Source organism: Arachis ipaensis, chromosome B9 (genome assembly GCF_059453495.1).
Source record: "Arachis ipaensis isolate K30076 ecotype BB chromosome B9, ASM5945349v1, whole genome shotgun sequence".
Lineage (NCBI taxonomy): Eukaryota > Viridiplantae > Streptophyta > Magnoliopsida > Fabales > Fabaceae > Arachis > Arachis ipaensis.
Genome location: NC_142444.1, coordinates 41,363,313 through 41,435,401, shown reverse-complemented (window position 1 = coordinate 41,435,401; position 72,089 = coordinate 41,363,313). Strand labels below are relative to the sequence as shown.

Sequence of the window (72,089 nt, the reverse complement as noted above, 5' to 3'; positions counted from 1 at the left end):
TCAAGTAGGACTGTAAAGCGAATAAAGACAACTCTAACACACTCAAATGAAGGAGTAGATGGCAGCCTAGGTAGAGAAGTCTCCAACGATCTTGACAACGCATGTTCAACTCCCGTCCATCCTTTCCGAAGGACTTCCGCTACCACATCATTCTCAAACTTACTCAGAGAAGGTTCTTCATGCCCAAGGAGTTCATTTCCGGATGTAGATTCATCACTAGGAAGACTTGATTCATGATCATCATCACCAAGGGAACTTGCATCTTGATCTATCCCATCCAATTCTTTATGGGGAATATGCCATGGAGGTTGTGCACTAGCCTCCTTGACATCAATTTCAATCTTCTTGGAGGAATATTCTACAACTCTTGATTCCCATGGAGGTTCGGCATCTTCTAAGTCTTCAACCACTTCTTCCTCTTCAACTATTACGGCTTCCTCCACTTGTTCCAATACAAAATCACGTTCCTCATTGTCCACCAGAGTTTCTAGTATCTCCTTCATGCTACGCTCTTCTATTGATTCTCCACATGTAGCTATGGGAGTTCCTTTTGTGTCCAAATGTTGGAAAGCTAATCGATTTACTACCTCGGTCAAGGCAGCCGTGAATTCTAGTACCTCTCTTTGCATCTCTCTTTGCCCTTGAAGAAGAACACCAAGAGTGTCATGAATTGAAGATTGGGGTGGATATGAAGGTTCATTGCTTGGGAGAAAGGGTTCATGATATGAGGGTGGTTCATCATAATAAGGATGTGGCAGTTCAACACTCTCCATCTTTTCCACTTGTTGCTCAACACACTCATCCGTGGGAATACTATGTTCATTGCATGAGTCCCTTGGGCCAAACTTTTGACGGGTGGTTGCTTGAAGTTGATCTATCGCTTCCTTGAGACGATCCTTTGACTCTTGTTCCACTTGGCTATCATAAGTAGGATCATAGTGCTCTTAGATTGATGGATATTGACATTCTTCTATGGAGGGTTGTGGTGGAAAAGAAAATTCATATTGTGGTTGAAGATTTTCATACATTGAAGGTGGTGGTTCTTGAGAGTAATTGGGTTGGAATTGGGGTGGTTCTATGTATGGTTCATATGGCTCATAAGGTGGTTGGTATGGTGGGTATGGGTTAGGATCATAGGAAGGTGTTTGGTAAAACGGGGCTTGTGAGTATAGTGGTTCAAAGTTATGTTGAGAAGGGGGTTCAAATGCATATGGTGGGGCTTGTTAGTAACTACAAGGGGGTCCATCATAGTTATTGAGTTGACATGTGTCCTGGAATGGCTTTTGTTCAAAGTATGTTGGTGGAAGTTGTTGATTGTCACGGAAAGGTCCACCATAACCATTGTCTTGGGATGCATCGTTGATAAACCCCATATTTAGGATATATCTTGTATTGATTTTAGGGGATTTTATCACCTTTTACCCATATTTATTCAATGAAATAGCATGGTTTCATGATTGTCTCCCAATTTGTGCTTCAGTGTGAAAACATGCTTTCTAGGTCCTTAATTAGCTAAATTCAATTCACCATTGATTCCACTAGATGCCTTGATTTGTTTGTTAAGTGATTTCAGGTTGAAAAGGCTAGGAATGAATCAAATGAGTGAAGAGGAAGGCATGCAAAGTGGAGAACACATGAAAAAGCCAAAGATTTGGATATCTTCATCCACGCGCACGCGCACTGTACGCACACCCGTGGATCGCGAAAATGCAAGGGACGCACACGCGCACTGTACGTGTACGCGCCAGTGGGCGCACGTGATTTTTTTTAATAGAAAACGTGCCCAGCAATTTCTGAGAGCTGTGAGGCCCAATTTACAACCAACTTTGGCGCCAAAATGCATTTAAAGGACCAAAGATTGAAGGAATCAACACTTAGCATCATTTACACACATTAGGATTAGTTTTAGTTAGTTTTAGAGAGAGAAGCTCTCACTTTTCTCTAGAATTAGGATTAGGATTAGGTTTAGTTCTTAGATCTAGGTTTAGACTCATGCTTTCTTCTACTTTTTCTTCTCAATTCTTGTTGTTGTAATCATGATTCTTCTATTCTTTTGTTGTAATTTCCTTCATGTTGCTTCTATCTTTTATTGTAGATCTACTCTTGTTCCTTCTCTACTCTTTCAATTCAATTAGAGGTAATTCATAATAATTATGTTTCTTTTAATTATTGTTGTTAATTCTTTGCAATAATTATTGTTAGATTTCATTCTAGTTGTCAATTTACTATGCTTTTCTTTTGTGCCTTCCAAGTGTTTGTTGAAATACTTGGTTGAATTTTAGTGTAGATTTTGTTCCTCTTGGCCTAGGTGGAGTAATTAGTAACGCTTGAGTTATCTAATTCCTTTGTTGATTGATAATTAGAAGTTGCTAATTGATCTGGATACCACTAAAGCTAGTCTTTCCCTTAGGAGTTGGCTAGGACTTGTGGAATCAAGTTAATTCATCCACTTGACTTTTCTCCATAGTTAGAAGTTAAGTAAGTGGTAGCAATGGAAAATTCTCATCACAATTGAGGAGGATAATAAGGATAGGACTTCCAATTCTCATAACCTTGCCAAGAGCTTTTATAGTTGTTAGTTTATTTCCTTGCCACTTATATTTCTTGCTTCTTATCCCAAAAATCCCAAAATATCTCATAACCAATAACAAGACACTTTATCGCAATTCCTAAGGAGAACGACCCAAGGTTTAATACTTCGGTTTATAGATTTTAGGGGTTTGTACTTGTGACAAACAAATTTTTGTATGAAAGGATTATTGACTGGTCTAGAAACTATACTTGCAACGAGAATTCATTTGAAAATTCTATACCATCAAAAATCCGACCATCAAAATGGCGCCGTTGCTGGGGAATTGCAATGGTGTTGTGTTATTGGTTATTGTATATATGTGAATACTGTGAATAGCTTTATTTTTGGCTTGCTTGTTAGTTTTTGCTAGTTTAGGACTTTGTTTCATTATTTCTTATTAGCTTTAGTTTCTTATTTTCTCTTTCCATTATGAATTCTCACTTTGGCTATGAGTTTGGTTCTAACTATGTTGTAGGAAATGGGAGCTACAATGAGCATGTGTATCAAGGATGGGACAATCAAAGGTGGGAGGAGCCATATGCATATGATCAATCCTCATGGCAACAACCTCCACCAATGCACTATGAAGAAGAGCCATTCTATGATGCATACCAAACAAATGGCTATGGTGAGCATCCTTGTGACTTTCAAGAACCACCACTATATGCCTATGAGCCACACCCTCAACCATACTCACAAGCCACTTTTCACCAACCACCTTCATATGACCCTCATCCATATCCACCATTACAACAACCATATGAGCCATATGAACCACATATAGAGCCACCACCATCCTAACATCACTGATGAGACACAGAAGTTGGTGAATTAAAAATTATTAAAATAGTTACGTTGCAAGTATAGTTCTTAACACACCGAAAATCTGCCTATCAATTTAGAAATATGTCACAGAGAGTTTAAATTAAAAATTACTGGGAGTTGGAGTCCCAGGTCGTCTCCCAACGAGTTGCAGAAAAGTGTGCTATTTTATTAATCAGATGTTCCAAAAGGTTGAGTTAAGTAGATGGAAAATTAAATTGAGAAAATTTAAATAATATGAATAAAAGCCTTGATTGGGAGTTGATTAGTTGGAATCTCTATTATTGATGGGATGATTTCAAGATTAATTTATAATTAATGATTATTCTGTTTAGTTATCCTTTACTAGGTAAAGGAAAGTCAAACAAGTTGGAATGCTAGATCTATTCACGAGTTGCAACCCACTTAGTTCAAAGGGATTGGTGTTAGCAACTGGATAGCAATCCAACAGTTAACCCAATTACAAATTCTCTTTCAATCCTTCCAACTCAAGAGTTCCTTTCAATCAACTCCCCATCAAGTGAAGAAATTACTCGCTCATTGTAAATAATAAATCCATAACATATGAAAAAGAATTAAAAGAAGACATGATTATTGGAATGGAAAATAAATTAAAATGAAAGAAATAATCCTTGTATTAAATAATCATGAAAGTATTCAAATGACAAAATTGAACAAAGCAAAGGACATGGAAGAATAAAACCAAGTTAAGAGAACGAACTAGAATGATGAAGTCTTGATGAGGAAATAACTCTTCTCAATGTTCCAATGCTAAGACCAATTAAAAATTAAAATTCTAAAACCTAGAGAGGAAAAACAAAAGGAGTAAAACTAGATCTAAAAAAACTCAAAACTGTGTAGAATGAATGTTCTCTTTTGTTTCTGCATATTCTCTGGCTCTAGTCTGCTATTCCGGGCCGAAAACTGGGTCGAAATAAGGTCCAAAATCGCCCCCAGCGAATTCTGCAGATTATGCAGATCGCACATGTCACGCGATCGCGTCATCCATGCGGACGCGTCATTCGTGCTTTTCCTTGCCACGCGTTTGCGTCGTCCACGCTACCGCGTCGCTTGAGCTTTTCCAATCCGCACAGCCGCATGAGCCATGCGGCCGCGTCACTGCGATTTGCTCTCCTTCGCGCGGTCGCGTGAGCCATGCGACCGCGTCACTTCTCGCTGGTTATCTCCTCAAATTCTTGTGTTCCTTCCATTTTTTGCTAGCTTCCTTTCCAATCTCCAACTCATTCATGCCCTATAAAGTCTAAAACACTCAACACACAAATCACGACATCGAATGGAATAAAGGAGAATTAAAAATACACAATTAAAGTCTCTAGGAAGCAGTTTTCAAACATGTAATAAATTCAGGAAGGAATTATAATTTCATGCTAATTTAATGAATAAGTGGGTAAGGATCATGATAAAACCACACAATTAAACACAATATAAACCATAAAATAGTGGTTTATCAACCTCCCCACACTTAAACATTAGCATGTCCTCATGCTTAATTGAAGGAGACAAGTAAATAAGTATGAACATGTAGAAACTCATGAAATGCAATACAATCCTATATATATAAAAAAATGCAACTATATGATTCTTGCCCACTTGATCAAAAGTAAATAAGCTCTTCAAAACAATTACAAATCAAATTCCACTAATTCTATCATTATACAATAAAACAGATAAAAGTGCAAGAAGATAGCTCATGAAAGCCGGGGACATGAAAATTCAAGCATTGAACCCTCACTGATAATGTGTGTACGCTCTAATCTCTAGTGTATAGGGTAATCACTATATCCTTCTCTAATCATGCTTTCTAACTTTTGTTTTTCTCCTAACCAATCAACAACAGTTAATATACTAATGCAAACATCATGAGGTCTTTTAAAGGTTGTAATGGGGCCAAGGTACAGGTAGGGGTATACATATGGTTCAGTGAGCTGATAAATTGAATCTTTAATTAACCCAAGCTTCAACCCAACCTATATATTTTTAATGTAATCTTAAAGTTCATACCTAGCTACCCAGAATTCCCTTTTTCAATCCATACTCATGTATCAACTTTGTATTTGATTCTATCATATGTGCATTGATCTTTGAGTTCTGAATTTAACATTGGGGTAATTTTGTCCCCTTATTTATTTATTTATTTTTTATTTATTTATTTATTTATTTATTTTTGGAAGAAATATAGCTTATCAATGCACATATATTTTTAATTCTTATAGTTTCACATGAGTAGGTATCCAAATTCCCATTAAATTCTCATGACACATTCCCTTAACAACTTTTGTTCCCACAATTTCCCATACTTAACTAGCACACACAATTCTATCTTAAGCTAACCAAAAATTCAATTTGGGATATACAATTATTTTTCAGCTTAAGGTTAGTAATGTGGTAAAATATAGAACAAATGGAATTTAAAGGCTCAAAGTGGTTAACAAAGGTAATTGAAAAGGGTAGGCTTAATTTGGATAAGTGAGTTTAAACAAATAATGGCCTCAATCATGTGCAAGCATGCAAATATAATAAATATTGGACATATAATATAAAACAAAATATAGATTACAATCATAGAGAAGTAAACACACAAGAATGAAATAATTATGGTTAAATAATGTAACCATACATAAAGGCTCAAATCTTAAGGTTGTGTGTTCTTTAGCTCAAATGTCATGTTCCAAATACAACTCAAGCAAATTTATCATAAAAATTTTGAAAAATTAGTAAAATTTTGTTCCAAAGATAGAGTCTTAAAAGAAACTTATTGTCTTTTCAATCAAGTAGAACATGCATGCAACTATCCTAACCTATGCAATTTATTCTATTCTATAAAAGAAAGAAAATCTAACTAAAATATCCTAATTATTGGTGCTAGAGAAGAGAAATTACCTCCGGAAGTTAGGTACTGACCGACCTCCCCACACTTAAGGCTTTGCACCGTCCTCGATGCCGTCTGTCAGGAACAGGGGTGGGCTGGTAGTAGTATCTCCACAATCGGGACCATCATGGCTCCCTGTGCTAGTAAAAGAAGTGGATTCCGGGGTGCCTGAGGTGTTTGAATCTTCGGTTGTTACGGCGCTCTCTCAACTTAGCTTTGTGTTCTTACCGATCCAACCTCTTGATTATCTGCTGGAGCAATTCATCAGTTGTAGGTGCTTGTGGTGTTGAAGAAGGATTATTTTCAACTGGAGTAGTAGGAAGGCTTGTAGTGGCTGCTGGGAGTCTGAGGTATTTTCCGTTAGGGACATACTGATCATCTCGTGAAAGCACGGCTTTGGTGTCCCCACCTCTGTAGGAGACTCCGGCGGCTGAGACAAGATCTTAAACCAAGGCGGGAAAAGGTAAATTGCCCGCAATTTGTACGTGTCCCATAGCATTCCGGATATGTCGTGAGAGATTCAGAGGTTGGTTTGTAAGGATGCACCATAGTAGAACAGCCATGTCCGCAGTGAAGGAGGACTCATGAGTGCTCAGAAAGACGTAATGGGACATGATCTGTGCCCATACGCGAGCCTCCAAGGTAAGTGTTGAAGCCAAGATTCCTTTAGGGCGGGTACGGTGGTATCCGTAGATCCAACGGCTGCCAGGTAATGCGATAACTCTGAGAACGGAGTCCCAGTCAAATTGGTACCTCTGGCGCTTAAGTGCGGCTTCTTGGAAGGCGTCCATTCCTTCTGGAATAGGGGGAAGACTCAAAGCTTGCTGAATGGCCGTTTCTGTAATGGGGACTTGCTTCTGCCGGACATAAACAGACTGCAGGGTTGGCATGTAGAAGTTAGAGTAGAACTCAACTACCCAAGAAAGATTGACCTGCCCTGGCTGTCTCCGTAGGAAACCCCATTATCTTCGTTCAATTTGCGGTTCAACAAAGGTAGCAATATTGGACAGGAGGATAAGAAGGTATTCATTGTTATAGTTCCTTTCTGCCAGGATAGGGAACATCTGCTCAGAGTAGCGATTGAGAAATCGCGCAGTTTCCTTTGCTGGAAAGGCTTTCTCTTTGTCATCAACCTTTATTATCCTCTTAACTCTTTTTATTGAGGGATTGACTGCAGTTGAAGACGGCTCTGCCACTGATGCTCTTTTAGTGCCTCTTCTTGTTGGGGGTTTAGGAGTTGCTTTCTCCTTTTCTTTCTTGGTGGCTATCCTAAAAAAAGAGGAGAAAGTAAATTAAATTCAAATAGATATATAGCATGGAAGAGAATGGAAGAGTGGTGATGGATGCACATTAGGATGTAGTTGACATTAACACATGCTCTCGAGTACATGTGAAAAGCCAACAATGAAAAATAGTCAGTGCATCGAAAGATAAGTGGATGCAAGGTGTTTATTGGCATGCCGGAAAAGGGCATGAGTAGCATAGACCAAGCATCAGTTGTAACAAGCCAAAATGTTTGTATTGACAATTAAATTCAATGAAAACAATAGTAAAGAGAATTTGTGAAAAGCAAGCATTGAATAGTAGAGTAAAGTAATGTAGAAAAGTGCATAATGCTATATGGGCTTTTTCACAACCACATGGCATGCATGGTAAATAAGATATAGAAAGTATGAAGGTGAACATGCAAGTAATCCCTTAAAAATAATAATTGTCAAACAAATTGTAACAATCCACAAGCACATAATGAGGAATAATGACTCAAATAAATTTCTAACACCATGTAAAAAGGAAAAGAAGAAGAAGGAAAATATGAATAATGAAAAGAAAAAGAAAAGAAAAAGAAAATAACATATAAAATAATAATAATGATCGAAAAGAGAAGAAGGAAGAAGAAAATAAAACCTTGGTAATGGAGGTGAGAGAGAGAGAGAGAGTGATAGGTGAGATAGAAGGAAGAAGGGAGAAGGAAGAAATAAGGAAGGAAAAGAAAAATTAGGATTTGGAGGAGAGAAAGATAAGATATGTGGCAATTTTAGGTTGAGCTGCGGCGCATGCGACGCGGCCGCGTGGGGCACGCGTTCGCGTGGATGCGCTTCAAGTATGGTGATGCGATCGCGTCGGTCACGCGGTCACGTGACCCATGTTATGCTTCTGGCGCGAGTGCAGCCTCGCACCAGCACAACTCTCTGTTCAAATTAATTTATTTGCCAAAATTGAGGTGGCGCGATCGCGTGAGTGTGCATCAGAAAACGGATGATGTGGCCGCGTCGGCGACGCGGTCGCGTGATAAGGATTGTGCTTTCAGCACCAATCCAGCACCACTCTCGCACAATATTTCATTGTGCACCCTTTTACGTCGAAAACTCAGGGCACGCGGCCGCGTGGGTGGCCATGATTCCCATGCGACGCGAACGCGTCAGCGACGTGGTCACGTGGTTGATTTGTGCCATTGGCACGCTTCCAGCCACGCTCCAGCATGACTTTCTGTTCATCTTTATTTTTCTTTACTCCCCTTACGATGCGGACGCGTCGCTGATGCGATCGCATCGCATAGCGGAAAATTTTTTTTTTTTTTTGAAAATAAAAACATGTAAATGCAGATGCACGAAAGTACTAAGAAAGAGAAGAGTTATTGAATAGGAAAAGCTAAAAATAAAGAAAAGAACGATCATACCATGATGGGTTGTCTTCCACCTAGCACTTTGCTTTAACGTCCGTAAGTTGGACGCTCCACTAGCTCAATCTTCTGCTATGTGGGGATCTTCCAAGAGGAAGATCTCAAGCTCCTTGTTTCTCTGTATCTTCTCGCCATGGTATAGCTTCAGGCGTTGTCCATTAACCTTAATGAGTTCAGAGCTTGAGGGATGGCTTTGGTGATAAACTCCGTACGGTTCGGCCTTCTCTACTCTGTATGGACCTTTCCATCTTGATCTCAACTTACCTGGCATGAGCCTTAATCGAGATTTGTAAAAGAGGACTAAATCCCCAGGTTGGAACTCTTACTTCTTGATGTTTTGATCATGTACAGCCTTCATCTTTTCCTTGTATATTCTGGAGTTTTCATAAGCTTCTAGGCGAAGGCTCTCCAATTCCTGTAGTTGCAACTTCCTTGCAGCTCCGGCTTTCTCAATTCCCATGTTGCACTCCTTAACTGCCCAAAAAGCTCTGTGTTCTACTTCAACTGGGAGATGACAAGCTTTTCCATAAACCAAGCGGAAAGGACTCATCCCAATGGGTGTCTTGTATGCTGTTCTATATGCCCAGAGTGCATCTTGTAGCCTGGTGCTCCAATCTTTTCTATGAGGCTTTACTATCTTTTGCAAGATACGCTTAATTTCTCTGTTTGACACCTCGGCTTGCCCATTAGTTTGGGGATGGTAAGCTGTTGCAACTTTATGAATTATCCCATGCTTCTTCATTAATCCTGTCAGTCTCCTGTTACAAAAATGGGTGCCTTGATCGCTCACGATTGCTCGTGGTGATCCGAAGTGACATATAATATGGTTTCTCACAAAGGAAACAACAATGTTAGCATCATCAGTGCAGGTAGGAATTGCTTCCACCCATTTGGAAACATAATCCACAGCTAACAATATATAAAAATATCCATTAGAATTTGAAAATGGACCCATGAAGTCAATGCCCCAAACATCAAAAATTTCACAGAAAAGCATAATTTGTTGAGGCATCTCATCTCTCCTGGATATATTGCTGAATTTCTGGCATGGGAGACAAGATTTACAAAACTCAGCAGCGTCTCTAAAAAGAGTAGGCCAACAGAATCCACAGTTTAAGATCTTTCTAGCTGTTCTTTGAGGGCCAAAATGTCCTCCACTCTCAGATGAGTGACAGGCCTCTAAAATGGACTGGAATTTTGATTGAGACACACAACGTCTAATTACTTGATCAGCGCCACATCTCCATAAATATGGGTCATCCCATATATAATATTTAGACTCACTTTTCAGCTTGTCTCTTTGATGCTTAGAAAAATTTGGAGGAAATGTGCGGCTAACTAAATAATTAGCAACAGGTGCATACTAAGGGACTACCTCAGATACTGCTTGCAGGTTATCAAAAGGAAAATTATCATCTATAGGAGTAGAATCATCCTTAATATGCTCAAGGCGACTCAAGTGGTCTGCCACTAAATTCTGATTACCACTCCTATCCTTTATTTCTAAATCAAATTCTTGTAACAGCAGTATCCAACGTATAAGTCTTGGTTTGGACTCCTTTTTAGCTAATAGATACTTTAAAACTACATGGTCCGAATACACTACTACTCTAGTACCAAGTAAATAAGCTCAGAATTTATCCAGAGCAAAAACAATAGCAAGAAGCTCTTTCTCAGTAGTAGTATAGTTGGACTGGGTATTGTCTAAAGTCTTAGACGCATAAGCAATAACGAAAGGATCTTTACCTTCACGCTGAGCCAGCGCTGCTCCTACTACATGGTTGGAAGCATCGCACATGATTTCAAATGGCTGGCTCCAGTCTGGGCCTCGCACAATTGGAGCTTGAGTCAGAGCAGTCTTCAGCTTATCAAACGCTTGTTTGCAATCCTCACTGAACTCGAACTCAATATCCTTCTGCAGTAATCTGGATAAGGGAAGTGCGACCTTACTAAAGTCCTTAATAAATCTCCTGTAAAAACCTGCATGGCCAAGGAACGAACGGACTTCCCTCACAGAAGAGGGGTAAGGTAAACTAGAAATAACATTCACCTTTGCTGGGTCTACAGAAATGCCATTATTAGATACCACATGTCCTAATACAATTCCTTGTTTTACCATAAAGTGACATTTTTCAAAATTTAATACAAGGTTTGTATTAACACATCTATCTAATACTCTAGATAATCCATTTAAGAAAAGGCTAAAAGAATCACCATAAATGCTAAAATCATCCATAAAAACTTCCATACAGTCCTTAATAAGATCAGAGAAGAGACTCATTATGCACCTTTGGAAAGTAGCTGGTGCATTGCACAAGCCAAAGGGCATTCTCTTGTAAGCATAAGTCCCAAAAGGACATGTAAAAGTAGTATTTTTCTGATCCTTAGGAGCTATATGAATCTGGAAATAACCTGTGTAACCATAAAGCAATAATGTGATTTACCTGACAGGCGATCCAGCATTTGATCAATGAATGGAAGTGGGTAGTGATCCTTACGGGTAGCTTGGTTGAGATGCCTGTAATCAATGCAGACTCTCCAAGAATTCTGAACTCTAGTTGCTATGAGCTCTCCATGCTCATTCTTCATTGTAGTGACTCCAGACTTCTTGGGCACCACTTGTACTGGGCTTACCCATTCACTGTCTGAAATGGGATATATGATACCTACTTCCAATAGTCTGGTCACTTCCTTTTTGACAACTTCCAATATGGTGGGATTCAATCTTCTTTGGGGTTGACGGACAGGTCTTGCTCCCTCTTCTAAAAATATTCTGTGCTCACATACTTGAGGGTTGATGCCTACTATGTCTGCCAAGCTCCACCCGATTGCCTTCTTATGCTTCCTCAGCACATCAAGTAACTGCTCTTCTTGTTGAGAAGTAAGTTCCCTTGCAATGATAACTGGAAACCTCTGCTCATCTTCAAGATAAGCATATTTGAGATGCGGAGGGAGGGGTTTCAATTTTAACTTCTGATCATGAGCAGGCTCTGGATTATCTGGGGCTTGTGAAAATGGCGAAGTGCCCTCATTGTTAGTTAAAAGGGTCCCCACACTTGGACCTTGTCCAGTGTGCCTCTCTTCAAACTCTTCCTTGTGAACTTCAGCTACACTTTCATCTATGACATCACACTGGAAGATAGAACGATCTTCTGGGGGGTTGTCAATGACTCCATTCAGATTGAAGATTACTATGCGGCCATCTATTTCAAAGGAGTATGTTCCTGAAAAAGCATCCAATTTGAATTTTGATGTCTTCAGGAATGGTCTTCCAAGTAGGATTGATGATGGCTTATCTGAATCATTATGGGGCATCTCCAAGATATAAAAATCAGTGGGAAATGTAAGGCCTTTAATGTTCACCAAAACATCTTCAGCAACTCCAGCCACTGTAATAATGCTTTTATCTGCTAACACAAAACGAGCTGCCGACCTTTTTAAGGGAGGGAGCCTCAAAATATCATATATAGACAAAGGCATTATACTGACACATGCTCCTAAATCACACATGCAATCATAAATTACTACACCACCAATAGTACAGCTAACTATACAAGGACCTGGATCACTATATTTTTCAGGTAATCCTCCCATTAAAGCAGATATAGAACTACCTAAAGAAATAGTTTCTAATTCATTTATTTTGTCTTTATGGATACATAAGTCTTTTAGAAACTTTGCATATTTAAGTACCTGCTGAATAACATCAAAAAGAGGAACAGTTACCTCAACCTTTTTGAATATTTCTACCATTTTGGGGTTGTGTTCCAGCTGCTTCCTGGGTTTCCTTGCAAGTTGTGGAAATGGAATAAGAGTAGTGTTTTCTGTGGTATCTACGCCTTTTGGTGCTTCCTCCTATGGTTGAGCTATTTCTTCTTCAGCTATGTCCTGTATGTCCTCTTCCTCTTCAACATCTTCTATTTCTGCTACCTCTTCAGCTGAGGTGTGTTCTGGTGGGCTTGGTTCCTCCTGATTCCTCTCCTACAGTGTGGTTCCAGACCTTAGGGTGATGGCATTAATGCCTCCCTTTGGATTGGGTAATGGTTGAGAGGGGATTCCAGTGGAGCTTGAAGGTTGGTTACTGGAATTTTGCGTTGATCCAATCTGTGACATAAGAGCTTGTAAAGTAGACGTGAGACCATTCAGACTGGCATTAATACTATTCATGATGTTATTTTCCATGGTCTGTTGTCTCCGCTCAAAAGATTGTAGTAGCTCTTCATTAGGAGATAAAGAAGAATGAGTAAATTGAGAGGTCTGCTGTTGATTGTTCTGTGGTCCTTGGTTTTGCCTCAGGTGAGATGCTCTGTAAGGTTGATTCTGCTGCCTGTTGTTGTTATTATTCTACCTCTGATTTCCTTGATTATCTCGGCCTCCTCTGTTATTGTTGTCCCTCCAATTCTGGTTAGAATTGTCCTGCCATCCATGGTTATTATTTCCACTTTGATTGTACCCTTGGTTAGGGCGGTCATAGAAGTTATGGGTGGATGCCACCATGTTGTCTTCTTGTTGGAGCTGCGGGCATTCATCAGTGTAATGGCTATAATCAGCACAGATTCCGCAAATTCTTTGCGGGACTAATTGTTGGTTTTGCTGTGGTGGAGGAGGTTGAGCTTGCTGAGCTTGTTGTTGATTCAATTGCATCTGCTTCAGCAAGTTGGTCATCTCACATATACTCTGAGCTAGAGCCGCAGTCTCTCTATTAGAGGATACTTCTGCAACGGCTTTTGAACGGCCTTGCTTTTGCCTGTGGTTCCTAGTAGATTCAGCTAAATCACTGATCAATTGCCAAGCCTCATCAGTGGCCTTGTACTTCTTCATAGACCCATTGCTAGCACTTTCCAATGTGGTCTTATCTTGGGGCCTCATGCCCTGTGTGATATAGCTAAGTAACACTATCTTGTCAATCATGTGGTGGGGGCATGCTTCCAGAAGATTATTGAAGCGCTCCCAGTATTCAAAGAGAGTCTCATTGTCATCCTGAACAATTGCGGAAATGTCTTTCCTCAGCTTATCAATAACTTCAGATGGAAAGAATTTCTCCAAAAACTCCTTTCTGAGTGTATCCCAGTTGGATACATTTGCTAGAGGTTGAGTGTAGTACCACTCTCTTGCTTTTCCCTCGAGAGAAAACGGGAAAGCTTTCAACAAAATTGAAGTTTCATCAGTACCATCACGCCTGACAGTAGAACAGGCTGCTTGGAAATCTCTCAAGTGCTTGATAGGCTCTTGAGCAGGTAGGCCATGAAACTTGGGCATCAAATTTAGCAGTGCGGTCTTTATTTCAAAATCTGTAGCTACTGCTGGATGATGCGCTTGAAACGGTTGCATTGTAAAATCAGGGGCTCCTTCCTCCTGGATGGTAACTCTCCTAGCTGCCATGTCTTCTGCACGTAAAACAACCGAATAAGTAGAACGGGGGCTAGTTTCTTTCTCAAGTTCACTTTCAGATCCGCCCTCAGAGCGGACTAACCGACGCTGATCTCGCCTTATTCGTGAAATAGTCCTTTCAATTTCAGGATCGAATATTAGCAAACGCGGATCAGGAAGTGAACGCGTCATTTGACGAAAGAAACATGCAGCTCATAGTAGCAAAATAAAATAAAATGCAAATAAATAAATTCTAATAAATAGCTTTAGCACTCTATTGCAACTCCCCAGCAACGGCACCAAAAATTGATGAGACACAGAAGTTGGTGAATTAAAAATTATTAAAATAGTTACATTGCAAGTATAGTTCTTAACTCACCGAAAATCTGCCTATCAATTTAGAAATATGTCACAGAGAGTTTAAATTAAAAATTACTAGGAGTTGGAGTCCCAGGTCGTCTCCCAACGAGTTGCAGAAAAGTGTGCTATTTTGTTAATCAGATGTTCCAAAAGGTTGAGTTAAGTAGATGGAAAATTAAATTAAGAAAAAATAAATAATATGAATAAAAGCCTTGACTGGGAGTTGATTAGTTGAAATCTCTATTATTGATGGGATGATTTCAAGATTAATTTATAATTAATGATTATTCTGTTTAGTTATCCTTTACTAGGTAAAGAAAAGTCAAACAAGTTGGAATGCTAGATCTATTCACGAGTTGCAACCCACTTAGTTCAAAGGGATTGGTGTTAGTGACTGGATAGCAATCCAACAGTTAACCCAATTACAAATTCTCTTTCAATCCTTCCAACTCAAGAGTTCCTTTCAATCAACTCCCCATCAAGTGAAGAAACTACTCGCTCATTGTAAATAATAAATCCATAACATATGAAAGAGAATTAAAAAAAGACATGATTATTGGAATGGAAAATAAATTAAAATGGAAGAAATAATCCTTGTATTAAATAATCATGAAAGTATTCAAATGACAAAATTGAACAAAGCAAAGGACATGGAAGAATAAAACAAGTTAAGAGAACGAACTAGAATGACGAAGTCTTGATGAGGAAATAACTCTTCTCAATGTTCCAATGCTAAGACCAATTAAAAATTAAAATTCTAAAACCTAGAGAGGAAAAACAAAAGGAGTAAAACTAGATCTAAAAAAACTCAAAACTGTGTAGAATGAATGTTCTCTTTTGTTTCTGCATATTCTCTGGCTCTAGTCTGCTATTCCGGGCCGAAAATTGGGTCGAAATAAGGTCCAAAATCCCCCCCAGCGAATTCTGCAGATTATGCAGATCGCACATGTCACGCGATCGCGTCATCCATGCGGACGCGTCATTCGCGCTTTTCCTTGCCACGCGTTCGCGTCGTCCACGCTACCGCGTCGCTTGAGCTTTTCCAATCCGCGCGGCCGCGTGAGCCATGCGGCCGCGTCACTGCGATTTGCTCTCCTTCGCGCGGTCGCGTGAGCCATGCGACCGCGTCACTTCTCGCTGGTTATCTCCTCAAATTCTTGTGTTCCTTCTATTTTTTGCTAGCTTCCTTTCCAATCTCCAACTCATTCATGCCCTATAAAGTCTGAAACACTCAACACACAGATCACGGCATCGAATGGAATAAAGGAGAATTAAAAATACACAATTAAAGTCTCTAGGAAGCAGTTTTCAAACATGTAATAAATTCAGGAAGGAATTATAATTTCATGCTAATTTAATGAATAAGTGGGTAAAGATCATGATAAAACCACACAGTTAAACATAATATAAACTATAAAATAGTGGTTTATCAGTCACCACTTCTAAGAGCCACCCCCTCCATATTATTACCAAGATGAACCACCTCCAACATATGAAAATTTTCAACCACAAGATGAATTCTACTTCCTACCACAACCTCCCATAGAAGAATACTCATGTCCATCGATCTAAGAGCCATATGATCCTAATCATATTATCCAAGAGGAACAAGAGTCAAGGGATCGTCTCAAGGAAACATTGGATTAACTTCAAGCAACCATAGAGCGTGTTGTGCAACAAGTGGAAAGAGTGGAAATTATTGAACCACCACAACTCTACCAAGAAGAACTACCTTCCTACTATGAATCCTTCCCCCAAATGGATGAACCCTTCCATCCATCCCAACCTCCAATGGATGACATCATTGTTGTTCTTGTTCAAGGATAAGAGGAGATGAAAAGGGATGTGCAACAATTCATGACCGCCTTGGACGAGGTGGTAAATCGGTTAGCATCCCAATGCTTAAATACTCAAGGAACTCCCATGGCTACATGTGGAGAATCAAATGAAGAGCATAACATGAAGGAGAAATTGGTGGAGAATGAGGGAAGTTGCTTTATATTGGAACAATTGGAGGAAGCTACAATTGTTGAAGAAGAGGAAGAAGTGGTTGAAGACTTAGGAGATGCAGAACCACCTTGGGAATCTAGACTTGAAGAAAACCCCTCCAAGATGATTGAATTTGATGCTAGGGAGGAATGTGCACAACCTCCAAGGCATATTCCATATGAAGACTTGGATGGGATAGAGCAAGAATTGAGTTCCCTTAGTGATGAAGATCAAGCATCAAGTCTTAGTGGTGAAGAATCCTTTGAACATGAAGAACTTTCTCCCGTTGGATTTGAAAGCAATGTGGAGGTAAATCTCTCTCATCCTCCCATTTATGATTTGAGTAAGGGAAAAGGCTTAGATAGAATTTTTGAACAAAGGATTACATTTGAGAAACCTTGTGAAGAGGTGGAAGTCCTTAGAAAGAGAAGGATGGGAGTTGGATACGCTTTATCAAGACCCTTGGAATTGTCTTTACCTAGGTTGCCATCTACTCCCTCACTTGAGTGGGTGAAATTAATTTCTATTAGCTTTATTATCCCACTTGAATATGGTTTGCTTGAAATGGATGGCCAACTTAGGAAACTTTGTGGGATGAAGCGTAAGCGAAAAAGGTTTTGTCATTGGCGTTGCAAATCAAGGCTCATTAGGGTTGATACATCAAGCATGAAATACAAAGGTTGGAGTAGTGCTCAACTAGATAGGTCTAGGAGGATTGTTGGCCACTTTATTGAGAATTCACCTTACTCACCACCCAATTGGACTAATAATGATGATCAACTTCAAGACGGGTGTGAAAATAAAGTGTGGGATCCTGGATCACAAGACGAGGATCAACTTTGGGAGCCCCAAGCTTGTGAAGAACTCCATAAACACTTAGTGCAACAAATAAAAAATCTTGGGGCACAATGGAGAACCAAGCATTGGTGGGAGTTCCAAGATGAGTTCAAGCACAAACCACCTTGAGAGGAGCTCCCCATAAGTCCAACTTAAGGACAATAAACAAAAGTGCTAGGTGGGAGACACCCAACCATGGTAAATTCTTTTCAATTTTCGCTTTTGTACATAATGATAAAATTAGTTTAATTTCATGTTTTTGTTGGTTTGTTGAGTTTATTTGGTAGTTTAACATGTTAAATAAGGTTTTATGATGTTTTGGTAGCTGTTTGGAGGTTTGGAATGCTTGGATTGGTGCAAAAACATAGAAAAAAATTTGAAAAAAACATAGCACCATCCGCGCGCATACGCATCCATCAAGCATTTTCGCCTACCCACGCGGACGCGCCATGCACGCGTACGCGTGGATTGAGAAATTCCACCCCAAGCCAAAAACCCGAGAGTTGTGCGAACGCTGCGCGCGCACTGTGCCTGAGGCACAACCCAACTCGTACGTACGCGTACATGACGCGTATGCGCCACTCTTGAAATAAGCCATCGACACGGACGCGCCATGTATGCGTACGCGTCACGTCCAATGCACCAACATCCGCGCGCGCACGCCATGCACGCGTATGCGCAGATGCCCTTCCTTCACTACATTTCTTTTCTTCTCCTCTTTCCATTTCTTTCCTTCTCCTTTCTTCTTCCCTTCTTCTACCCTTCATCCAACACTCCCAAACACCATTGATAACCATTTATTTTAGTTAGTTAATTAGTTAGTTAGTTAATCAATTAGTTAGTTAGTTTTATTTTTGATGCCAAGGCATCTTAGGCTAGTTTTACTAGCCTTTTTCTTTTATTTTTAGTTGTTTTATGCATTTTCTAGAGCCTTAAGTAATCATTTTGGGCCAAATAGTCATGCTTGTCTTAAATCATTCAACATGAAGATTTTGATGCAAATTCCATGAGTTTTTAGTTATATTCCTTGAAAGCTATGAATGGAAGAATTCTCATGAATTTTTGCAAGACTTTGATGCAATTGTTTGGATGATTTCAGGGAAGAAGAGGCTAGGCAAGGAAGCAACAAAATCAATAAAGGAAGCTTGAATATCACATGTGGAGTTTAAGTTCCAGTTTAAGCTTAAACTGGAACTTAAACTACCAAGCCATATAATGCTGGAATTGAAGTTTAACCTCCAGTTTAACCTTAAACTGGAGGTTAAACGCCAGAAGTAAGAAAGGCACCAGGAGCATTCCACGTTTAAGCTCCAGTTTAACCTTAAACTGGAGCTTAAACGTGTTCGACTATTTTTCTCCTCCAGGGTTGCTTTCTCATTTCCACATTTAAGCTTCAGTTTAACCTTAAACTGAAGCTTAAACGTGCTCGAGCTTGTGCCTCCAGGGAGTGCCAGCGTTTAAGCTCCAGTTTAAGCTTAAACTGGAGCTTAAACGTGTTATATGGAACAGCTTGACCATGCCTTCTTCAAACATAAATAACTTGAGCTACAAAACTCCAAATGAGGTGATTCAAAATGAATTAGAAAGAAGACATCTAGAGCTTTCCAACCATATATGGCATGCATGGTGGATACTAAAACTTGAGGGAGAAAACAGCCCCGTAATGTGCATAGAAGAGCATAGTACCAACATGCAATCAGGCCAGCTGACCTTTTCACCTTCCATGGAGTATAACTCGAGTTGTAGAGATCCAATTGAGGTGCTTCCAGTTGCGTTAGAAAGCTGACATCCATAGCTTTCCAACGAGGTATAATAGTCTATATTTGGCATCAAATTGGCAAGGTTGACAAGAGAACAAAGTGACGACTCAAGAAAGGGGGGTGCAACGTTTGAGTGTAGTTTAATGGATCATTATCCTTTTTGGATCAATTATGTCACTCTACCCTTCAAGCAAGCAAGGCCCATCAACAACACCAAATCAAGGCCACAAGAATCATCTAGAATAGTTTATTTTCATTTGATTGTAATTTGCTTTTAATTTCATTTTCATTTTGTAATTTAGGGAGCCTATTTAAAGGCCTTAGTTTCTGCAATTAACGGGGGATTGAGGGGGAATCCAGCCCCTGAGGGGGAAGTTTGGGATTGAGAGAGAACTTGGGATCATTTTCTTTTAGTTTTGTAATTGAATTCAGAGCTATGACTCACTAAACCCCTTTCATTGGGTTAGGGAGCTCTATTGTAATTCAATGAATCAATAATAGTTTTATCTTCTTCTTCAATCTTTTCTCTTGAATTTTGTTAGAAAGCTTCTCGATCTAATTCCATTGGGTAGTTGTCTTGGGAAAGAAACTACCCATAATTGGAATCCTTCGGAACCTTGGGAAAGGAATGGAGGATTCATGCTAGAGAAGCTTTCTCACAGTGAATTGGATTGGGGTTTGGATGGATATTGTGACATGTAATCCTACCAAATTGTGGTTCATGAAACTGTGTGGTATAATCAGTGATCGAGCATCATCTCTTCTTATGAACATTTAAACCAAGGGATTGGGAATTTGTTCGTTTTTAGAGAGAATTGGTGAGCCAAGGGATTGGGATCCAATCATATAAGATTGCCAAGCAAAATTCAATGAACGCATTGGTTGAGGAAGAGATAAACATGTTTTGATTCGGAGATCTCAATATCTCCTATAATCCAATGAATTCCCCATTTCTGATTTCCACTTTCTCTTTACATTCTGCAACTAAATTCATGCAATCACCCCCATTCCCTTTTAATTTCAGCAATTTAGCTTATGCTCTTTAATTCATGCAATTTAAGATTCCGCCATTTCAATTTCTTGTCATTTACTTTTCCCGCCAATTTTACATTCTGCAATTCTCATCTAAATCTTGATTCCGCTCAACTAGAACACACTTCTAATCTGAATTGCTCACTCAACCAATCCTTGTGGGATTCGACCTCACTCTATTGTGAGTTTTTACTTGACGATAACCGGTGCACTTGCCGGAAGGAATTTTGCCGATCGTGCATTTTCCTAAATCGTAGCATAACAAGTTTATGCGCACCAAGTTTATGGCGCCGTTGCCGGGGATTGGTTTTCGATTGACAATTCTCAAATTGGAAGTTAACTAGATTGAGCATTTTTTTTGTTTTGATTAATTCAGTACAAGTTACTTGTTGAATTTTAATTTCTGCACTCTGTTACATGCTTTCTTTCTTTATGCCTTTAAATTCAAGCAACTAACTCACTGACTCACTAACTGTTTGAATTAATTCCTCAATTGCTCTAACCATACTCTTCCATTAACCAAGAGTATTTCACTTGTTTGTTGCCTGTGCTGTGTTCTTGTATGACAGGTAGGAGAGGAGAGACATCAACTCCTCCATATACCGAACCAGAGAGGACCCTTCATAGACTTAGAAGGGAAGCAAGAGGGAAGAGAGTACTGGGAGAAGAAGAATCTGAAGGAGAATCTGAGGACAATTTTGAGGAAGCTCTAGATCTCAACATGGATAGAGAAGTTCACAACCATGAGAGAGCTGATGGAAACAATGCCATTCCTGAGAGGAGGGTTCTTAGTTCATACATAAACCCAACCTCTGGGAATTGTGGTAGCAGCATTCAGAAACCACCCATTCAGGCCAACAATTTTGAACTCAAACCACAGCTAATATCACTTGTGGAGAATCATTGTTCATTTGGTGGGAGTGCTAATGAAGATCCCAACCAACATCTCACAAAATTTCTGAGAATTTGTGACACTGTGAAGTCCAATGGAGTCCAGGAAGATGCCTATAAACTGCTTTTGTTCCCATTTTCACTTAGGGACAAAGCAGCTAAGTGGCTGAAATCATTCCCAAGGGGGAGTCTAACAACATGGGATGAGGTGGAAAGCAAGTTTCTGGCATGTTTCTACCCCCCACAAAAGGTCAATAGGCTTCGATCTGAGGTTCAGACTTTTAGACAACAAGATGGTGAAACTCTCTACGAGGCATGGGAGAGATTCAAGGATTTGACAAGGAAATGCCCACCAGACATGTTCCATGATTGGGTGCAATTGCATATTTTCTATGATGGACTCTCTTATGAATCAAGGAAGGCTGTAGACCATTCATCAGGAGGTTCATTGAACAGGAAAAAGACTGTGGAAGAAGCCATTGAAGTGATTGAGACAGTGGCTGAGAATGAGTACTACTATGCATCAGAGAGGCACAACACTAAGGGAGTCATGGAGCTGAACCATGTTGATACAATTCTAGCCCAAAACAAGGTGTTTGCCAAGCAACTAGCAGAGCTTACCAGGCAATTAGAAATAAAGCAAGTGGCTGCAATACACACACAAGATCAAGAGGAAGTAAGCATTGAAGGAGGTGATTGGGAAGAGGCCAACTATGTGGGAAACCAACAAAGGCAATCATATGATCCACATTCCAACACTTACAACCCAGGATGGAAAAATCACCCAAACTTTGGGTGGGGGAACCAACAAACCCAACCACAAAACCATAAACCTTACAACCACAACCAACATAACAATTCCACATACCAAAATTCCAACCAAAGATCATACCAAGCCACACAAAACACTTACTCCCAACCATCATATCATGGCCAAAATAATCAACCTACCCAACTTAATCCGAACCAACAATTTCAAGATCAATTAAACCGGATAGAAGGAATGATGGCAACCATGAGTCAAGACATAACCGAATTGAAAAGCTTCAGGGATGATGTGAGAACTACCTTAAGAAACCATGGTGAAAAACTCAAGAGGATGGAGTCTCAAGTAGGAGAGCTATCTCAACAGGCCCCCAAATCAACTGCAGTGTTCCCTAGTGACACAGAAAAGAATCCTAAAGGGGAACAAAAGAGAGTGAGATGGGAAGAATGCAAGGCCATCACCATATTGAAGGAAGTTTCAGAAGAAGAAGGAATCAGGCCCTCAGAGCAGGAGCCAGAAATCTTGAAGGAAGGTGTGGAAGAAGTTAAGCAGGAAAGTGAAACTGAGCAAGCCAAGGAACTGCAAAAAGGCACGATGGAAACATACCAACCAAAAGCACCATTTCCTCAGAGGTTAGGAGGAGGTGAAAAAGGGAAAACCTATTCAAGGTTTTTAGAGACATTTAAGTCTCTCCATATCAATATTCCCTTTCTTGAGATTCTCCATCAAATGCCTACTGATGCACATAAACTAGTTATGCTACGATTTAGGAAATTGCACGATCGGCAAAATTCCTTCCGGCAAGTGCACCGGTTATCGTCAAGTAAAAACTCACAATAGAGTGAGGTCGAATCCCACAAGGATTGGTTGAATGAGCAATTCGGATTAGAAGTGTGTTCTAGTTGAGCGGAATCAAGGTTGAGATGAGTATTGCGGAATGTAAAATTGGCGGGAAAAGTAAATGACAAGAAATTAAAATGGCTGAATCTTAAATTGCATGAATTAAAGAGCAGAAACTAAATTGCTGAAATTAAAGGGGATGGGGGTGATTGCATGAATTTAATTGCAGGATGTAAAGAAAAAGTGGAAATCAGAATTGGGGAATTCATTGGGTTATAGGAGATATTGAGATCTCCGAATCAAAACATGTTTATCTCTTCCTCAACCAATGCGTTCATTGAATTTTGCTTGGCAATCTTATATGATTGGATCCCAATTCCTTGGCTCACCAATGCTCTCTAAAAACAAACAAATTCCCAATCCCTTGGTTTAAATGTTCATAAGAAGAGATGATGCTTGATCACTGATTATACCACACAATTTCATGAACCACAATTTGGTAGGATTACATGTCACAATATCCATCCAAACCCCAATCCAATCCACTGTGAGAAAGCTTCTCTAGCATGAATCCTCCATTCCTTTCCCAAGGCTCCGAAGGATTCCAAGTATGAGTAGTTTCTTTCCCAAGACAACTACTCAATGGAATTAGATCGAGAAGCTTTCTAACAAAATTCAAGAGAAAAGATTGAAGAAGAAGATAAACTATTATTGATTCATTGAATTACAATAGAGCTCCCTAACCCAATGAAAGGGGGTTTAGTGAATCATAGCTCTGAATTCAATTACAAAGAAAAGGAAAACTAGCTCAAAGTGAAAGTCTCATTTCTCTCTAACTTAACTTCTATCCTATTTATACACTTTCTATATTGAGCTTCAGTTGTGCTTCTTGGGCTTTGAGGCCTCTCCTTGCTTTCCTTTTGCCTTGGGTTTATGATCCATAATCTTGATGAGGTTGTTGATCCAAATCCTGTAACATTTATTGAGCCAACTTAGTGATAATCAAATAATGACACATGACTCAATAAATTGAGATTTCAAACTCATCAATCCTTCAGGCCCAATCCCATAAACCATGATATTCAATTGGGTTTCATACCAAAGTAAGTTTAAGTTAATATTTGTGCTCAAAGACTAACTTAAATCACAATATTTTTGGCCCAGAAACCTTTTCCAAGAGTGGCGTTTAAGTTGTAGTTTAAGCTTAAACTGCAGCTTAAACGCCAGACACTTCCAGTGAGGCCTTTTGTAGAAGCACGTTTAAGCTTCAGTTTAAGGTTAAACTGAAGCTTAAACGTGGAAATGGAAGAAGGTAGCCCTGGAGAGTCATGTAGTCGAACACGTTTAAGCTTCAGTTTAAGGTTAAACTGAAGCTCAAACGTGGAGATAGGAAGGGCAGCCCTGGAGGTCGAACACGTTTAACCTCCAGTTTGAGGTTAAACTGGAGGTTAAACGTGGAAAAGGGTGGAGGCATACTGGAGGTCGAACACGTTTAACCTCCAGTTTGAGGTCAAACTGGAGGTTAAACGTGGAAGCTTAGAATGGTGGCCCTGGAGGTGTCGAACACGTTTAACCTCCAGTTTGAGGTCAAACTGGAGGTTAAACGTGGAAATGGAGAGAGCAACCCTGGAGTAGAAAAGCTGTCGAACACGTTTAAGCTCCAGTTTGAGTCAAACTGGAGCTTAAACGTGGAATGGCTCCCTGGTACTCTTCCTGGTTCTGGCGTTTAACCTCCAGTTTGAGGTCAAACTGGAGGTTAAAGGTGGAACTCCTCCCTGGGTGGCATACTCATTCTGGCGTTTAATCTCCAGTTTGAGGTCAAACTGGAGGTTAAACGTGGAATGCTCCTTAAGTGAGGCTTTTCATTCTGGCGTTTAACCTCCAGTTTGAGGTCAAACTGGACGTTAAACTTCAATCCCAGCATTTCTTATCCTTCATGATTTTGGCGTTTAAGCTCCAGTTTAGGCTTAAACTGGAACTTAAACTCCACATGTGATATTCAAGCTTCCTTTATTGATTTTGTTGCTTCCTTGCTTAGCCTCTTCTTCCCTGAAATCATCCAAACAATTGCATCAAAGTCTTGCAAAATTTCATGAGAAATCTTCCATTCATAGCATTTAAGTAATATAACTAAAACTCATGGAATTTGCATCAAAATCATATTGTTTGGATGGTTCATTACTTTGTTCTTCATTTAACCATTTTTGGTTACTTTAAGCTCAAGAAAATGCATAAAACAACTAAAACTACCAGAAAAATGCTAGTGAAACTAGCCTATGATGCCTTGGCATCACCTACACACATCAAGTATTTAAAGGAATTGTTGAGCAAGAAAAGAGTTTTGAAGGGAGGACAAACGGTAACAATGAACAAAGAATGCAGTGCCCTCATCAAGAAGGACACAGTCTCTAAGAAAACAGACCCAGGAAGTTTTCATATTCCTTGCATCATAGGAGAAACAAAAATTGACAGAGGATTCTGTGATCTAGGAGCTAACATAAATGTGATGCCTCTAACTCTTATAAAGAGGCTACAACTGAATGAGGTGAGATCCACTGATGTAATCATACAACTGGCTGACAAAACTCAGAAGCAAGCAGAAGGGGTGGTTGAGAATGTGCTGGTGAAAGTGGGAGATTATTACTTCCCCACAGACTTTGTCATTTTGGACATGGAGGAAAGCTACCTACACCCTATCATTCTGGGAAGACCATTTCTAGCCACTACTAGAGCGCTCATAGATGTAGAACAAGGAGAGCTAATTCTGAGAATACATGATGAACAGCTCATTTTCAAAGTTTTCAAACCTGCATCTGAGCCTGAACCAGAACCTGAAAAGCCTAAGGATGATAGTAGCCATCTGTGTTTGGAGGAAAGTAATCCAGCAGCTGAAACTCTAAAACAGTCCTTGGAAGGCAAACAAGAGTTGCAAGAGTTAAAGCAACAAGAATCAATGGAAACAGATCAGAAGGATCTTCCTAGCATAAGGGTCAATGAAGAAATCCTCAAGAGAAAGGGAAGAATGATAGGGAAATTACCAAGAGGGTGGAGAAACAAGAAAATTCCCACTGAAGGTTTTTCTCCGGGAGATAAAGTGATATCAAGTCATTATCTGCCAATTCCACCTGGCCTAAAAACCATTCCTTCCCAGCTCCCTCAAGTGTTCACAATCAGGAAAGTTCTTTCTATGGAACATTTAGAGGTCATGAAGGAATCAAGTAGGGACGTTTGCATAGTGAGAGGAGAAGACGTCAAGCACTACAATCCACCCTAACAAGGGACAACCGTCAAGCTAGTGACGTTAAAGAAGCGCTTCATGGGAGGCAACCCATGTTTTTAATATCCTTACTCTTTATTGTTTTGTTTTGCATCTAATAAAGCATGGTTTCTTATGCATGAACTTGAATCCTCAGGACAACTGCTGAAAGAGTGCACTAAACATTGCATGTAAAATACAATTTGTCTCTAAGTTTGGTGTGCCTGAAGGCACCCAAATTTTATTCAAAATGCATTCAATTTTTCATGCAAAGTGCACAACCAAACATTAAGTTTGGTGTTCCTCTTTGAACACGGTTCATGAAAAGCAAGAAGTTCCTCTGGATTTCGAAATTCATGACAAGTAGACCATTCGCATGTTTTAATACTTTGGTTTCAATCACTTAGGATAGTAAATTTGTTTAGAATCAAAGAGCCAAAGTGACCATGATTTATTAGAATTATGCACATTCATTAAGGACAACCAATATGGATTTCATGTCATCAGGAGACCTTACCAAACACTAAGTTTGGTGTCCAGTAATAAGTGTGCAGACATACACAAGTCACGGCTTTAAGCTCATGAAGTTAATCATTGATTTACATGTGCAAGTACTATTCATCATTCACATGGACCGAAAAATGATAGCACACTTGTTTGCTTGTGCAGGTACAAAAGAAAAGACAAAAATGGAGGAAAAAGACAAAGGGAGGTACGGTGCTTGGTCAAAAAGAAAGTTCACAAGTCTTTGAAGCTAACACATGGGAAAAGGAAGTTCTGCAAGAAAAGATTGCTACATGTACAACCTAATGCACCCAGAATACTTCCAAGAAATTGAAAAGCAATTCGTCCTTCTCCCTAATTCATATATTTACCATCAAGCCACCCTTCACAAGCCACCCTAGCCGTCCATTTTTCACTTGCGGCATTATAAAGAACCACTTGGGGAACGAGTTCAACACCACCAAATCTCCTTCATGCACATTTTCCTTCATCATAGCATAACTATCTCTTGCCGAAAACAACCTCACCACACTTCCAACAACACTTCTTGCTTCACCTTGTCAACTTTAGCTTGTAACTTACCAAAACCAAAGAACCAATGGCAGCCTCATCTAGCCACAAAAGAAGAAAAGACAAGCAACCAATGGAGGAGAACAGGGAATTCGATGCAAGGAGATACAAATCAGTTTTCCATGAGATTCAAGCCGAATGGATGAGACCTAAAAGGGTACTAGCTGAGGTTCCCTTTGACCTTGAAAAGGATGAGTTCCCAGGTGTTTGGGAGAAGATCAAAAAGAGGAAGTGGGAGCTCCTGACTAAGCCAATCACTAAAATCAACATCAACTTGGTGAAGGAGTTCTATGCAAATGCAGTGAGGGAAGACTCAACCAAGAAACCCACGTACAAAAGCTATGTGAGAGGGGTGGAAGTTGACTTCAGCCCCAAGGCAATCATGAAAACTCTTGGCCTGAAAAACATACATTTCAGCCAAGCAAGTTATGAGGAAAGGATGATAGGAGAACCTGACTACACGACTATTGCTGAAGATCTTTGTGCCATCAGAGCTGAATGGGTGAGAAAAACAAGAGGGGCTCCAAGAGTCTTGAGAAGGGGAGACCTAACACCTGAAGCTAAAGGGTGGTATGCAATAGTTAGGAGATCCATCCTACCCACTGCAAACTCTTCAGAAATAGTCCCTAAAAGAGCCATCTTGCTACATTGCATTATGGTGGGAGGGGAGATCAAAGTTCATAAACTCATTGCTGAACAGATACAAGAGTTTAGTGAGAAAAGTGACCCTGAATCCTGGCTCCACTTCCCTAGCACCATCATTAGACTATGCATCGATGCCCAAGTACCACTTGAAGATGAAAGACCTAATTGGCTATATCCTGGATTGGCCATAACTGCGTACAGAATGACTCTTGGCCCAACTGCTCCAAGACATACAAGAAGAAGAAATGAAGAAGGGCAACAAGCGGAAGCCGAGCAAGAAGCAGAACAAGAAGGACAGGAAGGAGAAGACAGAGAAGAAGAGCAAGAAGAGCAAGCAATTCCAGAAAGAAGACAACGAATTCCCAGAGACCCCATGGATATGAGCAGAATGCAGGAAATCATGGAAGGAATGTCTCAACAATACATGAGGTCTCAGGAGAGACAAGAGGACTTTCACCTAAAAATGATGGATATGCAAAGGAACTTTGAATCAAGATTCTTAGATCTGCAAAGGGAACAGAATTTGCACTTACAGGAATCCTTCAGCCACATATGCCAACACCAAGATGCCAATGTCTTGGCAATCAAGGAAGCCACCACTTTACAGAATGCAAGATACTCAGTCCAAGCTGATTACAACATCAGTTCGCAAATCAAGCTTAACTACATAGGGGAACATCTACACAAGATGGACCCAGCATTCCCAGCTTTTGATGAGTATTTCAAAGGGAGGAAAGAAGGAGAAATAAACAAGGCAATGATCCTTGAAAAAGGAGTGGAAGAAACGATGAAAAAGGCTGGATTCTGGAAAAACCTCATAAGAAAAGACAAAGGAAGCACAAGTGGTCAAAAAGAGGCAGGAAGCAAGAAGAAGCAGGATCCCAAGAATTAAGAAGAACCAAGCAATAAATAAGAGGTGGTTTCGTTCCTTAATAATCAAATGATAATTGGTGAATTGTCTTTATGAGCTTTCTTTCATCATAAGTCATTTAAGTGTCATGTGGAGTTTTCTTTTTTTTTTAGTATGAGTGTCTGTTTATTGCTTTGAATAAAGTGAATGCCTAGATGTTTGGATATAACTTCACCCTCTTAAACAAGTGCTTGCCATGCTTGTTCTGTTTCCAAAAATAAAAGAAAAGTTTGAACAAAAGTAACTTGGCTCAATTAGTGACAAATCAAGTAGAATTAAGTGGTGGTATGCATGTTTGATTGTTTAAGTCAGATCACTGGAAATAGAGTGTAGAATTATCATTTTTTATGTAGAAATTGAAAACTGTCTATGGATCTTGATGAATAAATGTCTTTGGCCATGAAAAAGAAAGAAAAAGAAGAAGAAAAAGCCACTGAAAAAGGTCAACCAAAAAGAAAAAAATTTGAGAAAATAAGCTAGGCACCAATGGTTTGAACTTCTGAGACAAATGCCTGTGGTGTTCATGTATTAAGGATATGCTTGGATGAATAGGTTCTGAGGAGTGTTTCAACACTTGGTAACTTGGGTTAACTAACCCGGGATTATCAACCAAAAGTCCATTATCAAGAGCAACCTAAATACAAAACATTTAGTCACACAAAGAGGTGCTGGGCACCAATGTCTCAAGAAGAAATGTGAACTAAAATGCCTGAAGTGGATATGTGTAGTGCACTGATAAGAAAAAGAAAATGCCAAAGGCTTGTGCAACACATGACACCAAGCAAACAAGGAGCAAAGGAGCTCTAAGAAAAAGAAAAGAAAAACAAAGAAGAGAAAGGTGCCAAGGACATAAGAATAACAAGAGGCCATAGCAGTGTTTGATGGATGCAATGAAAAAGTGATAATCTTACCTGATAAGTATGAAAAAGTGATGCTGCAACTTTCTGCATAAAACCCTTCTGATGAACTTCAAATGCTTGCTAATATAGCCAATGTAATTGCTTTCTGTTTCATACTTTCTTCTCAAATCACTCAGGACTTGCTTAGGGACAAGCAAGTATTAAGTTTGGTGTTGTGATGCCAAGGCATCTTAGGCTAGTTTCACTAGCATTTTTTTTTGATAGTTTTAGATGTTTTATGCATTTTCTTGAGCTTAAAGTAACCAAGAATGGTTAAAAGAAGAACAAAGCAATGAACCATCCAAACAGTATGATTTTGATGCAAATTCCATGAGTTTTTAGTTATATTACTTGAATGCTATGAATGGAAGATTTCTCATGAAATTTTGCAAGACTTTGATGCAATTGTTTGGATGATTTCAGGGAAGAAGAGGCTAGGCAAGGAAGCAACAAAGTCAATAAAGGAAGCTTGAATATCACATGTGGAGTTTAAGTTCCAGTTTAAGCCTAAACTGGAGCTTAAACGCCAGATCATGAAGGCTAAGAAATGCTGAAATTGAAGTTTAACCTCCAGTTTAACCTTAAACTGGAGGTTAAACGCCAGAATGAAAGTCTCACCATAGAAGCATTCCACGTTTAACCTCCAGTTTAACCTTAAACTGGAGGTTAAACGCCAGAATGAGAATGCCAATCAGGAAGCATTTCCACGTTTAACCTCCAGTTTAACCTTAAACTGGAGGTTAAACGCCAGAAATGGGAAGTGCACCAGGGAGCCATTTCCACGTTTAAGCTCCAGTTTGACCTTAAACTGGAGCTTAAACGTGTTCGACCAAGTTTCTCCTCCAGGGTTGCTTTCTCCATTTCCACGTTTAAGCTCCAGTTTAACCTTAAACTGGAGCTTAAACGTGTTCGACACCTCCAGGGCTACCTTTCTCCTCTTCCACGTTTAAGCTCCAGTTTAACCTTAAACTGGAGCTTAAACGTGTTCGACCTCCAGGATGGCTTTCTCCTCTTCCACGTTTAAGCTCCAGTTTAACCTTAAACTGGAGCTTAAACGTGTTCGACCTCCAGGGCTGCCCTTCCTATCTCCACGTTTAAGCTTCAGTTTAACCTTAAACTGAAGCTTAAACGTGTTCGACTACATGACTCTCCAGGGCTGCCTTCTTCCATTTCCACGTTTAAGCTTCAGTTTAACCTTAAACTGAAGCTTAAACGTGCTTCTACAAAAAGCTTCACTGGAAGTGTCTGGCGTTTAAGCTGCAGTTTAAGCTTAAACTGCAACTTAAACGCCACTCTTGGAAAAGGTTTCTGGGCCAAAAATATTGTGGTTTAAGTTAGTCTTTGAGCACAAACATTAACTTAAACTTACTCTGGCATGAAACCCAATTGAATATCATGGTTTATGGGATTGGGCCTGAAGGATTGATGAGTCTGAAATTTCAATTTGTTGAGTCATGTATTATTATTTGATTATCACTAAGTTGGCTCAATGAATGTTACAGAATTTGGATCAGCAGCCTCATCAAGATTATGGATCATAAACCCAAAGCAAAAGGAAAGCAGGGAGAGGCCTCAAAGCCCAAGAAACATAACAGAAGCTCAATATAGAAAGTGTATAAATAGGATAGAATTTAAGTTAGGAAGGACTTTTACTTTCACTTTTAGCTAGTTTTCATATCTTTGTAATTGAATTCAGAGCTATGACTCACTAAACCCCCTTTCATTGGGTTAGGGAGCTCTATTGTAATTCAATGAATCAATAATAGTTTATCTTCTTCTTCAATCTTTTCTCTTGAATTTTGTTAGAAAGCTTCTCGATCTAATTCCATTGGGTAGTTGTCTTGGGAAAGAAACTACCCATAATTGGAATCCTTCGGAACCTTGGGAAAGGAATAGAGGATTCATGCTAGAGAAGCTTTCTCACAGTGAATTGGATTGGGGTTTGGATGGATATTCTGACATGTAATCCTACCAAATTGTGGTTCATGAAACTGTGTGGTATAATCAGTGATCGAGCATCATCTCTTCTTATGAACATTTAAACCAAGGGATTGGGAATTCGTTTGTTTTTAGAGAGAATTGGTGAGCCAAGGGATTGGGATCCAATCATATAAGATTGCCAAGCAAAATTCAATGAACGCATTGGTTGAGGAAGAGATAAAAATGTTTTGATTCGGAGATCTCAATATCTCCTAAAACCCAATGAACTCCCCATCTCCGATTTCCACTTTCTCTTTACATTCTGTAATTAAATTCATGCAATCACCCCTATTCCCTTTTAATTTCAGCAATTTAGCTTCTCGCCCTTTAATTCATGCAATTTTACATTCCGCAATTCTCATCTAAATCTTGATTCCGCTCAACTAGAACACACTTCTAATCCGAATTGCTCACTCAACCAATCCTTGTGGGATTCGACCTCACTCTATTGTGAGTTTTTACTTGACGATAACCGGTGCACTTGCCAAAAGGAATTTTGCCGATCGTGCAATTTCCTAAATCGTAGCATAACAAGTTTATGCGCATCAAGTTTATGGCGCCGTTGCCGGGGATTGGTTTTCGATTGACAATTCTCCAATTGGAAGTTAACTAGATTGAGCAATTTTTCTTTTCTTTTGTTAATAGTTTTTGTTTCAGTTTATTACTGCTAATTTCTGCAAATTTTAATTTGTTTTCTTTGCTTATTCACTTGTTAGCATACTAACCACTAGCTGTTTGTGATATTGCCTCACTATGGAATTTCCACTATCTTTGGATGAGTATTGTTTGAGACTGAGCACATTGCAAAAAAGAAAGGAGTATCCATCATCTTTTGGTCAATCAAAATTCATGAGAAACTCTCCACCACCACAGAATGATTCATGTTATTATGCTCATGGTGGGTGGGAGTATCAGGAACGGGAAACGGGGTACTTCCCAGAGCCACAAAATGGTCCATGTTTTGGTGAATTTGATCACTACTCAAGTTGTGGCTGGGAAGATCAAAACCAAAGAGATTTCACTTATTCACACCCCATTCATCAAGAGCCATCACCTCTGAATTATCCAACCTCACCTCCTAGTTTTACATATCCAAATTCTTCATCACTTGAGCATTTCTCAGCACAAAATTCCTTCTCAAATTCATACAATTCATTTCACTATCCACAAGACTCATTGCACTACACACAAGAGTCATACCACTACCAACACTCCAACCAAAGACTCTATCAGCCCACACAAAACACATACTCCCAGCCACCATATCACAGCCAAGATAATCAACCTCATCAACCCAATCTGAACCAACAATTTCAAGATCAATTAAACAGGATAGAAGGAATGATTGCAACTATGGGCAGAGATGTGGCCGATTTGAAAAGCTTTAAGGAAGAAGTGATATCCAACTTACAAAATCATGGTGCTGCCATTCAAAAGCTAGAAGCACAAATTGGATATCTATCAAAGCAAATCCCTACCCACAATTCTTCTAGTGATACCATGGCAAACCCAAGGGAGGAATCAGAAGAACAAGAAAGGGAGAAAGTCAATCAAGGGAGATCACACTCCAATGACACAGAGAGTTGCAAAGAGGAAGGGTTCATTGAACCACAAATTCAGGAAGCTTTTGATGAACAGGATACTCCAACTGTCCAACAACAACCAAGTTCTGAGATCAAGGATGTGAAGGCAGTAGAAACAAGCACCAAAATGAGGATTGTGACCGAGAAACAAAGGATCATATCCATGAAGAAGAGAAGGTCGAAGAACAATCCAACTCCTGAGCCAACAAGCAAGTTCACTCAAGCCAATCACAAGGGAAATCTTGCTGGAAAGAAGCATTCACAACAAGGGGCACTAACTAGCTCCTTTATCCACTTGAAGTCATTCCTCTTAACAAACTGGAAGAAGAGGAAGAAAGTCAGGAACAGCATGTCAAGCTAATGACGTTAAAGAAGCGCTTGTTGGGAGGCAACCCAACCAAAGGTAGTTTTTCTTTTCTAGTTATTTCAATAAAAGAGTTAAGTAGATTTATCTGTATTGCAAGGAGCTAAGTTTGGTGTTGCACACCAAAACAATTCAAGGGTGAATGTGAGATTCTAAGTTTGGTGTTCCACCAAAAAAACTTCATTAAAAGCACATTTCTACCTCAGCATGACTAGTCACTAGCTCCAACCAATCAGGGAAACTACTTAAACAATAGTTTAATTTCTAGTTCATAGTTTCTTTTTCTAGTTCATAGTTATTTTCTTAATAAAAGCACATGAGGTTTTCTGCATATGATCCCAATTGCTGCATATGGCAAGGAACTAAGTTTCGTGTTCACACACCAATCTAAGTTCAGAGGCCTACAAACATCCATGCATGCTAACCAATTCTCAAAGTGCTTGGGGAACAAGCAACTTCTAATAGCTTTGCAGGAAGACAATCAATCTCATGGAAGGAATATACATCATCATCAAAGAGAACACCAAGGCTAGGAAGGATGATGAACAACAAAGAAGATGCTAAAAGGTTGTATTGTCACTTAATTACTTGTACTTTGAATTGCTGATATTTGAAGTTTGCATGCACCCCTGCTTTAAGTTTGAGTCATTGCAGTTTTTGTTTGTCTGTTTGTTTAATTTTCAAATAAGTGATAGTCTAAGTGTCTGGATAACTTCATCTTCTTAAACAAATGCTTGCCATGCTTGTTCTGTTTCCATAAAATAAAAGAAATGTTTGAACAAAAGTAACTCAATTCCATTTGGTAAGAAATCAAATAAGATTAAGTGTTGGTATGCATGTTTGATTGAATAGTCAGCTCACTAAGAAATAAAGTTAGAATTGTCACTTTTAGTGGAAATTAGGATGCTGTCTATGGATCTTGATGAATAAATGTCTTTGGCCATGAAAAATAAAGAAAAAGAAGAAGAAAAAGCCACTGAAAAAGGGCAACCAAAAAGCAAAAAAAATTGAGAAAATAAGCTAGGCACCAATGGTTTGAACTTCTGAGACAAATGCCTGTGGTGTTTATGTATTAAGGATATGCTTGGATGAATAGGTTCTGAGGAGTGTTTCAACACTTGGTAACTTAGGTTAACTAACCCGGGATTATCAACCAAAAGTCCATTATCAAGAGCAACCTAAATACAAAACATTTAGTCACACAAAGAGGTGCTGGGCACCAATGTCTCAAGAAGAAATGTGAACTAAAATGCCTGTAGTGGATATGTGTAGTGCACTAATAAGAAAAAGAAAATGCCAAAGGCTTGAGCAACACATGACACTGAGCAACAAGGAGCAAATAAGCTCAAAGAAAAAGAAAAACAAAGAAAAGAAACTTGCCAAGGATATGTGAATAACAAGAGGCCATAAGCAGTGTTTTAGTGGAAACATAAAAAGTGACATTCTTACCTAAGAAACAATAAAGTGATGCTGCAACAACTTTCTGCATGAACACCCCATTAATCAATGTCAATTACTTACTGATATGGCTAATGAATTTACTTTCTGTTTCATTCTTTCTTCTCAATAATTCAGAACTTGCTTGGGGACAAGCAAGGATTAAGTTTGGTGTAGTGATGCCAAGGCATCTTAGGCTAGTTTCACTAGCCATTTTCTTTTATTTTTAGTTGTTTTATGCATTTTCTAGAGCCTTAAGTAATCATTTTGGGCCAAATAGTCATGCTTGTCTTAAATCATTCAACATGAAGATTTTGATGCAAATTCCATGAGTTTTTAGTTATATTACTTGAAAGCTATGAATGGAAGAATTCTCATGAATTTTTGCAAGACTTTGATGCAATTGTTTGGATGATTTCAGGGAAGAAGAGGCTAGGCAAGGAAGCAACAAAATCAATAAAGGAAGCTTGAATATCACATGTGGAGTTTAAGTTCCAGTTTAAGCTTAAACTGGAACTTAAACTACCAAGCCATATAATGCTGGAATTGAAGTTTAACCTCCAGTTTAACCTTAAACTGGAGGTTAAACGCCAGAAGTGAGAATCTCACCAGGGGAGCATTTCCACGTTTAACCTCCAGTTTAACCTTAAACTGGAGGTTAAACGCCAGAAGTAAGAAAGGCACCAGGAGCATTCCACGTTTAAGCTCCAGTTTAACCTTAAACTGGAGCTTAAACGTGTTCGACTATTTTTCTCCTCCAGGGTTGCTTTCTCATTTCCACGTTTAAGCTTCAGTTTAACCTTAAACTGAAGCTTAAACGTGCTCGAGCTTGTGCCTCCAGGGAGTGCCAGTGTTTAAGCTCCAGTTTAAGCTTAAACTGGAGCTTAAACGTGTTATATGGAACAGCTTGACCATGCCTTCTTCAAACATAAATAACTTGAGCTACAAAACTCCAAATGAGGTGATTCAAAATGAATTGGAAAGAAGACATCTAGAGCTTTCCAACCATATATGGCATGCATGGTGGATACTAAAAATTGAGGGAGAAAACAGCCCCGTAATGTGCATAGAAGAGCATAGTACCAACATGCAATCAGGCCAGCTGACCTCTTCACCTTCCATGGAGTATAACTCGAGTTGTAGAAATCCAATTGAGGTCCTTCCAGTTGCGTTAGAAAGCTGACATCCATAGCTTTCCAACGAGGTATAATAGTCTATATTTGGCATCAAATTGGCAAGGTTGACAAGAGAACAAAGTGACGACTCAAGAAAGGGGGTGCAACGTTTGAGTGTAGTTTATGGATCATTATCCTTTTTGGATCAATTATGTCACTCTACCCTTCAAGCAAGCAAGGCCCATCAACAACACCAAATCAAGGCCACAAGAATCATCTAGAATAGTTTATTTTCATTTGATTGTAATTTGCTTTGAATTTCATTTTCATTTTGTAATTTAGGGAGCCTATTTAAAGGCCTTAGTTCCTGCATTGGAGACACACGGGGGATTGAAGGGGAATCCAGCCCCTAAGGGGGAAGTTTGGACACACGGAGAACTTTGGATCATTTTCTTTTAGTTTTGTAATTGAATTCAGAGCTATGACTCACTAAACCCCTTTCATTGGGTTAGGGAGCTCTATTGTAATTCAATGAATCAATAATAGTTTTATCTTCTTCTTCAATCTTTTCTCTTGAATTTTGTTAGAAAGCTTCTCGATCTAATTCTATTGGGTAGTTGTCTTGGGAAAGAAACTACCCATAATTGGAATCCTTCGGAACCTTGGGAAAGGAATGGAGGATTCATGCTAGAGAAGCTTTCTCACAGTGAATTGGATTGGGGTTTGGATGGATATTGTGACATGTAATCCTACCAAATTGTGGTTCATGAAACTGTGTGGTATAATCAGTGATCGAGCATCATCTCTTCTTATGAACATTTAAACCAAGGGATTGGGAATTTGTTCGTTTTTAGAGAGAATTGGTGAGCCAAGGGATTGGGATCCAATCATATAAGATTGCCAAGCAAAATTCAATGAATGCATTGGTTGAGGAAGGAATAAAAATGTTTTGATTCGGAGATCTCAATATCTCCTAACACCCAATGAATTCCCCATTTCTGATCTACCACTTTCTATTTACATTCTGCAATTAAATTCATGCAATCACCCCATCCCTTTTAATTTCAGCAATTTAGCTTCTCGCTCTTTAATTCATTGCAATTTTACATTCCGCAATTCTCATCTAAATCTTGATTCCGCTCAACTAGAACATACTTCTAATCCGAATTGCTCACTCAACCAATCCTTGTGGGATTCGACCTCACTCTAATGTGAGTTTTTACTTGACGATAACCGGTGCACTTGCCGGAAGGAATTTTGCCGATCGTGCAATTTCCTAAATCGTAGCATAACAAGTTTATGCGCAACAAGTTTATGGCGCCGTTGCCGGGGATTGGTTTTCGATTGACAATTCTCCAATTGGAAGTTAACTAGATTGAGCAATTTTTCTTTTCTTTTGTTAATAGTTTTTGTTTCAGTTTATTACTGCTAATTTCTGCAAATTTTAATTTGTTTTCTTTGCTTATTCACTTGTTAGCATACTAACCACTAGCTGTTTGTGATATTGCCTCACTATGGAATTTCCACTATCTTTGGATGAGTATTGTTTGAGACTGAGCACATTGCAAAAAAGAAAGGAGTATCCATCATCTTTTGGTCAATCAAAATTCATGAGAAACTCTCCACCACCACAGAATGATTCATGTTATTATGCTCATGGTGGGAGGGAGTATCAGGAACAGGAAACGGGGTACTTCCCAGAGCCACAAAATGGTCCATGTTTTGGTGAATTTGATCACTACTCAAGTTGTGGCTGGGAAGATAAAAACCAAAGAGATTTCACTTATTCACACCCCATTCATCAAGAGTCATACCACTACCAACACTCCAACCAAAGACTCTATCAGCCCACACAAAACACATACTCCCAGCCACCATATCACAGCCAAGATAATCAACCTCATCAACCCAATCCGAACCAACAATTTCAAGATCAATTAAACAGGATAGAAGGAATGATTGCAACTATGGGCAGAGATGTGGCCGATTTGAAAAGCTTTAAGGAAGAAGTGATATCCAACTTACAAAATCATGGTGCTGCCATTCAAAAGCTAGAAGCACAAATTGGATATCTATCAAAGCAAATCCCTACCCACAATTCTTCTAGTGATACCATGGCAAACCCAAGGGAGGAATCAGAAGAACAAGAAAGGGAGAAAGTCAATCAAGGGAGATCACACTCCAATGACACAGAGAGTTGCAAAGAGGAAGGGTTCATTGAACCACAAATTCAGGAAGCTTTTGATGAACAGGATACTCCAACTGTCCAACAACAACCAAGTTCTGAGATCAAGGATGTGAAGGCAGTAGAAACAAGCACCAAAATGAGGATTGTGACCGAGAAACAAAGGATCATATCCATGAAGAAGAGAAGGTCGAAGAACAATCCAACTCCTGAGCCAACAAGCAAGTTCACTCAAGCCAATCACAAGGGAAAGCTTGCTGGAAAGAAGCATTCACAACAAGGGGCACTAACTAGCTCCTTTATCCACTTGAAGTCATTCCTCTTAACAAACTGGAAGAAGAGGAAGAAAGTCAGGAACAGCATGTCAAGCTAATGACGTTAAAGAAGCGCTTGTTGGGAGGCAACCCAACCAAAGGTAGTTTTTCTTTTCTAGTTATTTCAATAAAAGAGTTAAGTAGATTTATCTGTATTGCAAGGAGCTAAGTTTGGTGTTGCACACCAAAACAATTCAAGGGTGAATGTGAGATTCTAAGTTTGGTGTTCCACCAAAAAAACTTCATTAAAAGCACATTTCTACCTCAGCATGACTAGTCACTAGCTCCAACCAATCAGGGAAACTACTTAAACAATAGTTTAATTTCTAGTTCATAGTTTCTTTTTCTAGTTCATAGTTATTTTCTTAATAAAAGCACATGAGGTTTTCTGCATATGATCCCAATTGCTGCATATGGCAAGGAACTAAGTTTCGTGTTCACACACCAATCTAAGTTCAGAGGCCTACAAACATCCATGCATGCTAACCAATTCTCAAAGTGCTTGGGGAACAAGCAACTTCTAATAGCTTTGCAGGAAGACAATCAATCTCATGGAAGGAATATACATCATCATCAAAGAGAACACCAAGGCTAGGAAGGATGATGAACAACAAAGAAGATGCTAAAAGGTTGTATTGTCACTTAATTACTTGTACTTTGAATTGCTGATATTTGAAGTTTGCATGCACCCCTGCTTTAAGTTTGAGTCATTGCAGTTTTTGTTTGTCTGTTTGTTTAATTTTCAAATAAGTGATAGTCTAAGTGTCTGGATAACTTCATCTTCTTAAACAAATGCTTGCCATGCTTGTTCTGTTTCCATAAAATAAAAGAAATGTTTGAACAAAAGTAACTCAATTCCATTTGGTAAGAAATCAAATAAGATTAAGTGTTGGTATGCATGTTTGATTGAATAGTCAGCTCACTAAGAAATAAAGTTAGAATTGTCACTTTTAGTGGAAATTAGGATGCTGTCTATGGATCTTGATGAATAAATGTCTTTGGCCATGAAAAAGAAAGAAAAAGAAGAAGAAAAAGCCACTGAAAAAGGGCAACCAAAAAGCAAAAAAAAAATTGAGAAAATAAGCTAGGCACCAATGGTTTGAACTTCTGAGACAAATGCCTGTGGTGTTTATGTATTAAGGATATGCTTGGATGAATAGGTTCTGAGGAGTGTTTCAACACTTGGTAACTTAGGTTAACTAACCCGGGATTATCAACCAAAAGTCCATTATCAAGAGCAAGCTAAATACAAAACATTTAGTCACACAAAGAGGTGCTGGGCACCAATGTCTCAAGAAGAAATGTGAACTAAAATGCCTGTAGTGGATATGTGTAGTGCACTAATAAGAAAAAGAAAATGCCAAAGGCTTGTGCAACACATGACACTGAGCAACAAGGAGCAAATAAGCTCAAAGGAAAAGAAAAACAAAGAAAAGAAACTTGCCAAGGATATGTGAATAACAAGAGGCCATAGCAGTGTTTTAGTGGAAACATAAAAAGTGACATTCTTACCTAAGAAACAATAAAGTGATGCTGCAACAACATTCTGCATGAACACCCCATTAATCAATGTCAATTACTTACTGATATGGCTAATGAATTTACTTTCTGTTGCATTCTTTCTTCTCAATAATTCAGAACTTGCTTGGGGACAAGCAAGGATTAAGTTTGGTGTTGTGATGCCAAGGCATCTTAGGCTAGTTTCACTAGCCTTTTTCTTTTATTTTTAGTTGTTTTATGCATTTTCTTGAGCCTTAAGTAATCATTTGGGCCAAATAGTCATGCTTGTCTTAAATCATTCAACATGAAGATTTTGATGCAAATTCCATGAGTTTTTAGTTATATTACTTGAATGCTATGAATGGAAGATTTCTCATGAAATTTTGCAAGACTTTGATGCAATTGTTTGGATGATTTCAGGGAAGAAGAGGCTAGGCAAGGAAGCAACAAAATCAATAAAGGAAGCTTGAATATCACATGTGGAGTTTAAGTTCCAGTTTAAGCTTAAACTGGAACTTAAACTACCAAGCCATATAATGCTGGAATTGAAGTTTAACCTCCAGTTTAACCTTAAACTGGAGGTTAAACGCCAGAAGTGAGAATCTCACCAGGGGAGCATTTCCACGTTTAACCTCCAGTTTAACCTTAAACTGGAGGTTAAACGCCAGAAGGAAGAAAGGCACCAGGAGCATTCCACGTTTAAGCTCCAGTTTAACCTTAAACTGGAGCTTAAACGTGTTCGACTATTTTTCTCCTCCAGGGTTGCTTTCTCATTTCCACGTTTAAGCTTCAGTTTAACCTTAAACTGAAGCTTAAACGTGCTCGAGCTTGTGCCTCCAGGGAGTGCCAGCGTTTAAGCTCCAGTTTAAGCTTAAACTGGAGCTTAAACGTGTTATATGGAACAGCTTGACCATGCCTTCTTCAAACATAAATAACTTGAGCTACAAAACTCCAAATGAGGTGATTCAAAATGCATTGGAAAGAAGACATCTAGAGCTTTCCAATCATATATGGCATGTATGGTGGATACTAAAAATTGAGGGAGAAAACAGCCCCGTAATGTGCATAGAAGAGCATAGTACCAACATGCAATCAGGCCAGCTGACCTCTTCACCTTCCATGGAGTATAACTCGAGTTGTAGAAATCCAATTGAGGTGCTTCCAGTTGCGTTAGAAAGCTGACATCCATAGCTTTCCAACGAGGTATAATAGTCTATATTTGGCATCAAATTGGCAAGGTTGACAAGAGAACAAAGTGACGACTCAAGAAAGGGGGGTGCAACGTTTGAGTGTAGTTTAATGGATCATTATCCTTTTTGGATCAATTATGTCACTCTACCCTTCAAGCAAGCAAGGCCCATCAACAACACCAAATCAAGGCCACAAGAATCATCTAGAATAGTTTATTTTCATTTGATTGTAATTTGCTTTTAATTTTATTTTCATTTTGTAATTTAGGGAGCCTATTTAAAGGCCTTAGTTTCTGCAATTAACGGGGGATTGAGGGGGAATCCAGCCCCTGAGGGGGAAGTTTGGGATTGAGAGAGAACTTGGGATCATTTTCTTTTAGTTTTGTAATTGAATTCAGAGCTATGACTCACTAAACCCCTTTCATTGGGTTAGGGAGCTCTATTGTAATTCAATGAATCAATAATAGTTTTATCTTCTTCTTCAATCTTTTCTCTTGAATTTTGTTAGAAAGCTTCTCGATCTAATTCCATTGGGTAGTTGTCTTGGGAAAGAAACTACCCATAATTGGAATCCTTCGGAACCTTGGGAAAGGAATGGAGGATTCATGCTAGAGAAGCTTTCTCACAGTGAATTGGATTGGGGTTTGGATGGATATTGTGACATGTAATCCTACCAAATTGTGGTTCATGAAACTGTGTGGTATAATCAGTGATCGAGCATCATCTCTTCTTATGAACATTTAAACCAAGGGATTGGGAATTTGTTCGTTTTTAGAGAGAATTGGTGAGCCAAGGGATTGGGATCCAATCATATAAGATTGCCAAGCAAAATTCAATGAACGCATTGGTTGAGGAAGAGATAAACATGTTTTGATTCGGAGATCTCAATATCTCCTATAACCCAATGAATTCCCCATTTCTGATTTCCACTTTCTCTTTACATTCTGCAACTAAATTCATGCAATCACCCCCATTCCCTTTTAATTTCAGCAATTTAGCTTATGCTCTTTAATTCATGCAATTTAAGATTCCGCCATTTCAATTTCTTGTCATTTACTTTTCCCGCCAATTTTACATTCCGCAATTCTCATCTAAATCTTGATTCCGCTCAACTAGAACACACTTCTAATCTGAATTGCTCACTCAACCAATCCTTGTGGGATTCGACCTCACTCTATTGTGAGTTTTTACGTGACGATAACCGGTGCACTTGCCGGAAGGAATTTTGCCGATCGTGCAATTTCCTAAATCGTAGCATAACAAGTTTATGCGCACCAATTTTCATTTCATTTTCTTTTTTTCATTATAAGTGTTGGATTATTGATTTTGTTTACTATGCATTGCTGCCTCTTATTGCCTAAATGTTGTTTTTGCATGAATGTTTTTAGAAGTTCATTGTTGGATTCTATTGTTGAGGTCATGTTTTGCTACTTGGTTTTGAGTTCTTCATGCTTATTTTTTGAGAATACCAAGTGATGAGAATTGCCTTCGAGCTTGTAACTCTTCTTGAATTGCATGATTTGGCTAACAAGTGATTTGAACCCTATTCTTTGATTAGGAAATCTCTTGACATTGGGTGGTGTGCATTTACTTCAATGCATTGTATTCCATGATCATATGCATCCATACGCTTTTAGCTTGAATGCTCTCATGCTTCTTTAATGCTTGTTTTACCTTACAAGCTTACTTAAAGCATCTCAAGCATACTAGAGTGAGTAAAGTGCATGCTTCTTTAGTGACATAGCTTTTATGCTAATATGTGTTCTAAACCACGCAATTTAGAATTCACACACCTATCTTTCATTAATCTCACACTAATTTACTCACTCAATTCTAGTGATTACCTCACTCCAACAATGTATGCTTCCTTGCTTTTGTATTTTTTCATCTTATGATGTTATTTTCTACTTTTCATGATTGATACACCACAAGTAAAAACGGAAGCGAGACAAAGAACACACAGCAACCGGTTGATCTACCAGCTAAAGGTAGCAATCCAGAAAGTCGCCATACCCCCTTGCTCATCTTTGAGTGCACCGAGGATGGTGCAAATTTTTAAGTGTGGGGAGATCGTCCGACCGATCGGAGATTTTGGGTGACAAATTTCTAATTCCGACACTTTTGCATTTCATTTTAGGTTTTTAGGGTTTTTGTTGCATTTTCTTAATTTTGCATATATATACATAATAAGCTTAGTCAAAATAATGAAATTTTTCAAGGATTCTACCTATAGGGCATCTCAATTGGTTTGAGTGAAAACTTTTCATAGAACTTGCTTGAATTATATATATATATATATATATATATATATATATATATATATATATATATATATATATATATATATATATATATATATATATATATATATATATATTATGAAGCATGTTTTGAGCTAAGAACACAAGCAAGTGAGATTTGAGCCTAATGGTGTGGTTACATCTTATAACCACTTATTTTCCTTTTTGTGTGCATTATTCTCTTTCTATGATTGTAATCTTTGATTTGTTTGATTCTTTATGTCCATTATTTTGTGTACTCATGCATTTATATGATTGAGGCCATCATTTCATTTAACTCACTTACCCAAATAGCCTTACCTTTTATCTTCATTTGTTGGCAACTTTGAGCCTACGATTAACCCACTTGTTCTTAATTTAGCACATTACAAGCCTTAAAGCGAAAAACAATAAATGTCCTTATTTGGATCTTTGATTAGCTTAGGCTAGTGTGTATGTATCATTCAAGTGTGGGGAACTTGAGACATTGGGTGAATAAAAGGGTAGTTTTGTATATTTGTTGTAAATATCGGAAACTGGGTACATGCTCATGTATTGATTAAATGTATAGACCTTATGCATTGATGTCCTTACATATAGCTTGAAAGAAAGAAAAAAATGAGAAAGACAAAAGAAAAAGAAAAAAATATGGAAAAGAATAGAAAAAAAATAAATAAAAAGAAAAGAAAAAAGAAAAAAAGAAAAAAAATAAAAAGGGGACAAAATGCCCCAAAGTTAAGCTCAATAAAGATCAATGCATAAGTGTTATGAAATGAAATGAAATGCATGAGTATGTTAAAAATTGAAAAATGGGTAGTTAGGTTAGTTTTGAATTGTATAGGATGTCATAGGTTATGTGGGAAGTTTAAGCTTATTAAAGATTCAAATTTCAAGCTCACTTGACCAAATATGCATCCTACCTTGACCCTAGCCCCATTACAACCTAAAGAAAATACCTCATGATACTTGTATGCATGCATGAAATAAATGTCGATTGTTAGAAGAAAAACAAATCTTAGAAAGCATGAAATAGAGGAGAATTGAGAGAATCAACCCTAAACACTTGAGCGAATAGAGTGCAAACACATCCGGTGAGGGTTTGATGCTCAATTACATGTTTTCACCTATGATCATCATTCTTCATGCAAGTTTGTAAAAATATTTAATAACTCAACTCAATTGTGGATTAGACTTGCTAGTCCTTAGCCCTTGTGCATATATGCTTCTTGGGAATTGATTTATTTTGACCAAGCAATTGCATTCATGTAGATAGTTGCATATAGGTATATTGCATTTAGTTAGATTTCATTGAATAAATGTTGATCCCTTTGCTTTTTCTTGGTTTAAGCATGAGGACATACTTGGTTTAAGTGTGCGGAGGTTGACAAACCCTATATTTAGGGTTTATCTTGTATTGATTTTAGGAGATTTTATCACCTTTTACCCACATTTATTCAATGAAATAGCATGGTTTCATGATTGTCTCCCAATTTGTGCTTAAGTGTGAAAACATGCTTTCTAGGTCCTTAATTAGCTAAATTCAATTCACCCTTGATTCCACTAGATGTCTTGATTTGTTTGTTAAATGATTTCAGGCTGAAAAGGCTAGGAATGAATTATAGGAGTGAAGAGGAAGGCATGCAAAGTGGAGAACACATGAAAAAGCCAAAGATTTGGATATCTTCATCCACGCGCACGCACACTGTACGCGTACGCGCCGGTAGGTGCACATGATTTTTTTAATAGAAAATGTGCCCAGCGATTTTTGAGAGCTATGGGGCCCAATTTGCAACCAACTTTGGCGCCAAAATGCATTTAAAGGACCATGGATTGAAGGGAATCAACACTTAGCATCATTTACACACATTAGGATTAGTTTTAGTTAGTTTTAGAGAGAGAAGCTCTCACTTCTCTCTAGAATTAGGATTAGGATTAGGTTTAGTTCTTAGATCTAGGTTTAGACTCATGCTTTCTTCTACTTTTGCTTCTCAATTCTTGTTATTGCAATCATGATTCTTCTATTCTTTTGTTGTAATTTCCTTCATGTTGCTTCTATCTTTTATTGTAGATCTACTCTTGTTCCTTCTCTACTCTTTCAATTCAATTAGAGGTAATTCATAATAATTGTGTTTCTTTTAATTGTTGTTGTTAATTCTTTGCAATAATTGTTGTTAGATTTCATTCTAGTTGTCAATTTACTATGCTTTTCTTTTGTGCCTTCCAAGTGTTTGATGAAATGCTTGGTTGGATTTTAATGTAGATTTTGTTCCTCTTGGCCTAGGTGGAGTAATTAGTGACGCTTGAATTATCTAATTCCTTTGTTGATTGATAATTAGAAGTTGCTAATTGATTTGGATACCACTAAAGCTATTCTTTCCCTTGGGAGTTGGCTAGGACTTGTGGAATCAAGTTAATTCATCCACTTGACTTTCCTCTATGGTTAGAGGTTAACTAAGTGGTAGCAATGGACAATTCTCATCAAAATTGAGAAGGATAATAAGGATAGGACTTCCAATTCTCATAACCTTGCCAAGAGCTTTCATAGTTGTTAGTTTATTTTCTTGCCACTTATATTTCTTACTTCTTATCCCAAAAACCCCAAAATATCTCATAACCAATAACAAGACACTTTATCGCAATTTCTAGGGAGAACGACCCGAGGTTCAATACTTTGGTTTATAGATTTTAGGGATTTGTACTTGTGACAAACAAATTTTTGTATGAAAGGATTATTGATTGGTCTAGAAACTATACTTGCAACGAGAATTCATTTGGAAATTCTATACCATCAAAAATCCGATCATCAATCGTAGAATGGTTGTTGCTCATAGTAAGTGGGTGGAGGTTGTTGCCAAGAGGGTTGATCAAATCCTTGTGGCACCTCCTATCTTTGATTGTTACATCCTTGATGCAAGCTTTCATTGTAATCTCCTCTTCCTACAACACGATTGTAACCAAACTCATAGCCAAAGGAGGTGAGAATTCATAGTATCGAGAGAAAATAAAAACAAAAACTAATAAGGAATAATGAAACTAAACTCCTAAAACTAGAAATAACTAACAAAGAAACAAAAAAGCAAATTATTCACAATATTCACAATAACCAATAATAAGGCACACATTTGCAATTCCCCGGCAACGGCGCCAAAAATTGATGGGGAAAAATCGTCAGTAAAGAATTTCACAAAAATAATCGCGTTGCAAGTATAGATCTAAACCGACAATTAAACCTCAATCAAATTTAATTTGTTTGTCACTAAAGCAAACCCAATAAAAATCAACCGAAGTATTTAAACCTCGGGTCGTCTCTCAAGGAATTATAGAGAAGTGTACTTATAATTGGTTATGAGATTGTATCTTTTTGGATTTTGAAATGTTGAACAAAAGATGTAAATGACAAGAAAATAAACTAATAATTAAGAAAAGTCCTAGCAAGGATTGAGAATCGTAATTCCTATCCTCATTATCAATGTCAATTATGATGGTAATTGCCTTTTGCTTTCACTTAGTCAACCTTTAACAATGAAGGAAAGTCAAGTGAGTAAAGTTAACTTAAGTTCACAAGTCCTAATCAAAGACTAGATTTAATGAGGCTTAAGCCAACTAGAAGTCTCAATCACCAATCAATAAAAGACCTTTGATAATTCAAGAGTCTCCAATTAATCAATCCAAGCTAAGAATATGAAAATCTAATTTAAAATCCAACCAAGCACTTTATCTAACACTTGGAAGGCGCAAAATAAAAGCATAGAAAATTAACAAGGAATAATAATTCTAGAACCAACAACTGCAAAATCAATGATGACGAATAACAGAAGAACCAACAAACATGAAATACCTCAAATTGCATTAAAAGGAAAATTAAATCTAACATGAGAATTCATAACCTAAATTGACAATATAAAGTAATCAACAAGGGAAATAAATAAACTAGAATGCTGGAACAATTAAAAGTAGAAGAGAACTAAGTAGAAATAAGATAAAATTCAGAAATTGAGAAGGAATAGAACTAAGAACCCTAAAACCTAGAGAGAGGAGAGAGCCTCTCTCTCTAGAAAACTACATCTAAAACCTAATGTGTGAATAATGAAGTGTTGTGTGTTTGATTCCTTCACTTTACAGTCTCTAATCAGTATTTTCGGGATTGAAACTGGGCCAAAAACAGCCCAAAAATCACCCCCAGCATTTTCTGATACGTGCAGCACGTGGCTCTGTCACGTGTACGCGTCGCCCATGCGTACGCGTCGCTAAACTTTCGCAAGGTCATGCGTACGCGTGATCCACGCGTGCACGTCGCCTAACTGCATGGCAACCATAGGAAATTGCATATCATTTTAAAGCCCCGTATGTTTTCTTTCCAACGCAACTGAAACCACCTCATTTGGACCTCTATAGCTCAAGTTATGATCGATTTAGTACGAAGAGGTCAGAATTGATAGCTTAGCAATTCCTTCAATTTCTTGTATTCCTTCCACTTTTACATGCTTCCTTTCCATCCTCTAAGCCATTCCTATCCTATAAATCCTGAGAACACAACAAACATATCACGGCATCGAATTGTAATAAGAGAGGATTAAAATTAGTAAATTTAAGGCCAAAGAAGCATGTTTTTAATCATAGTACAAAATATGGAAGGAAAATGTAAAACATGCGAATTCTATGAATAAGTGTGAGAATAATGGATAAAATCCACTCAATTAAGCATAAGATAAATCCTAAAAGTGGGGTTTATCAGTGAAATGAATCGTATAGATTTGAGACGGAATTTTGTGTTGAGGCATACTCAAGTGATGAAGAATTTAGACATGTAAAACTTGGAGGTGAGGTTGGATAATTGAGAGGTGATGGCTCTTGATGAATGGGGTATGAATGAGTGAAATCTTTGATTTTGATCTTCCTAGGCACAACTTGAGTAGTGATCGATTTCACCAAAATATGGTCCATTTTGTGGCTCTGGAAAGTACTCTGTTTCATGTTCTTGATACTCCCACCCACCATGAGCATAATAAGGTGAATCATTCTGTGGTGGTGGAAAGTTTCCCATGAAATTTGATTGACTAAAGTATGATGGATGCTCCTTTCTTTCCTGCAAAAAGCTCTGTCTCAAACAATAATCACCAAAAGAAATTGGAATCTCCATTGTCATAAATGAGGGATTCTTAGTGAGGCAATATCACAAACAACTAGTGATTAGTGTGCTAACAAGTAAATCAACAAGGAAAAACAAATTAAAATTGCAAAAAGTAACAGTAACTACTAAAATTAAAACTGATCAAAAGAAAAGACAAGTGTTCAATCTAGTTATCCTCCAATTTAATCATTGTTAATACAAAACCAATCCCCGGCAACGTCGCCATAAACTTGATGCACAAAAATTTGTCTCTCAACAAATCTTCACCGGCAAGTGCACTGGATTGTCGTCAAGTAAAAACTCATAGTAGAGTGAGGTCAAATCCCACAGGGATTGATTGGTTGATCAACTTTAATTGGAGGAGTGTTCTAGTTAAACTAATCCAAATTTGAATTGAGAGTTGCAGAAAAAGTAAACGGCAGGAAACTTAAAGAGCAAGAAATGTAAATAACTGAATGTAATTAACAGAAATTAAATTGCAGAAGAGAAATTACAGGGAATTAAAGTGCAGAAGCTTAAATTGCAAGAAATTAAAAGGGAATGGGGGTTGTTAAACATCAATGTAACAGCAGAATTTAGAGAATGGGTAAGATCAGAAGTGAGAAATCTCATTGGGGTTAGGAGATGTTATAATCCTCCGGATCAAGTTTATTTTCATCTCTTCCTCAACCAATGCAATCATTGATCTCCTTGGCAATCTTAGGTGACTGAATTCTAATTCCTTGGCAATTCAATCTCTCTATGCTTGAACAATTGCCCAATTCCTTGATTTAATTGCTCATAGGAAGAGATGAAGTATGGTCACTGATTATACCACATGTATTCCCAAATCAAAGTATTAGTAGGATTAAATGTCACAATATCCATCCAAACCCCAATCCGGTCCAACATGAGAAAGCATTTCTAGCATGATCTCCTCATTCCTCTTCCAAGGTTCAGAGGAGATCCAATTATGGATAGCTTCTCTTCCAAGACAACTACCCAATTGGATGAAGATCGAAAGCTTTCTAGAAAAATCAAGAGAAAAGAAAGAAGAAGATGAATGAAAACTAGTAATGATCCATTGAATTACAACAGAGTTCCTTAACCCAATGAAGATGGGTTTAGTTGTTCATAGCTCAATTCAAATCAAACTAAAAGAAAAATACAGAGAAGTGCAGAAAGCATAAAAGAAATTATTGTAGAGTCTAATTCTAGATCTAGATCCCAGTCTGCCAAAAAAGCTTAAACAGAAAAAGAAAAGAAAAGAAAGTACATAAAACTAAAAGAAAAGTGCAGAGAAAATGACTAGTAGATTGAATCTTCAACAACTCTTCTATTTATACTCTTCTTCTCATCTTCAATTAAATCTTCCAGTACTTGGATGTGGGCCTTGGCCTTGATTGAAGCAGATTGAAGTGGATCTCGGTGATGTAGAGGAGAGAGATGCTCAATTTCATAGTTCTGCTATCAACGTTGGGGTCAACATTTTTAAGCAAATGTTGGGTCAAACGTTCTCTTAGAAAAAATGGATTTTGGGTGTTTTGATCAACGTTTGACTCAATGTTGGGGTACTAAAGTTCACCTGGTCACGCGTACGCATGAATGGTCGATTTTTGCCATTTCACGCGTACGCGTCACACACGCGTGCGCGAGGTTGGAGAAAAATGCATATGACGCGTACGCGTCACTACAAAATTCCCAACTCCAGTTTTTTAATACTTATCACAAACGTTGGACTCAGCGTTGGCTTGGCAACGTTCCTTCCAACGTTGGCCTTTCCACCCGTGTGTGTCACCACGCGTACGCATGGATGGTCGAATTTCCACGCTCATGCGTACGCATCACCCACGCGTGTGTGTCGCAGCTAGTTTTTCCAATTTCCAGAAAGCAAACTGTATTGAGAAACATTGGAGGTAATGTTCCCTCCAACATTGGCACCAGATTCTTGCAGAATGTTACCTTCCCCCCTTTCATTGCTCTTCCTCTGCTTTTTTTCACCTATCATCAACCAAACACATGTATCAAAGCTTTGCTAAATTTACAAGATTTTGCATCATTCATAATAAACAATAAATCTAGCATAAATCTCATGAAAATACACAAAATTAACAATATTTGATTGAATCAAGGCATGCATGAAATTCTCATCCAATTACTTACTTATTGCCTAAGAAATGCATGAAACTACCCTAAAACAAACTAAAATGGCTTGTGAAACTAGCCAAGATGCCCTAGCATCAGAGATTTGATTAGAAGTTACTTGCTCAATCCTTTAATCTTTGTGAGAACAATATCCACTTGCCATAGTATTACTTGGAGCGATTTGGTGCACTTACTAATTTTAGTCCATCAAGATTTTGGCTATTTGGGAATGAAGACACGATGTCAATGTATTTTGAGTATGTTGTGAATTGACAAACAACTGATATGTGTCGATAGTAATCATTAATAGAAACAATGAATTAACTCTCTATTTATATGGTTAATAAGTTTGTATTAAATTATTGTAGACAATTGTTCTCTGAACAAATGAGTTGTTACTTTGAAAATTTTGAGCTATTTTATAATATTGAATTATAAAAAATACTTACGATCCTATTTATATTACATTTAGTAAAATATAATGTTATTTAAGATGGTCATATTTTTTTTTTTTTTGCTTTTATTCAAACATTAATTATTAATACAACAGGTACATTTTTATACAAGATGTTTTGGCTATATTTTGGTCCTTTTTTTCATTTGGAGATTTGAGGCAACTTTGATCATATGCATTTGCACACGTCCTCATGCAAGTTTAAATCAAATATTGTGTTTTTGAATTGTTGAAATTTTTAATAATTGTGTTATATGATTGGTTGTAACTTGTGAAATTTAATCAGGTTCTGAAAATTTGTTCGAATTGGTCAGTCAAATAAGAAATTATTAAAGAAAATGGTTTGAATTAACTAGAAAACCGACCAATAGAAAAATCGAACAAGAATAAAAAAATTGGCTGAAAACTGTCAGTTGACTCGAATCGAAAATTGGCCAGTTTTTAAAAATTCACCTAAACTTTGTCTGTTTCACAGTTTTCAATGTTTTAGTGTGAGGGAAGAAAGAAATACGGGGAAGAGAAATCTAAATCTCTAAGTCAGTAAATTTTATCTCCTTCGTTCTTCTTCTTTTAAAACCAGAAGACCTAGCTCTTGGTTCAGCGATTCATTTCCATCTTTTTTCTCGTAGTAACCGCTGTATCTCTCAACCATTGTCTCACCTTCCCTTCCCTAGCGCAGCCCGTCCTGCCATCGTCCTTGCCGCTCTGCCATTGAATTTTTTTCACCTTTTCTTCATTGCAAGAAGCCACATGGAGAATCACAGTACAAAATAACAGACATTTTATCATTTCTTGAATAAAGAAAAGAATATATTTTATTACTTAATAAATTTTAAGACAAAATAAAAAAGAAAATTATTAATTTAAACACTAAAACTGAAGAACATTTATATATTAGTTACCGAGAAAACTTCAACATTATTAAATAATAAAAAAGTATATAATATCATATGTTATGTGCTTATGTTTTCTTCAAAAAAATATCTATTATTGTTATTGTTGTTGCTGTTGTTATTGCTGCTGTTATTGCTGCTGCTGCTGTTGTTGTTGTTCTTAATATTAATTGATAAATATTTAATTATTTTTTGTTTATTTTAGTATAATTTAGTTGATTACCAATTAAATAAACTGAATTTTTAAATCTTTGAAATGATAGTTTTTCAATGATTTAATGTCTAGTTTAATTTTTAAAATATTGTTTATAAGAGATTATGAGACTTTAATTAGTATTATACATTTAATTTATATATTTTTAAATTTATATTAGAATATATTTATAATTTTTGTTTGTTTATTTGTAATTTATATATTTATATTTTAATTTATGTATTTTTAAAATTTATATTAGCATATATTTATGTTTTTTGTGTATTTATTTATAATTTTATATATTATTTAAATATAATTCAATTATTTTGGTTGAATCACGGTTGAATCGATTAAATTTCTAAATTAATAAACTAATAACTAGAACGATTCGATGATTAGTTTGATACCTTGAAATTAAGTTTTTTACTTCTGTTAGTATTTTATTAGCATAAGACAGGTTATTGCTATACTTTATATAACTAGAACAAATTAGTTTTGTTGTATTAGTTTAAAACCAAAAAATCAAACTAAACCAATTCAATTACATTTGGTTTGATTGGCCTCAGATAAAAAACTGAACCAAACCAAACTACTTAATTTTTGTATGATTGGATCAGATGATATTTTCTCTAAAAATCAAATCAAACCAAACCATAAATTGAACACCCTTAATGTATGTATGTGTCACTCAATACTTTTTTTATTTGTTTATAATAGTTGGGATCCTCTACACCATACAATCGAGGGGATTACTTGGGTATTCAAAAGCCATTATTGGTGGTTCAAATCCAAATCTAACATAGTTCCAAATTACATTCACAACCTCTGATGGGACTTGTTTAAGGTAACTAAGTGTTTTTTATTTATAACTTCAAATTATATTACTATGTCATTTAAAACAACATAATGTACTGGTGTTGTCTGCTCCAACAACATTTCTGGTTTCTCATTGGGGAGAAACAGAAGATATACAATGCTTGGCGAGCGAGAACCACCAAGCTCATCTGGAAGATGCTTGCAAACATGCACAACAAGGGAGGTCTGACAGATTAATTAGATCCCTATGATATCCTTGTGCAACTTAAGGAGTACTGGGAAATAGAGGATTATTGGGCCATGAGAGTTAGGGCACGACCTAGTTGAGCATTTAGCATCAAAGGATCCTTGCATACCGGCAGATCCACCACATATGTTGCAACGACCAAGAAAATGGTACATATTAATATATCATGATTTCAAGCTAAGTGAATTAATTGTGTTAGTCATCATTTGATTTATATAATTCAAGTTTCTTATATTGACAAGCGGGCAAGTTGGGTCGCCGACTCTCTCATAGCGAGCCATTACAAGGGACCCATAACATGACAACAGCAAGGAGGACCACTCCAAGTAGGTCGACATATACGCTCTAACGAGACCACTGTTTGTTTTTTCAATCTTAAAATTGTATTAAAAAATTATATATAAATGCAAAAACTTGCCAAGCGTATATTCATCACCTCTTTGAGGAGATGTTGGTAAAAGTTAAGGACAATCGTGTGACTCAGATCACTGAGGCCCAAAACTTGCTATTTTTAGAGGATGATTTTGTGGACGCAAGTGGTAGATGGATACAAGCGAGGGAGAGTGTATTGGGTCAGACGTGTCTTTACTAGCACTACTCCATATTTCTCTAATGCTAATGACCTATCCATTGCTAGTAGACCGACAGATATTAGGGAGCAAGTTACTATTCTCAGTAGGGAGATAACACAATAGTTGGAGCAGCACATGACGAGACACGTAGAACTTGGAGGCATGCTACCAGCAGGAATCCAAGAACAGAAAGAGCAGAGGCGGGCTCATAAAAAGTATGAGTAGATATCTCCCATCTCCAGACCACGGAGTTCTCTGGGTGGAAGAATGCATTGAGTCAGATGTACACCTTTATGCACTAGATGCAAAGTAGCTCATCTAGTGGTGCTCCGGTCATGCCTCTTCCACCTCCACCTCTTGCACAGCCTCTGTCGTGATCACGACCTAGATACATCACCAATGATCCCGAGCAACAAGATGATGACCACGAGGATGATGATGATGATAATGATAATGATGATAATGATGATGATGACGATGCGGTTTCTCTTCGAGGATTACATGTAGTATAGTAGCTAGATAATTTGATTGTGCTTATCATTTTTGGTAACTCTATTGTATTTATTTAATTTCATTGTTTTGAATTTTGAATAAACGTGTACACTTATTATTTGTTAAGTTTCAAATAGTTTTTAGTATTATTATTTTATTTTATAATTGATTTAAATATTCCGTTGATATAACAGATACTTAAAAATGTAATTAATATATATTGTTAAGGTGAATAATAGGAAATAAAAAAACAAAAAACATAATTACCAATAGCTAAAACGTTAATAAATTTAATTTATTTTTTTATTTATTTTGACAACACTTTTATTACTGATGACATTAGCACTGCTATTATTATTTGATTTTTACTGACGATGTTAACCGTCGATAAAATTGATTATCGACACTTTAGTCGTCGATAATAATTGATCTTCTTGTAGTAAATATAAAAAATTTGTAGTACTAGTTGTCGATAAAACTGTTAGTAAAAGTCGATATTCTTGAAGTGAAATATAAATAATTTTTAGTACCTTAAAAGCGAGTGAAAATATAATTTATCTAAATGAACAAACCTATTTGACTTAATAAAATGTTTTAGTCATGCTTATTTTTATTGTTTAGTAATATTTATATTTATTTATCTGAACGATGAATTTCTTAATTTTTTAAATAACATTTAAGTTATGTTCCTATCAAGAATGCTCCTGCCGAGGATGCTTCGAGTTATAGCTCGTCACCTAAGGGGATAATGCTACCTTCAATGTAGTAAACTCGGATAATCCTTGGAGCTGGAATGCAATCGTGGAACCTACAAAAAAGACTCCAACGCCCAAGTCAGTATGATATCTCTCAGAGTATTAAGAAATAAGTATTTTGAATCTCTTATGTGTTCTTCTTTTTTTGGTGTCCCTCAAATCTTCTGCTGAGAATAGTATTTATAGTCATTCTAGGTGGCTTTGGTGGCTGTTTTCGAGATCTAAGGATTCGCTCAAGATATGGGGAGGAGGTTTGTTACGGTGGACGGTTATTATTTTTGAATTTACTTGCTTAGTCCGAGGTATAACCTGGTTTATACGGAACACAGCCCCCAAGCTTGACTTACCGAACTTATATTAGCAAGTTGAGCTTTTGTTAAGTAGCTATACCTCGGTTTGAGGTAGCAATATATCGTTAGCCCCCAAGCTCAACGAGCGTTGTTTTGGCAAGCTTGGATTTTTAATTTTGTAATAATTGTAACCTCGTTGACTGTGTTGTAATAAATTCCTGTGATTTTCTCAAGCGAAAATTACCGCCGTTCATTATTCATGGGAAGAGAACAGTTTTTTCATATCAAACACTAAATTAGTGGGGCATCATGTAGTGGGTTCATTTGCTTTATTGCTGTTTCAATCTTGGAAAAAGACACGATTCTTATTCTGGACTTCTTGCTTGGGTGTTGAAAGAGTCATGACGTCAAAAGGTTAGTGTCACTTGTCTTTTTCTTCATTTTTGTTTCAGCATTGGCTAGGGAAAAGGAGAAAGTGGTGGAGGTAATAAAAAACGAGAACATTTATAATTGGGTGCATGTTGATGTGAAGCATCGCGCCTCTGCGTATTGTGATACTAAATCTTTGCATGAGGTTAATGATGCACGGAAAACTTGTCTCTCAACAAATCTCCCTTCGGCAAGTGTACCGAATTTGTCGTCAAGTAAAAACTCACAATAGAGTGAGGTCAAATCCCACAGGGATTGATTGATCAAGCAACTTTAATTAGAAGAATGTTCTAGTTGAGCGAATCCAGAATTTGGGTTGAGAGTTGCAGAAAATAAAATGGCGGGAATGTAAATAACAGAAAAGTAAATGCTAGAATTAAAGGACTGGAAGTAAATGACTGAAAATAAATTGCAGAATTGTAAATGGGAATGGGGGATTTGCTCATAAAAGTAAATGGCAGAAATTAAAGAGAATGGGTAAGATCAGAGATGGGGAGTTCATTGGGCTTAGGAGATGTTGCAATTCTCCGGATCAAGTTTTTTTTCATCTCTTCCTCAATCAATGCACTCGTTGATCTCCTTGGCAATCTTAAGTGATTGGATTACAATTTCTTGCAATTCAACCTCTCAAATCTTGATCAATAGCCAATTCCTTGGTCAATTGCTCATGAGAAGAGATGAAGTATGATCACTGATTATACCACATGCATTTTCCAAATCAAGTGTTGAGAGGGTTATAGTCACATACCCATCCAAATCCAATTTGGTCCAGCATGAGAAAGCATTTCTAGCTTGATCTCTTCATTCCTCTTTCAAGGTTCAAAAGAGATCCAAGTTTGAATAGCTTCTCTTCCAAGATAATTACTCAAGTGGATGAAGATCGAAAGCTTTCAAGTAAAATCAAGAGGAAAGATAGAAGAAGAATAATAAAAATAGTATTGATCCATCAAATTACAATAGAGCTCCCTAACCCAATGAAAGGGGTTTAGTTGTTCATAGCTCTTGAAAATGAAAACAAAGATGGAGAATACATCATAAAACTAGAAATTGCAAAGAAAGTAAAATACAGAAAGTGGTTCTCTTTTTCCCAGCCTCCCGAACTTCTTTCTCAATTCAAAGCTACTCCTATATATACTACTCTTCTCAGTTTCTAGTGTGATTCTTCAAGTCTTGGGCCTTTGGATCTTGAGTTTGAAGCATTTCCTTTCTTTATTTGGGCTTGGCTTTACTTGCAGAGAGAAAGTGCGAAGTGGGCAAAGACTTTAGTTCAGGACGTTAGGGGTGTTAATATTTAGTGAGAATATAAGTTCGAGAACGTTAGTGACACTTAACATTATCACTAACGTTCCAATGCACCCCTTTGCCTCACGTTAAAGCCCACGTTAACTAGGTTAACGTGGCTTTTGACGTTGCCTTGTTAACCTTCGAGAACGTTAGTGACACTCAACATTCTCACTAACGTTCCAGTGTGCCCCTTCTTGCTTCACGTTAAAGCCCACGTTAACTATGTTAACGTGGCTTCTAACGTGGCCTTTGCCACCCTTCGAGAACGCTAGTGAGATTCAACATTGTCACTAACGTTCCAATGTGCCCCTAGGTCTCACGTTAGAGTCCACGTTAACTAGGTTAACTTGGCTTCTAACGTGGCCATTTTTAGCCATCCCAACGTTAGTGACAATGTTGAGTGTCACTAACGTTGGCTTATCCTTCATTCCTCATCGTTAGCTTCCACGTTAACCAAGTTAATGTGGAAGTTAACGTGACTCTTGGGGGTTGTGTGGTTGCTTCAACGTTAGTGACAATGTTGAGTGTCACTAACGTTGTCGACAACTCTTCATCTCTTACGTTAGTTCCCACGTTAACCAAGTTAACGTGGGAGTTAACGTGGTACTTTGCCCCATAGGCCAACGTTAGTGACAATGTTAAGTGTCACTAAGGTTGGCTTCTTTCCCCCCCCCCCCCTTAACGTTAGAGGCCACGTTAACTAGGTTAACGTGGCTTCTAACGTGGCCACTTATGAGTAATTGCCAACGTTAGTGACAATGTTAAGTGTCACTAACGTTGGCTCAACTTCTCTTCTCCACGTTAGAGTTCACGTTAACTTAGTTACCGTGACTCTCTAACGTGGGCATTGATGGCTTTTTGAGAGTGTTATTGGCAATCACTTTTCTCATTATCCTTGCAAGTTACCTCCCTTTTTCTTGCTTCCTTTTGGTCCTGAAATCAAGCAATAAAGTGCATCAAAGCTCTAGTCCAAGTCATGAGTAATGCAACATAATATTTGTCACTAAACTTATGCAAAATCCTCATGAAATTATGTAAAATGCACAATGTATGCTTGAATCAAGGCATAAGTGAATATCTACCCAAAACTAGCTTATTTCCTAAAGAAATGCATGAAACTAACCTAAAAACAGTAAAGAAAAGGTCAGTGAAACTGGCCAAGATGCCCTGGCATCACAACACCAAACTTAAAGCTTGCTTGTCCCTAAGAAAGTACTGGAACAAGAGAATGATGAATGGAATATCCAGAGGAATGAGTCATTCTTGTGGAAGTTATGTTACTGATTTTATGGTGGTTTCATGCATAGCAACTTAAGTTCATTCCATTACTGGCTTTCAGACTTTTATCATGTCCTAAAACACCCACTTTGTTTATATCCTATGAGACCTTTATTCATTGATCCTTTTATTGTTATTTCAAGGGTTGTTTGTGTTATTTAGGCTAAGTGCTCTGTAAGGGGGCAACTCTTTAAGATAAGCTTTCAGCCAACACTCCCGAACCAGTTGGTTCAAGGTGCTAGGTGTTGAGACACCCCTAAGGACTTACTCCCTCAAGCCTATCCCCCATACATGCACACTACATGCATTTAGTTTATTTATTTTCTTTTCTTGAGACCTTGGTGTCCAGCACCTCTTTGGGTTACTAAGTGTTCTGTAGTGAGGGTTACTCTTGATAGTGGACTTTCAGCTAATAATCCCGAGTTAGTTAACCCAAGTTACCAAGTGATAAGGCACCCCTAAGAGATTATTCATCCAAGTAGATCCCTCACACAGGAGCACCACAGACACTTGCCTCAAGATTAAAACCATTGATGCCTAGCCTTATTGCTTACTCTTCTGCTTTTGTTTTTCACTTCCATTATTCTTTCCCTTTTCTCTTATTAGGATCTTGTCATATGCTCAGTCTCATGGGTATATCCAAAGTCAAGTATTCAGGATAGATAATTGTCATCCCAGCCTTGTGGTTGAACCAACTTAGCTAACTTATGACTACCCCAAAGATTCATGAATGCATTTCCACAATATGAACTCTACTCTGGTCTTTTAAAAACATAATCATTCTCTTCTTCAATTTGATTTAAAATGGACAAGCTTACAAGTAAATAAGGGAATGATGCAGTGACATTTAAACTAGAAATCATGGACCTATTCAGAAGGAAAACTTAAAAGACAAAATTTTAAAAAAAAAGTTTAAACATAACATGGAAGCAGGTTCTATTTCATACAAGATCTTCCTTATTTAAAGCATAGAAAACGATGGACTAAAAAAAACTCCACCACCTTTCATTCATGTGGATGTCCATGCTCCCATCCTCGTTTGTCCTCATTGTGTCTCTTTTGAGTGCTTGTACTTCCACTTCCCTTGCCTTTTCCAAGCAGCTTCCTCCAGAAACCACTATCTTCCATCTTCTTCTTGAGTGTCTCCTTTTGCTGTTTCACTTTCCTCTCTTCTTGTTCTACAAATTCTTTTTGGACCTCATCATATGTAGGGATGGCATAGTGTAGCTGATGCATATTACTGGTCATGTAGTTCAACTCGGCTTGGGTGTTTACATAGAACTCCTCCCTATGTAGTTGCCTTCCTTCATTGAGTACACTGAACTCATTGAAAGTTTTTATTTGGGCTATCTGCCGCTGGTTGAGTTCTTGCAAGTGCTTCTCTTGAATCTCTTGCCTCTCATTCACTTGGTTGATGGCTTGAGTGAGCTGAGAGTATTGTTCCTGCTGCTGCTCCATTTGTTGTTTTTGCCATGCTTCCTGTTGGCTCAGCCGGTTCAGAATTTGCTCTTGTCCTTCCATATGTCTCTATCCCAAATCTTCAATGGCTCTTAGATGGTGAGTCATATTCAAGTTGGCTGGGTCATGATGCTCTTCTTATTGATATTCTTCCTGATGATATTCCTCTTGATGAGCTTCTTCCTGGGCCCTTTACCTTTCTATATGTGGCCTTCTTAGTTGCTGAGCCGGTGTGGTATAGACCATTCGCTCGAGTGTGACTGGCCTCCCTGGGTTCACCCAGTCTGGGCTGCTGTCCTCAAATATTACCTTGGCCTTGTTGCACAAGCGAAGAATGGTGCTGGGGTACCAAAGTCTGGCACCTGAGTCAGCTTTCTCAGCTGACTCTTGAATCCCTTCGGCAATGAGCTCATGCACCTTGATTTCCCCACCTTGTACTAAGCATTATACCATAGTGGCTCGATTGATGTTAACCTCTGAATTATTAGCGGCTGGTAGGATGGACCTCCTTACAAGCTCAAACCACCCTTTGGCTTCAGGGTGAAGGTCTCCTCTTTTTATGAATCTTGGTCTCCCATCTGAGTACCTCTCCCAGTCAGCAGCTATAACACATATATCTGATGCTATCTCTGAGAGCTCATCCTTATCGGGGCTTCTACTTATCCTTGCTTGATAACTCTCCTCATCAAAATGAGGTGATTTCAAGTGAAGAGCTCTTGTTATGGCACTTGGGCTGAAGTCCACCTCCCTTCCTCTCACATAGCTTTTGAATGTTGGGGCTTTGGTCTTATCCTCTCTAACTGCATTTGCATAGAATTCTTTGATGAGGTTTCCATTGATCTTCCCCTCTGGACTGGTGAGCAATTGCCACCCCCTCTGTTCGATTTTTCTCCAAATCTGTGGTGATTCATTGGCATTGATTTGGAAGATTAACTCTGGCAATATCTTTCTGGCCCTTATCCGCTCAAATTCATGCTCATGAAAGGCAGTCTTGAATCTCTTGTCATCAAAAGGAGCACTCTCCATAGGTTCCTTCCTCTTTTGCCTCTTTGAGCTTGATGATGCCATGACTTGAGTTGTTGTTTGAGGGGGTTTGAGGCGTCGGATAGATGAAGAGTGGGTTGGTTAAAGCAATGTGTGATGAAGGGTTTAGTGTGCCAATAGAAGTGTGGAGAGTGGGGATTTGAATGTGAGGAGTGAGTATGCACTAAGGTTCACTTATATAAGAAATCATGAGTGAATGAAGGGTGTGGATTGCATGAATGTTTACTAGATGGACGGATGGGGTTGTGTATGAAGGAAAGACAAGGATCATCACTTAATGAGAGTGATTGGTTCGGTCTTCAAGGGTCTTCTTTCTCCAATGTTGCATGGCCGCGTTTCCCCATGCGTTCTCTCTTGGGACATGTGTGTAGTGCTCTTCATTAAGTGGCAAAATCTCCCCCATTTAATTGTCCAATCAATCCCTTTTCATGCTTCTTTTCCTTTCCTATAAAGATTTGAAATAAAGAAATTAATATCATAAAAAATTTAAACTCTACGGCTAGAATAAAAGGAAAGAAAGGATTTGATTGTTTATTTATGAATTCCAACTAACTAACTAACTATTGGTGGGTCCTTATATGCATTTTGGTGGCACCATGAGGTGACACCAAACTTAATCTGGATCACTGTGATGGAGGTTTTGTGTTCAAAGCTCCCAAGACTAGCATGCATTTTGGTTTGCTTTGAACACCAAACTTGTTCCTCACTATATTCTGCATAAGAAGATTTTCACCAATTGTTTGTCAAGTTTGGATTGAAGCTCATAAAGATTGACTTATTCATTATCATCTGAAAGCATATAAAACATGGGTTGCCTCCCATGAAGCGCTTCTTTAGCGTCACTAGCTTGACGTTTTTCCTTCATCATGGTGGTTGGTAGTGCTTAAAGTCCTCCCCTCTTGCTGTGGACTTGTATCCATTGGTTGGATCAATGATCTCCACATGTTCCAGGGAAAGAACTCTGTTGATAGTGAAGACCTTAGGTAATTGAGATGGCACAGTAGGGAGATTAGGGGGAATATCTGGGAAGTAAGCTGAGACAACTCTATCCCCTAGAGAGAAGTCTTCCGTAGGGATCTTTTTGTTCCTCCATCTCCTTGGTACCTTCTTCTTTATTTCTTTTGAGGTTGCCTTCCCCTTGGTGACCTCTTTTCTCCAAGGAGTTGTGATGCTGTCTTCACCTGCCTCTAGAGGTTTGGGTTCCTCTAACTTTTCCTTGAGCTGTAGCAATTGCTGTTTTCCTTGTTTGTCAGTTAAGGGGGTCTCAGAATGAGTTGGCTGTGCTTCAGTGCTTCTTTTTTCTTTCATTGTCTCATTATCATCTGTGCTTAGTTCCTTGTCCTCTTGATCTATTTCTTGTGAGAGTTTGAAGACATTAAAGCTAAGTCGTTCATCATGGATTCTCAATATTAGCTCCCCTTTCTCTACGTCGATAAGTGCTCTGGCTGTAGCTAGGAATGGTCTTCCCAATATGATTGGGTGAGTGTGACTTTCTTCCATGTCCAGAATGACAAAGTCTGTTGGGAGAAAGTACTTCCCAACCTTTAGCAACACATTTTCCACCACTCCTATTGCTTGCTTTTGGGTTTTGTCAGCCAGTCTGATAATGACATCTGTGGGCATTATCTCATTGATCTGCAGCCTCTTCACTAGGGATAAGGGCAGTAAGTTGATGCTGGCCCCTAAATCACATAGTGCTCTATCGAACATAGTTTCACCTATGGCACAAGGGATGTGAAAACTCCATGGGTCTCTTCTTTTTGTAGGCAGCTCAGGTTGAATAAGGGCACTACATTCCTTGTTCATCAATATAGTCTGGCCTCCTTTGAGTGAGCTTTTCCTGGGAAGAAGTTCCTTCATATATTTGATGAATGCAGGCATTTGTTGAATTGCCTTGATGAATGGTATGTTTACATGCAGAGATGCAAACAAGTCTAGGAACCTTGAGTATATTCTCTTTCCTACAGCACCATTGAGCAGTTGAGAAAAGGGTGCATAGAGCTTCAACAACTCTTGTTGTGACATTTCTGGTTCTTTGTGATCTCTATCCTCCTCCTTTATTGAGTTGTCTTCAGGTTGTTTGAGAAGTTTGCCTTGCTTGTCTTCAGTCTCTTGATCACTTGTAGTGACCATTTTGCAATCTTCCCATCTTACTTTCTTTGCTTCTCCTTTGGGGTTTTTCTCTGTGTCACTTGGGAAGCTATCTGTAGGTTTGGGAATCTTCTCAGCTAAATATCCCACCTAGAATTCCAGCTTCCTAATGGTCTCTCCCTGGTTCTTAATATTGGCTCGCACCTCCTCTTTGAACACCTTATTTTCTTGAATCTCTTGGCATATTCCTTCAAGTAAGGCTTCAATCTTAGAGAGCTTGTCATCAATTGATGAGTGGTTCGGAGCAGATGTGCTATTTTGGTTTTGATAAGTGTGTGGAGAAGTGTTGTTGTGGGGGTGTTGAGATGTCCTCTGGGTGAATTGCTAGTGAGCTGCATTGTTGTTGGAGTTGTAACATCTCTGGTCTTGGTTTTGATCTTGCTCACTTCCCCACCCAAAGTTTGGGTGGTTTCTCCATCCAGGGTGGTAAGTCTTGGAGTATGGATCATAGTTTTTCCTTGGTGAATTCCCAATGTAGTTGGCTTGCTCCTGACTCCCCTCTGCTTCTTCATTCACTCCTTCTTGGATTGTTGATGAAGATGAGATTGCTGCTACTTGGTTCCTCTCCATCTTCTTGGTGAGGTCAGCCAGCTGCTGGGTAATGAGCTTGTTTTGGGCCAACAGAGCATCTACATTGTTTAGCTCCATCACTCCTCTTGTGTTCCCTCTTTCGGAAGCATAGAAGTAGTCGTTTTCTGCTACTATTTCGATAACATCTATGGCTTCCTCAATGGTCTTTTTCTTGTTCAAAGATCCTCCAGATGAATGGTCTACGGCCTTCTTTGACTCATAAGAGAGACCTTCATAGAAAATGTGCAGCTGCACCCATTCGTTGAACATGTCAGGTGGACACCTCCTTGTTAAGTCCTTGAACCTCTCCCATGATTCATATAGAGTCTCACCATCTTGTTGCCTGAAAGTTTGAACCTCAGCTCTCAGCCTATTAATATGTTGAGGAGGGTAGAATCTTGCTAAGAATTTGTTCACCACATCCTCCCAAGTTGTCAAGCTATACCTTGGGAAGGATTTCAGCCACTTGGCTGCCTTGTCCCTGAGTGAGAAAGGAAATAAGAGCAGTCTATAGGTGTCAGGATGAACACCATTAGATTTCACTGTGTCACATATTCTCAGGAAGGTGGTCAAATGTTGATTGGGGTCTTCTTGAACACCTCCTCCAAACGAACAGTTGTTCTGAACAAGGGTGATGAGCTGTGGTTTAAGTTCAAAGTTGTTGGCATGAATTGTTGGCTTTTGGATGCTACTTCCACAATTACCTGGGTTTGGATTGATGTAAGAGCCCAAAACTCTTCTATCCTCCCCAGCATGATTTGCTCCAACTCCTCTGCCATGGTTGTGAGTCTCTTTCTTCATGATGATTTTCCATGTTTTCTTCCATGTTTGGTTCAAAGTATTCCTCAAAGTGTTCCTCCTCCTCTTTAGCACCAACTACACGTTTTTCTTTTGCCTCCCTCCTTAGTCTAAGGAAGGTTCTCTCAGGTTCAGAATCAAAGGAAGTTGAAGCCCCGCTTCTTCTCCCTGTCATACAACCAACAAGTACAAGTAAAGAAAATAGGTGCAGACAGTATTTGTGTCAGAATTACTATTAGTTGTGGGTGATGTAATATATCAAATAGTTAGTGGGTTAGCAAACAGAATTGAAAATAACAAAGAAAACAAAACAGTAGAGGGGGAAGGGAAGAAGTTTAACTAAAACAAAAAGTAAATCGCTCAAACAGAAAATGAAATTCACAAAATAAAAATGCTCAATCTAGTGATCTTCCAATTTAATCATTGTTGATGCACAATCAATCCCCGGCAACGGCGCCATAAACTTGATGCACGGAAAACTTGTCTCTCAACAAATCTCCCTTCGACAAATGTACCGAATTTGTCGTCAAGTAAAAACTCACAATAGAGTGAGGTCGAATCCCACAGGGATTGATTGATCAAGCAACTTTAATTAGAAGAATGTTCTAGTTGAGCGAATCCAGAATTTGGGTTGAGAGTTGTAGAAAATAAAATGGCGGGAATGTAAATAACAGAAAAGTAAATGCTAGAATTAAAGGACTGGAAGTAAATGACTGAAAATAAATTGCAGAATTGTAAATGGGAATGGGGGATTTGCTCATAAAAGTAAATGGCAGAAATTAAAGAGAATGGGTAAGATCAGAGATGGGGAGTTCATTGGGCTTAGGAGATGTTGCAATTCTCCAGATCAAGTTTATTTTCATCTCTTCCTCAATCAATGCACTCATTGATCTCCTTGGCAATCTTAAGTGATTGGATTACAATTTCTTGCAATTCAATCTCTCAAATCTTGATCAATAGCCAATTCCTTGGTCAATTGCTCATGAGAAGAGATGAAGTATGGTCACTGATTATACCACATGCATTTCCCAAATCAAGTGTTGAGAGGGTTATAGTCACATACCCATCCAAACCCAATTTGGTCCAGCATGAGAAAGCATTTCTAGCTTGATCTCTTCATTCCTCTTTCAAGTTTCAAAAGAGATCCAAGTTTGAATAGCTTCTCTTCCAAGATAACTACTCAATTGGATGAAGATCGAAAGCTTTCAAGTAAAATCAAGAGGAAAGATAGAAGAAGAATAATGAAAATTAGTATTGATCCATCAAATTACAACAGAGCTCCCTAACACAATGAAAGGGGTTTAGTTGTTCATAGCTCTTGAAAATGAAAACAAAGATGGAGAATACATCATAAAACTAGAAATTGCAAAGAAAGTAAAATACAGAGAGTAGTTCTCTTTTTCCCAGCCTCCCGAACTTCTTTCTCAATTCAAAGCTACTCCTATATATACTACTCTTCTCAGCTTCTAGTGTGATTCTTCAAGTCTTGGGCCTTTGGATCTTGAGTTTGAAGCAGTTCCTTTCTTTATTTGGGCTTGGCTTTACTTGCAGAGAGAAAGTGCGAAGTGGGCAAAGACTTTAGTTCAGGATGTTAGGGGTGTTAATATTTAGTGAGAATATAAGTTCGAGAACGTTAGTGACACTTAACATTGTCACTAACGTTCCAATGCACCCCTTTGCCTCACGTTAAAGCCCACGTTAACTAGGTTAACGTGGCTTTTAACGTTGCCTTGTTAACCTTCGAGAACGTTAGTGACACTCAACATTGTCACTAACGTTCCAGTGTGCCCCTTCTTGCTTCACGTTAAAGCCCACGTTAACTAGGTTAACGTGGCTTCTAACGTGGCCTTTGCCACCCTTCGAGAATGTTAGTGACATTCAACATTGTCACTAACGTTCCAATGTGCCCCTAGGTCTCACGTTAGAGTCCACGTTAACTAGGTTAACTTGGCTTCTAACGTGGCCATTCTTAGCCATCCTAATGTTAGTGACAATGTTGAGTGTCACTAACGTTGGCTCATCCTACATTCCTCATCGTTAGCTTCCACGTTAATCAAGTTAACGTGGAAGTTAACATGACTCTTGGGGGTTGTGTGGTTGCTTCAACGTTAGTGACAATGTTGAGTGTCACTAACGTTGTCAACAACTCTTCATCTCTTACGTTAGTTCCCACGTTAACCAAGTTAACGTGGGAGTTAATGTGGTACTTTGCACCATATGCCAACGTTAGTGACAATGTTGAGTGTCACTAACGTTGGCTTCTTTTCCCCCCCTTAACGTTAGAGGCCACGTTAACCTAGTTAACGTGGCTTCTAACGTGGCCACTTATGAGTAATTGCCAACGTTAGTGACAATGTTAAGTGTCACTAACGTTGGCTCAACTTCTCTTCTCCACGTTAGAGTTCACGTTAACTTAGTTACCGTGACTCTCTAACGTGGGCATTGATGGCTTTTTGAGAGTGTTATTGGCAATCACTTTTCTCATTATCCTTGCAAGTTACCTCCCATTTTCTTGCTTCCTTTTGGTCCTGAAATCAAGCAATAAAGTGCATCAAAGCTCTAGTCCAAGTCATGAGTAATGCAACATAATATTTGTCACTAAACTTATGTAAAATCCTCATGAAATTATGTAAAATGCACAATGTATGCTTGAATCAAGGCATAAGTGAATATCTACCCAAAACTAGCTTATTTCCTAAAGAAATGCATGAAACTAACCTAAAAATAGTAAAGAAAAGGTCAGTGAAACTGGCCAAGATGCCCTGGCATCAGTTAAATCTATGAAGCTTGCTAAGGATGATTCTGCTATTGGTGTGGAAATACTCCCTTGTAGTAAAGAAGAGAGGATTCGTGAGATGAGGGGAGACTGAGCATATTTATATATATATATACCCCCTATTTGATTGAGCTTCATTTGAGGTTCCCCTTTTTTGAGTTTGAGTGTAAAGTGTTGACGAAGTTAAACTGTGCCCCCTCACAACTACACTTAAATTCCTGGGCTTTTATGTGAGCTTTTGAGTGTTTAATGGCCTTTTTGGAGTTTCCTTCATCTCTGAATATTTTCTTTTCATTGTTTCAATCAAAGGGAGTGAGAAAAGGTTTGTCGATCAACCCTAGTAGCTTCTCGAGCCGTTTTGTGTTTTTGCTGTATAAGTCCTCTTTCAAGAGTTTTAAATCCATGTTTATAAAGGTTTGGTCTTTAGAAATTGAATATCCCTTTCATTTAGAAGACGAATTGATTGAAAAATTCCCCTGTACTGGTGCCCGAAACCAATGTAAATCTTGGAGTCTATGGAGAGAAATGAAGAAGAGAATTTGGAAATCTAGCGCTCGACCTCTTCCTTCTTCGAAAAGAAAAAGAATTAAATTAGGAAAGCCACTAGAGATTCTTTTTAAAGAAGAAATGGATGCTGATGGTGGCGGTAGGTCTGTTTTTGAGAGGCAAAAAAGGCTTCATGGTTTTATTGAGGGGGTGAATCCTCTGTCTCTTTGGAGTGAGTAGTTTTCTATTACTAAACTTGCTGATAAGGTTTCTCAATATGCCAGTGATATGAGGTTGGCTGGACGAATTGGTACGGAAGGAATTAGAAAGTTTATGCAGGTTTGTTTCTTTATCGTCACTTGTGTTTGATTTGTTGTATATATGTTCCAACATATATTTGTTTATTTTGTAGATTGTTGGTTCACGACTGCTGTAACACCATACCGCACTTAATCTTATGCTTAAGTCATAAGACTGAGATAGTAAGGTATTACGATCTCTAAAAGTAAAATATATATATATATAATAACAGGGAAAGAGATATTTAACTAGGAGCCTTGAAAAACTGGTGAAACAAAATTGCAAAATAAAAGCGCAACGCTCAGGAAACGAGATAACTTGCTTGCCAAGAAAGCTGTAGTTAACAAGTGAAAGATAACAAAATTGGGAATAGAGGATACAAAATAACAAGCTCCTAACTCATCTTGCGAAGCCAAGGCTGGCCGGGGAATATTTACATACATATATACGTATCCCAAAAACCCTAAAATACATAGATAAAACCCTAACTCTCCTTAAGCCTCTAAGAGGAACAAAATAAACAAGTTAATTCAGAGAGAAAGTTAAGTACATATATATAAAACTGTACATCAAAGTAAAACCCAAAGACTACTCCGCTTCAGAAGTCCAGACGCCTAACGAGGAGACTCTCGACCTGCATCTAAAAATAACAAGACACTATGGGTTCTCAGCATGGTAAAGGTGACACGCACATAATATATAAGGTCCTGGGAATGCCAGAGTCAATCTTAGAACGCCGACACTTAGATTATAATCTTAAGATATTAAACAGAAACCATAAGAGGTGGTCTTCTAAGGGTTCCGAAACTTAACTAAAATTTGACTTAAACACTAAACCCTTCTATCCTTCCTCCGTTCCTCCATCTTCGGTGAATATGCACAGACCGATAAGCAAACAAGGCAAATACAGGTAATTTTCAAGTAATACAGATAACAATTATAACAGGTAGCAAATTATAATCATGTAGGCAATCCCAAATAACTCACAAATAAGCAATTCAAACAATATGCACATGATGCATGCCTGTCTTATGGCTGTTGATATCAACTATCGGTTACGTAGTGTTCCGAGGGTTACCTGAAACTGGAGGTCGATCTCGGATGAGATCTCCTGATGTAAGTGGAGCGGCTATGTCTGACTTGTTGGTGTATGAGGTGCTGCTGATCCTTGGTCACTGGAGGGTGGTGGTACCTGCAAGAGACTCCGATGCTTAAGTTAGCACGTGCTTTAGGCAGGTTTTTTGTAGAATCAGAGTATGAGTTATACCTAGGTTCTCTAGTGTATTTATAGTAGTGTGGAGTGGCCTTCCTTGATATAAGTTAGTTATCTTATCTTATCCTTTGTGGGTGAGGTCACCTTATCTTTTTGGCTAGCCGCCTTTAGAGGGGCTATAGTCCTCAACTTTGGGCCTGCTTAGGCCTTTATGGAGATTAAACCGAGCTATTTAGGAAAAGGTCGGTAACGAAGGATAACTCATACTACTATAAATACAATGGAGCTTGTTAGGCGCACTCCACATCCAAGTTAGGCGTGCTCCACTCCAAGTTAGGCGCCAGTTCGCCTATTCAGCAAGTGGTCCCAGCGCCAAATCAAGGATTGCACGAGTATTTTAATTCTGATTTAAACTGTAATTCATTTAAAAATAGAAAAAGATATTATTTAGTTTTAGGAAATATAATTTATGTTAATTAGAATTAGATATAAAAAGGGAAAAGAATCAACCCTTCGGCTCCTCTCTTCTCTTCTCTTACCTCATTCTGCAATTTACAGTTTTACTGAATCCTAGTTTTTTTCTTTGAACCATGAGCAACTAAACTTCCACTGTTAAGGTTAGGAGCTCTGTCTATTGTATGGATTGATACTATTATTTTTCTATTTTAATTCAAGTACTGATTTATATTTCAAGAATTATTCTCGTTCTTTATCTTATGAATTTGAGTGGAACAGAAGTATGACCCTTGTTCTAATTGAGTTCTTGTATAACTTGGAAAAGCTCTTTACTTGAACAACAGCTTGAAAATAATTTCTCCCAAATTTCTAATTATCTGGACTTAACGGGATACGTGACATATAATCCTCTTATAGTTGGGTAATTAGGGTTTCTGTGGCTTATAAACTAGAATTGAACTTCACCCTCTAATTAGAATTAAGTGACCAAGGAATTGGTAGTTGATGAAGGTTAGAGGAGACTAAAAATGTCTAAGGAATTAGGGTTTAGCAACATATAGATTGCCATGAATTTAATCTTGAATGATTAAAATAGTTAGTAAGAAAAGTCAATCCGAAAGATAGATATCTCTGAAACCTTAACTGTTTTCTCCCATATTATTCACACCAATTTACTGCTTGCTTTCTGATATTCTGAATTTACTGTTAATGCTTTTGAACTCTCAAAACACCATTTTTTGTTTGTCTAACTAAGTAAATCACGCAATCATTGTTGCTTAGTCCATCAATCCTCGTGGGATCAACCCTCATTCACTTGAGGTACTACTTGGTACGACCTGGTGCACTTACCGGTTAGTTTGTGGGTTATAAAGTCCGCACCATAGCCAGCCTTTCGAGTAGGTCCTTGGCTACTATTCATTCGTCGGTTGTATGTCCAAACTTCTGGTGGAATACATAGTATTTACTCTTATCTATGTACTTTTGGTCTTGATAACTTCTTGCCTTGCTAGGTGGTTTTATGAGCTTGGTATGGAGGATTTCCTTTATTATGTTTTCTCTTTTTATGTTAAACTTCGTGTAAGAACCAAATTTTGGTGTCATCTTGAAATGCTTGTTGTAGTTCTGTGATTGATTTGATCTTCTCTGCCTATCTTCGTCTCTTCTTGGTGCTTGGGTTCTTTATTTGTCTGCTTTTCTCACTTCTCGTAACTCCTCAATCTCTATTTGTCCCAATGCTTTATCTATGAACTCGGCCAATGTTTTAGGCTTTGATACTGCAATGGTTTTCTGTAATTGTCCTGAGCAAAGACCGCTTTTTAGTGCGTGAAGATGCATTCGGAGCTGAGATCGGGGATTTTCATTGCAACTTTGGCGAATCGCATCATATAATCCTTCAAACTCTCATGTTGACCCTGCTTGATGGTGCTGAGGAAATCAAAGTCATGAACATAAATCTTTGAAGCTGCGAAGTGGTTGACAAACTGCAGGAAGACAAGAAAACCACAATAAGGTTGCACCATTTAAAAAGGAAAGATCTGCATAAACTTGGGTCAGAAGCACCAGTCAAAAACATCATAGATTCAAATTTAGTAACATAAATTTTGGGGTAACCAAAACCCTCATATGGTTTTAGTGTGTGGGAAGCGTGAAGTTTTTTGATATTTGGAAGTCCATTATTTCTGCAAAGAAAGGATTTGTTCTCTTGTTTGTGGATTTTGGAGGAATGGCCTTGATGAATCCATATTTGACGATTTATTTTGGTTTGATTTGAGTGGATTTCATCACATAAACCCACATTTATTCATCCAAATAGCATACTTTTGTGTTCTCTCCCTAAATTGAGCCTAGTTGTGAAAACATGCTATTTTGTGCTTAATTTAATCAACTTTATCCCACTTTCATTTCATTTGATGTCTTGAAGGTTTTAATGAGTGATTTCAGGTGGAATAGGTTGGAATAGATTGATAAGAGTGGAAGAAAAGTATGGAATTGGAAGAAAACATGAAGAAATCAAAGGAGAAAACCATTTCAGCCTGTGCCCACGCACACCTTCTGTGCCCACGCACAAAGGTCAAAATCAGCACATGTGCCCATGCACAGGCTGTGCCCAAGAACAGGAGGAAAATCAGCAAGTGCGCGTACGCACAAGTTCTAGCGCATGACTCACTTAATGCAAATCGCTGGGGAGATTTTTGGGCCTTCAGAGCCCAGTTTTGGACTTCCTGAAGCTGATTGAGTGCTATATCAAAGGGACCCTCCTTCCATGTGAAGGGGGAGTGTAATTAGGTTTAGGTTTTATCATGTTGTAGGTCATTTTCTAGAGAGAGAAGCTCCCC

At 38.2% G+C, this 72,089-nt stretch overlaps 2 non-coding genes across 2 annotated transcripts; one reads left to right on the top strand and one right to left on the bottom strand.

The window, feature by feature from the left end:
* Positions 1-21,459: 21,459 nt before the first annotated feature.
* Positions 21,460-21,563, bottom strand: LOC148544422 (small nucleolar RNA R71). Its single transcript, XR_015900543.1, has one exon. It is a non-coding gene; the product is annotated as a small nucleolar RNA R71 (small nucleolar RNA).
* A 42,429-nt stretch (positions 21,564-63,992) lies between these two features.
* LOC148544421 (small nucleolar RNA R71) lies at positions 63,993-64,096 on the top strand. The gene has a single exon (XR_015900445.1). It is a non-coding gene; the product is annotated as a small nucleolar RNA R71 (small nucleolar RNA).
* The last annotated feature ends 7,993 nt before the right edge of the window (positions 64,097-72,089 follow it).